A 72,089-nucleotide genomic window follows, 5' to 3' on the forward strand; every position below is an offset into this window, starting at 1 on the left:
AATAAAAAAATAAAAAATATACGTAAATCCAAAAATAATTACATGAAGTTAACATCTACATTAACATACATAATAAAACGAAATTAGGACCTAAAAGTATAGTATTGTGTTTTATTTGTTATACTCGATAGTGAAATTAGCCACTTTTGTATAGTTAACTATTATGTAGAGTTTCATTTGTTTTTTTTCTTTCTTTGTTTTTTTTCCAGGTCATAAACCAAGCCATTGGTGACGAGGAGGTAGATCCCGAGGAGGGAATGTGCTTCGGCACATTAGAAGATGCGCGTGCATATTATTACCGATATGCGGCTAGGACTGGATTTGTCGTCAAAATAAGAACCACCGGCTGGGAGACCATAAACGATCAGAGGGTGGTTGTTAATCAAGCTTTGTATTGTAACAGAGATGGATACCGCACATCCCGTGTAAAGGCACCCCAGAGAAGGAAAACAGTGGCCTCAACAAACTGCAAAGCCCGTTGCTATTTGGCATTAGATAAAATGACAGGGCAGTGGAGAATTTCTCGAGTAGAGGTATCCCACTCACACCCGCTTAATCCGAAGCTATCTGGAATGTTCTCAGCAAACCGTCAGCTAAGTATGCATGTGAAGGACCTGATACAGCAAAATGACCAAGTTGGCATTAGACCGAGTAAGACGTACCAGGCACTAGCCAATGTAGTCGGTGGCCCTACCAACCTCACCTTTACAGAGAAGGATGTTAGAAATTACATTAGTCGTCACTTACGCATTTCCGGGGATGAGACGGATCCAAAAGAGTTACTTAAGCACTTCTCACGGATGAAGGAGCTCAATCCAAACTTTTTCTTTGAAATAGATGTGGACGAAAACCATAGCATTAGAAATGTGTTTTGGGCCGATGCTCGGTGTAGAGCTGCATGGGAATATTTTGGTGATGTCGTGACGTTTGACACTACTTACAAGACTAATAGGTATGGAATTATTATTTTTTCTGTTGTACTTAATTAGACTTTTTTCCATCCACGGCATTTGGAGTTTCCACCTACATATCATGTTTTTATATTTTCATTGTTTAGGTACGACATGCCGTTTGGGTCTTTCGTAGGTGTCAACCACCATGGGATGTCTACGCTTCTTGGGTGCGCATTATTGCGGAATGAGGACACTCGTACATTCGAATGGCTTTTTCGTACTTGGTTGAAGTGTATGGGTAAGGCCCCCATATGTGTTATAACAGACCAATCGCTACAAATGCGTTCTGCATTAGAGACCACATTACCACACACACGCCATAGATGGTGCATATGGCATATCCTAAACAAGATACCAAACAAGCTGGTAGGTTAGCGTCATTTCGATCAGCTCATCACATGCATGAAGAGGATTGTGTTTGAATCCAAATCTAAGGACTCATTTGAGAGAGATTGGCACGATTTTATTGAAGAGTATGACCTCCACAATTCTAGGTGGCTTACTGGTAGTATAATCTTCTGGTTCCTTGCTGCCTCTCTGAGGCTACTTTATAGATGTTATTTTATAGTCATTATGGATGTTGCACTTAGAGGTTAACCGACGCTATTTTTGTTTTTTTGCATTTTTTGGTTTTTCCTGTTCATTTTCAGATATGTTTGCTGACCGACACATGTGGGTGCCTGATGAGCGGATAATTTATATGCTTTTTGGCATTATTTTTAGGTAGTTTTTAGTAAGTTCAAGCTACTTTTAGGGATGTTTTCATTAGTTTTTATGTTAAATTCACATTTCTGGACTTTACTATGAGTTTGTGTGTTTTTCTGTGATTTCAGGTAAATTCTGGCTGAAATTGAGGGACTTGAGCAAAACTCTGAAAAAGGCTGACAAAAGGACTGCTGATGTTGTTGGAATCTGACCTCCCTGCACTCAAAATGGATTTTTTGGAGCTACAGAACTCTAAATGGAGCTCTCTCAATGGCGTTGGAAAGTAGACATCTAGAGCTTTCCAGCAATATATAATAGTCCATACTTTATTCGGAAATTGACGATGCAACTTGGTGTTGAACGCCAAGTACATGCTGCTGTCTAGAGTTAAACACCAAAAAAACGTCATGATCCGGAGTTGAACGCCCAAAACACGTTATAACTTGGAGTTCAACTCCAAGAAAAGTCTCAGCTCGTGGATAGATCAAGCTCAGCCCAAGCATACACCAAGTGGGCCCCGGAAGTGGATTTATGCATCAATTACTTACTCATGTAAACCCTAGTAGCTAGTCTAGTATAAATAGGATAGTTTACTATTGTATTAGACATCTTTGGTCTTAGTTTTGTTTTATTCCTCATCTTAAGAGGCTATTGATCACACTCAGGGGGCTGGCCATTCGGCCATGCCTGAACCTTTTACTTATGTATTTTCAATGGTGGAGTTTCTGCACACCATAGGTTAAGGGTGTGGAGCTCTGCTGTACCTCGAGTTTCAATACAATTACTCTTACTTTCTATTCAATTCTCTTTTATTCTTATTCCAAGATATACGTTACACTTAACTTTGATGAATGTGATGATCCGTGACACTCATCATCATTCTCACCTATGAACGCGCGTGATTGACAACCACTTCCGTTCTACTCTAGGCCGGGCGCATATCTCTTAGATTCCCCAACAGAATCTTCGTGGTATAAGCTAGATAGATGGCGGCATTCATGAGGATCCAGAAAGTCTAAACCTTGTCTATGGTATTCCGAGTAGGATTCTGGGATTGAATGACTGTGACGAGCTTCAAACTCCTGAAGGCTGGGCGTGATGACAAGCGCAAAAGAATCAATGGATTCTATTCCAATCTGATTGAGAACCGACAGATGATTAGCCGTGCTGTGACAGAGCATAGGAACGTTTTCACTGAGAGGATGGGATGTAGCCACTGACAACGGTGATGCCCTACATACAGCTTGCCATGGAAAGGAATAAGAAGGATTGGATGAATGTAATAGGAAAGTAGAGATTCAAGAGGAGCACAGCATCTCCATACACTTATCTGAAATTCCCACTATTAATTTACATAAGTATTTCTATCCCTTTTATTTTCTTTTTATTATTAATTTTCGAAACCCAAAACTATTTAATCTGCCTAACTGAGATTTACAAGGTGACCATAGCTTGCTTCATACCAACAATCTCTGTGGGATCGACCCTTACTCACGTAAGGTATTACTTGGATGACCCAGTACACTTGCTGGTTAAGTTGAACGGAGTTGTGAACCATGGTATTGGCATCATGTTTTTGGCGCCATTCCCAGGGAAAGAAAAAGCAATGAATTTTACAAAATACAATAACAAAGGAATCACAATTTCGTCCACCAGTGCTAGTATTTTTCAAGGACAAATTCTGGGCTGGCATGAGGAGCACACAGCGTAGTGAGAGCATGCATTCAGTTTTTGATAAGTACTTAAACAGTAAGAGCTCTTTGTTGCAATTTGTTCGCCAATACCAAAATTGTGTTATAGACAAGGAGCAAAAGGAGCTTGAGTGTGACGTTGCTGATTTAAGGGGTATTATCCCTTGTGTTTCCAGCTCACCAATAGAGAAGCAGTTCCAGAGAGAATATACAAACTCCATGTTTCGAGATGTTCAGGATCAATTTATAAAAAAGGCCGATTGTGACATCTCCTTAATCAACCATCATGGCACAAGTATAGTTTGTGAAGTTGACCAACAAAAGATGGTGTTTGACATGTCAGTGTACAGCAGATACCAAGTCGTGTATTGCTCGCAATCATCAGACGTTCAATGTGATTGCTTTATGTTCCAATCGAATGGTATTCTATGCTGCCACAGTCTTGCTGTTCTTCTACATTTTCGTGTGACAGCAGTGTCCTCACAATACATTCTATCCCGATGGAGTAAGAATGTTAGTCGGAGACACACATACATCAGGAGTAGCATTGACATGGACCGTTCTGATGAAAGCATGACAATTTTTAGGCAATTGTGTTCTGATTTTTACAACATCGCTCAGGATTTTGTGGCTACTCCGGAGGTTGCTGCTATATTGCGTGATGCCATGGACAGTGCTCGGGAGAAGCTCAGAGAACACAAGGAATTCGAGCATCAAGCTACACATGTACCAAGTGCGATTTACTCACATACGCATGATGAGTGTCCCGTTAGCATGGATGAGCTACATGGCCCACGTCGTGTTCCTACGCGAGGTCGTCCAACTTCCACCAGACTTGGGGCAGATCTGGAAAAATCTATTAAAAAGAGGGCACGCAAAAACAAGAACACTCACAATCACAATAAGGTAAATATGAGATCTACCCCCCTTTTCACGTTATTTGTTTATTTTAAGTTGGTTGAATGGATAATAAGTAATGATGTTATCTTTCAATATGATTTGTGTGTTAAGGGACCTAATGATAATGCACAACCATCTCCTACAAATGTGGCAACTTCCTACAAAGATACGCAACCGGCTTGTTCAGAAATGACAAACAATTTGGCTATGCACTCTGGCTCCTTCATATCACTATTGAATTCATTCCATAACGCTGAACAATTGTGTATGTGTACCTAGTGTATTTTTCATAGCATTAATGTCATGTCCATTTACTAATTGTTTCCTCTTTTGTTTTGTTTTTAAATTTTTTTTTCACAGAAAGCATTCTTGGAGGATTCGAAGTTTAACATCACTACATATCATAAGCATTAGAGTTTAACAACTACTTTATACTTTGCCCATGCTTCAACTTTATTTCATGTTATCATGATTTTGGTGGTTTATTGGATTTATTTTATGTAAATCACTATACTCAACTTTATTTTAACTTGCTACTGCTTTATCTACCATTATTAAACAAAATACAATAACAGACTTGGGCAACTAATATACAACTTTTTTATTCTTTTACTCTTTCTTACCGTTATTATTTGTTACTAATATTAAAAATAATAAATGTTTAGTTGATAATTTAATCATTACGATAATCGACCTTAATACATGAAGTTTAAATTTGAATATCCAAAAGTATCCGTACATAATAAGGTCTTTCTTTTATTATTTAAAAAATTAGACATCAAAAAGTCATATCCAGACATATATTTTATTTACAGCCAATAACATCCTTTAATTTATTAGAATAACATCCACGATCGAGCATTTATTGCTTGGGCATAAATATTTTTAGCTGCCTGTTAAGCATGGATAATTGTATATTGGAAAGATAATTCAAAATTCAGTCAATGTGTTCTCGATTTGAGCAAAAACAAGCCAAACATGTATAAAAAAATAAACTAACAATTTAAAAACAATTTTTTTATACATAAATATTAACTGGGATATTGAATTATTGTATTTTTTTATCCAGTCCAAATCCAAAACCTTTCGCAAATATTTCATGATAAAATCACGTAAATTCTGCAAGCATATCAACCGTAAATACACATAGCAACTCTAGTCCTAATCAATTGTTTGTGAATATATATAACCTGCTACCCAATATAGGTTTCTCTTTAAAAAAGATGCACCCGGTTTTGGTTTATATCCGATAACATCCATCTGTATATAAAAATAACATCCTCTAAATCCTGAAATCAAATTAACAAAAAACACACACCGACCAACTCTAATCTCAATTTATGGCTTATAGTTCCGTTTAGCTTTCTTAGCCAGTTCTGCCCTTCGAACCAGTGATCTTGTCCGTGGGTTCGTCCAAGAATCTTCAAGAGTTTTTTTCTTTCCCCTATCCTCCACATGATGACATGGTACACTGAGTACACCATCTACCTCACTCCTAGAGATGTTGTCTTTGCAAATTAGAATGTCAGTTACAATTTCTTTCCAAATTTGTTGCAGCTGGGCCTGTGGTCACATACAGATGTATTTATGTTTGGTATAGAATACACTAAAGAAGCAAATATAAATCCAGCCAGCATAAGTAGAATTCATCCAAGAAGAGTTATTTATCAATTATTAAATACGCAAATAAGCATCAACATATGTTTTGGATTTCACTAACCGTCGTCCAAATAGGCATATTCAATTCATCCTCTGCCAAGCTCTTTGGATCCCACATTTCCATCCATTTAATGACGTATACGCCACAGTCCCACCTATGCAACACAAATGACAAAAAGTCGTGCCAACATATTAAAATTTGTGTGGGTTGATTTTTTAATCCCTTCTTTGTTTTCACCTCTAGACTTACCCATTAGGCTGTTTTTGGAGCCTTGTTTCATAGCAACATTCATAGCCCTCAGCTGTGAATACTACATTCGGGTCTACAGTTGCTGCCAACTCTTGGAGAAGAAAGCCCTTCGACAAGCCAGAGAGAAAAAATTAGGGAGGAAAATAGAAGAAAAAAACATGGAAGGCAACACCTAACACCCGAAAAAATATGCATCATCAAATCTATTCTCACTTACTACATATTTATCTATTTTCTCTCGGCGCTCCGAGTGTGGGCCATTGTGCATAGAGTCTAACACCCATAGATTATCAGTCTTCCGGTGGAGTACATAGCTACCAGTGATCATCTCGGCACACTAGAACAAACCACTTCATCGTTGAATAAAGCATGTTAGTATATAGTTATTTTTTCCATATTCTTGTAATGAAAAAATAGATTTTGTGTGTGGATTAGTAAGTATATAAATTACTGACATAATCAACTTTTTTCGCTTTCTCCGCATCGAACCAGTGCTGCCCGCGGCCCATGAATTTGCTAAGAACAGGGACAAAACCAGTGTTCGTCCCGGCAAATCGTTCAATGTTATCATCAGTCAATATTATGGCCTGTAAACCCATTTTGCATTAGTTAAACACCTAATGTAATAATTTAGAGTATCCTTCACCGAGGCAATTATGGTATTAATTAATATTAAGTGGGTAAGGAAAGATTGCACTAACCATTAGTCTCGGTGGAATACAGTAAAAATGCGTGCAAAACCTTGCGTTGCTCGAAGTATTGAACATGGCACAGCAGTAATCAACCACCTGAATAGAGTAAACGTATTACATTTTCATGGCACTTTAATGCATAACACATACATAGCAATTTATTACAGTTTTTTTGTTTGCTCTTACCGTATCGCTTACTCTTCTACGCCATCCCAGTGATTGAAGATCCGCTCGCTGCAGCTGAACATCATCGCCATTGCGAATCCACGCAAGTGTGGTATTCTTTGCACCCCTCCGATCTGTCACACACTTGTATATCCTGTTCATGTCATCACCTGTCGGCCTTGCAACACCCCCAGATGGCATTAGTGTGTCCACCACAGCTTTTGTTTTTATGTTTTCTGGTGATTCAGGTTTCGGAGTCGCATTTTGATCATTTGTTACCGGAGATCTGGGCGGTGAGTCTGGTATGTGCATCTGAGTGATGCCAAGCGAGAATGATGGGATTGAAAAGTCTACTTGAGCTGGGTCCTCTGGTGCAACATACACTACCATTGCAAGCTCTCCGGATTCCCTGCACAGTCATTAACAATTAAGTGCTCTTAACTGAGTGCTCTTAACAATTAAGTGCTCTTATCTGAGCCAAAACTAAAATAAAGAAAGTTGTGTAACCAGCATAAGATTATATGGATAACATCTATTATTGATTAAACATTTCACCTCAAAAGAAGGAAAGAGCCAGAAGTAAAAGAGTCATGCAACTACTATAATCTTCAATAATTCGTATTATTGTTAAAATCATCTATCTAACTTGCCTTTGATTCGAAGGTCCTTCATCAACATTATCATCTATTCCGTTTTCAACAGGTGTGTCAGACATTGTCTCATCCCCTTTGGGCATTTCAGGACATGTCCACCTCATACTCATAGTATTCCCCCTAATGGACCTGTTTTGGGACTCTTAAATAAATTAGAAGTTGAGCACCTATAAGTGATAATAACAAAAGACACCTGATACAAATATAAGTTAATCAAGTAAATGTAGTACGCTTAAATTCGTAAATGATGTTAAATCTAAAGTTTATCCAAAGCTTCTTCGTGCAGAATAAAGTAAAGAATGGATAGTAACATCCACATTGCCAACCAGTTAGCAACCATAATGCTAGAAAGATAACATCGGGTATGAGGCACGCATAACATCCAAATTTAAATGATAAAATATTAGATAATCAAACTCCTATTCAAGATAAATATACCAGTTACAACCCCTAATTTTGCCATTCTTCTCAAATAAGCACAATATTATACGTAGGTAACGTATATTAAAATTACTTTATATATGGTAAAATGTTATATGCAAACAAATATAATGATAAATTATGTCAACGCAGTTGCCCAAAAAAAATTATGCTAGTATATTATTACAATGAGGCAAGTTAAAGCATTAAAACTTCATACGATAACTAAAAATTCAATAAGTTGCCTTTCCTTTGAATGCCCGTCCTTAACATTATCATCTGTTGCATTTACCACTGGCATGTCGGCCAATGTCTCCTCCCCCGTAGGCATTTTGATACATGTCTTGCTCATAAACACTTTATCCCCCTCAATGCATCCGTTTTGTGAAGCTTGGCTACATTTTCTGTTTAAATAAATTGGAAAATGAACAACTATAAGTGATAATTAAAAAGGTCACCTAGCACAAATATAATCCGACCAAGTAAATCTAGTATACCCAAGTATAGTACAGAATGGTCAATAACTTCCATAATTTAAATCAGTTAACATCCAGAAAGCCACACGAATAACATCAGGAGTATTATATACATAACATCCAAACTAATGAGACAAGATTTAGCTATTCGTAATACTATTTAAAGTCACTAGTATTGGCATTACTTAACGGGAGAGGACACATAGTCATCAAATTTATTATGTTATGGAACTAATGCTAAAACAGGAAAAGATGTATTTACATGTGGGGGAGTGCTACGTAGCCAAAAAAAGAGTATATTATAGATATAGTACAAACTAAATTTCACTCTCATGATAAGAGAGTGTACTCCACTTACTTATCAATAACATACTTATCACCGTTTCTTCTTCTTCATTCCTATAGTAATTAATTTCATTCCTAAAATTAATTTCTGCCTCATCTCAATCAAATCCCTAAAAATCTCTCATCAACATTTAATTCTAATAAAATGCAATTTCAGTCCAATAAATTAACATCCAAATATACGAAGAAATTACATAGAGTTAAAGATCAAAACTTTTCTCCCCTTTTTCATTCCTTCCATAACCCCAGGAACCAGGAAAACGAAAAGATTCAGGGAGGAGAAACCCAGCAGCAAGATCATCGGAGCATTCTATAGCACTGTATCCGATTCATATAGGTATGTTATTTAGTATAATTTTTCTGTTAATTGGCATGTTGAGAGTACAGTATCTGTTGTTACATGTGGTTGGAGTTGATGTTAAGGATGAAAGTTTTGATTTTTATCTCATGGTGATGGGTTTGGGAATAAAGAAAAGGGAATAGCCGAAAAAAGATCACATTTTGGGAGTAAAGATGAAGGGAAGGTACCAGAAAAGGGGTGTTTTCGTTGTTTCCCGGCGCCTCTGTTCTGCAATAACACGCCGTTTCGTGTTTCGTCCTCTAATCCTTTTTTCTTCTGCGCCATTCTCGTACCCAAGGTTTCAACGCAATTTTCAGTTCTCACTTTCACAATCTCATCTTCACCATATTCGCATTCACTGGCATTTTTCCTCGGTAAGTAAAACCCTTTTCTTGCTCGCTCGGTTTCTCTTTTTGGGCTTTGGACTTTGATTATCTGAAAGGTTTTTCTGTGAAACTCATTGAATCGTTTTGCAATGTGAATGACATGCTCTGATTATATGTTACAGTATATGTTACTCTTGAATCTTGATACTGTGTGTTAGGTGGAGTTGTATATTTTTTGTTTTTATTTTGGAAGAGAATATTTTCTCTTAATTGATTATGGATATGGCAAGACACCATTCAAAAATTCTTGTCGTAACTCCTCAATGGGATTTGGTGTATCTTTCATGGATGTTATACAATATGACAATCTATTTATGAAAAGATCTTATATCAATATTTTAATTCCCCATTTTCTATGAATATTTTTTTTAACAATTGAAAAAAAATGCTATGAACTTGTTTGGGTGCATTGTGATTAAGCATCAAAATCAGGCTAAGTCAAACCGTGATAAGTAGACATTAATTTTCTGGTGTGTCATGGTTCCCTGATTTTTTATATGTTATGTGGTTTGAATAAGTATCTTTCATACTTGGTGTTGTGCTTTCTTTCAAGAAATTAATACAATGACAAATACGAAGCAGCCATTTCGTTCAAGTTGCTTCCATATTTCAAAAGTTTTCACTGGAAAAGCTGAGCATCTCATAGCCTTATCTCCGACTTCTCTAGGTATGTTATCTAGTTTTATCTTTCTATTAATTATGTTTCATGTGTGTTAACGATGTTAACGATGAAATTTTTGTTCTTTATCTCACTTTGAGGGGTTTTCAAAATGGGAAAAACTTGCAAAGATGGTATTTTGGGCTGGAGATGAAGAGAAGGCACCAAAAAAGGGGTTTTTTTTTATCATGTGTGTCACTTAGATTATGTATTTGTTAGTATTTGACTAATTATGGTAGTTAACTATGGTGGGAGTACATTAGGAGCACTTAAAGTTTTTGGTAATTTATTAATTTTTTTTATTCATGTGAAAGAAAAAAAATCCTTCTAGATACGGTTCAATAGAGATGTTATGCCTTGATTTTTTTTAGTTTGAATTGCTGTAACTTTATAAAATGTTGAGTTGGAATTTTGCATGAAATTTTTTAGTGTGAACATACATACATATATGACTATTTAAGTAATGGTATGTAGTTAAACAAATTAAACTGATTTTTGATTAGTTACTTCCATTTTGATTTGGTTGATCTTGTGACGGTTTAGGAGCTTGATAGCAACTTTATGACCGGTTGGTAAATTTTGAGCAATTCTAACCTTATCAAAACTCTCCAAGTCCAATCACTTTTCCTAACTTATAATTCCAAACAAATATTTTTACACCTCCATCCATTCCTTAATTATCTCCACTACTAATAAAATCAAATAATCATAGAACCCTCGATCACCAAAGAGAGAGACAGAGAGCAGTAATGAATTGGAGAAGGGAAGAATATAATAGACAGCGATGGGGACTAATAAAAATTGTTGTCTATATTTCTTCTTATTCTTCCACCATCAATGCTTGTATCCATCAGCATGGAATAAAACACAAAAATTTTTATCATTTTCTATTCTTTATTAATTATTTTTAATGTTAAATATAAAAAGAAATATACAGGAAAAATACAATACTTGTAAATGGTACGTATAACGTTGTTCATTTTCCTATATGAAAATATGGGTTATGCAATTTGGGACCATTCAAATTAAATAACATAAATTACTATTAGTTATATATATATACATTTTCCTATATGAAAGTATGGGTTATGCAATTTGGGACCATTCAAATTAAATAACATAAATTACTATTAGTTATATATATATATATATATATATATATATATATATATATATATATAATTACACCTTCTGAAATAAAATAAAGTTTATTTACTCTCTATAATAATTTACATGATGTTAGTTACTCTACTTTCATTCCTACTTTTTATTATTTTTTATTCATTTTTTATTTTTGATTAACTTTAACCCTTGTATTGTTATACATTGCTTAGCGTTAATGTTAAAACATTTAAACTTGAATCTGATATTTATTTTAAGTACTAACTAGGACAGATGACTTAGATTTTGTCAATGAAATTTAAAACTCCCTATAATAAGTTCAATAATTAATAATTTGTGACTTATATATTCATCATACACCTAAATTGTGTTCTTCGCAATTCTATACATTAGAATTTGAAAAAGAATACAGCTATTTAAATTTTTTTTTGTATGCAAAAGAGCAGGTTTAAAGTGTGCCAAAGGGATCTGACAAATGGGTTTGGGCATCGTGATGTCTAATAAATTATAAACAATAATAATATTGGCGTATCTATGCTATTGATAAACATGTTGGTATGTTAATGATTAATTTAAGTGAGTTATTTGAGTATATATAGCAGTTGTTTGTGAACAGGTGTTCGAAAAACAAGAAGTAGCTATGGCTTGTACCAGGAGCAAAAAAGAGGCACAGAAGAATAACAATCCCGAAAGAAGATCGCAAAAAAAATTGTTGGACCAAAAAAGGTACCTTGGATGGTTAGCGGTGAATTAACTGTAAACTTGAGATATTGTGTTTTGATAGTAAATGCTAAATCCCACATTCTCCTTTGTTGTTACTTTGTGCTGATTATGAATTTTTGTGTAGAAAACACTAGTATCTAAGTGCTCGCCATGTTGCGTGGCTTCAGTTATGAAGCAATTAGACTCAGGCGCGGGCAGAGAGAAACTAATGGAGGTGCAGAACATGGGACTTGGCTGGCTGCAATATGTGCCTGAATGGGCTGTCAACCAAGATATGATGGTTGCATTAGCATCATCATATAGTCGGGATGAGAATTCCTTGATCGTCGGAACAAGAAAAATTCCCATATCAGTTGAATTAATTACACGGTGTTTTGGACTACCGAACCATGGTACGCAATTCTCAAATAAAATAGGGAGAAAAGGGAAAAAAATTATCCACAGTACTTTCGTTGACTATATGTTTTCGGTTAAATTAGCCATTAAATATTTGGACTGCATCGACTCAATTTTGTGCTTGACAGGGGATAGTTTCAAAAGTCCAAAAACAGCAGCAGAGTACCGACTTGTTAACAGCTTCACAGGGAAGACACAAGCAGATTTGAAAAGGGATGTTATCACATGCTCGATGCAGTTCGATGTCGATAGAATCAACTTCCGGAGACAGTTCATCATGTTGATAGCCAAGTGTTTCTTCTTTCCCTCGCCGAAAGCCACTGTTTCAGACATACATATACGCGCTTCCATTGATGTATTGAACCCAAGGAAGATGTATTGGGTGAGGTACATTTATGATTTTTTAATTGAGGGAGTTCTGAGGTTTCAGGATGTAGGGAAGAAAACAGTTGATGGATGTATGTTCGCATTATTGGTGAGCCATATATCCCTAACCTTTGATTTGTTGTTTGTTATTTTATAGTATACCTTGTTTATAGCAATTACTATAACTTTCAGATTATATATCTCCATGTTAACAAGCATGGAGATTTAGGAAGATATAATGGGAGAGAACCGTGGATCAGAGACTGGTCGCTTGTTGATCTGAAGAAGATGGATGAAGAGGAAAGCACATCTCACTCGGTGAGACATAAGTGTGAAAGATATGTTAATCGGATCACTGCTTTTAAGCTCTAACGTGAATAAAACTTATACCTAGAGGAGTCGGAGATAAGGCTATGAGATGCTCAGCTTTTCCAGTGGAGACTTTTGAAATATGGAGGCAACTTGAACGAAATGGCTGCTTCGTATTTGTCACTGTATTAATTTCTTGAAAGAAAGCACAACACCAAGTATGAAAAATACTTATTCAAACCACATAACATATAAAAAATCAAGGAACCATGACACACCAGAAAATTAATGTCTACTTATCACGGTTTAACTTAGCCTGATTTTGATGCTTAATCACAATGCACCCAAACAAGTTCATAGCATTTTTTTTTCAATTGTTAAAAAAAATATTCATAGAAAATGGGGAATTAAAATATTGATATAAGGTCTTTTCATAAATAGATTGTCATATTGTATAACATCCATGAAAGATACACCAAATCCCATTGAGGAGTTACGACAAGAATTTTTGAATGGTGTCTTGCCATATCCATAATCAATTAAGAGGAAATATTCTCTTCCAAAATAAAAACAAAAAAAATATACAACTCCACCTAACACACAGTATCAAGATTCAAGAGTAACATATACTGTAACATATAATCAGAGCATGTCATTCACATTGCAAAATGATTCAATGAGTTTCACAGAAAAAGCTTTCAGATAATCAAAGTCCAAAGCCCAAAAAGAGAAACCGAGCGAGCAAGAAAAGGGTTTTACTTACCGAGGAAAAATGCCAGTGAATGCGAATATGGTGAAGATGAGATTGTGAAAGTGGGAATTGGAAATTGCGTTGAAACCTTGGGTGCGAGAATGGCGCAGAAGAAAAAGGGTTTAGAGGACAAAACACGAAACGGCATGTTATTGCAGAACAGAGGCGCAGGGAAACAACGAAAACACCCCTTTTCTGCTACCTTCCCTTCATCTTTACTTCCAAAACGTGATCTTTTTTCGGCTATTCCCTTTTTCCTATTCCCAAACCCATCACCATGAGATAAAAATCAAAACTTTCATCCTTAACATCAACTCCAACCACATGCAACAACAGATACTGTACTCTCAACATGCCAATTAATAGAAAAATTATACTAAATAACATACCTATATGAATTGGATACAGTGCTATAGAATGGTCCGATGATCTTGCTGCTGGGTTTCTCCTCCCTGCATCTTTTCGTTTTCCTGGTTCCTGGGGTTATAGAAGGAATGAGAAGGGGGAGAAAAGTTTTGATCTTTAACTCTATGTAATTTCTTCGTATATTTGGATGTTAATTTACTGGACTGAAATTGCATTTTATTAGAATTAAATGTTGATGAGAGATTTTTAGGGATTTGATTGAGATGAGGCAGAAATTAATTTTAGGAATGAAATTAATTACTATAGGAATGAAGAAGAAGAAACAGTGATAAGTATGTTATTGATAAGCAAGTGGAGTACACTCTCTTATCATGAGAGTGAAATTTAGTTTGTACTATATCTATAATATACTCATTTTTTGGCTACGTAGCACTCCCCCACATGTAAATACATCTTTTCCTGTTTTAGCATTAATTCCATAACATAATAAATTTGATGACTATGTGTCCTCTCCCGTTAAGTAATGCCAATACTAGTGACTTTAAATAGTATTACGAATAACTAAATCTTGTCTCATTAGTTTGGATGTTATGTATATAATACTCCTGATGTTATTCGTGTGGCTTTCTGGATGTTAACTGATTTAAATTACGGAAGTTATTGACCATTCTGTACTATACTTGGGTATACTAGATTTACTTGGTCGGATTATATTTGTGCTAGGTGACCTTTTTAATTATCACTTATAGTTGTTCATCTTCCAATTTATTTAAACAGAAAATGTAGCCAAGCTTCACAAAACGGATGCATTGAGGGGGATAAAGTGTTTATGAACAAGACTTGTATCAAAATGCCTACGGGGGAGGAGACATTGGCCGACATGCCAGTGGTAAATGCAACAGATGATAATGTTAAGGACGGGCATTCAAAGGAAAGGCAAGTTATTGAATTTTTAGTTATCGTATGAAGTTTTAATGCTTTAACTTGCCTCATTGTAATAATATACTAGCATAATTTTTTTTGGGCAACTGCGTTGACATAATTTATCATTATATTTGTTTGCATATAACATTTTACCATATATAAAGTAATTTTAATATACGTTACCTACGTATAATATTGTGCTTATTTGAGAAGAATGGCAAAATTAGGGGTTGTAACTGGTATATTTATCTTGAATAGGAGTTTGATTATCTAATATTTTATCATTTAAATTCGGATGTTATGCGTGCCTCATACCCGATGTTATCTTTCTAGCATTATGGTTGCTAACTGGTTGGCAATGTGGATGTTACTATCCATTCTTTACTTTATTCTGCACGAAGAAGCTTTGGGTAAACTTTAGATTTAACGTCATTTACGAATTTAAGCGTACTACATTTACTTGATTAACTTATATTTGTATCAGGTGTCTTTTGTTATTATCACTTATAGGTGCTCAACTTCTAATTTATTTAAGAGTCCCAAAACAGGTCCATTAGGGGGAATACTATGAGTATGAGGTGGACATGTCCTGAAATGCCCAAAGGGGATGAGACAATGTCTGACACACCTGTTGAAAACGGAATAGATGATAATGTTGATGAAGGACCTTCGAATCAAAGGCAAGTTAGATAGATGATTTTAACAATAATACGAATTATTGAAGATTATAGTAGTTGCATGACTCTTTTACTTCTGACTCTTTCCTTCTTTTGAGGTGAAATGTTTAATCAATAATAGATGTTATCCATATAATCTTATGCTGGTTACACAACTTTCTTTATTTTAGTTTTGGCTCAGATAAGAGCACTTAATTGTTAAGAGCACTCAGTTAAGAGCACTTAATTGTTAATGACTGTGCAGGGAATCCGGAGAGCTTGCAATGGTAGTGTATGTTGCACCAGAGGACCCAGTTCAAGTAGACTTTTCAATCCCGTCATTCTCGCTTGGCATCACTCAGATGCACATACCAGACTCACCGCCCAGATCTCCGGTAACAAATGATCAAAATGCGACTCCGAAACCTGAATCACCAGAAAACATAAAAACAAAAGCTGTGGTGGACACACTAATGCCATCTGGGGGTGTTGCAAAGCCGACAGGTGATGACATGAACAGGATATACAAGTGGGTGACAGATTGGAGGGGTGCAAAGAATACCACACTTGCGTGGATTCGCAATGGCGATGATGTTCAGCTGCAGCGAGCGGATCTTCAATCATTGGGATGGCGTAGAAGAGTAAGCGATACGGTAAGAGCAAACAAAAAAAACTGTAATAAATTGCTATGTATGTGTTATGTATTAAAGTGCCATGAAAATGTAATACGTTTACTCTATTCAGGTGGTTGATTACTGCTGTGCCATGTTCAATACTTCGAGCAACGCAAGGTTTTGCACGCATTTTTACTGTATTCCACCGAGACTAATGGTTAGTGCAATCTTTCCTTACCTACTTAATATTAATTAATACCATAATTGCCTCGGTGAAGGATACTCTAAATTATTACTTTAGGTGTTTAACTAATGCAAAATGGGTTTACAGGCCATAATATTGACTGATGATAACATTGAACGATTTGCCGGGACGAACACTAATTTTGTCCCTGTTCTTAGCAAATTCATGGGCCGCGGGCAGCACTGGTTCGATGCGGAGAAAGCGAAAAAAGTTGATTATGTCAGTAATTTATATACTTACTAATCCACACACAAAATCTATTTTTTCATTACAAGAATATGGAAAAAATAACTATATACTAACATGCTTTATTCAACGATGAAGTGGTTTGTTCCAGTGTGCCGAGATGATCACTGGTGGCTATATGTACTCCACCGGAAGACTGATAACCTATGGGTGTTAGACTCTATGCACAATGGCCCACATTCGGAGCGCCGAGAGAAAATAGATAAATATGTAGTAAGTGAGAATAGATTTGATGATGCATATTTTTTCGGGTGTTAGGTGTTGCCTTCCATGTTTTTTTCTTCTATTTTCCTCCCTAATTTTTTCTCTCTGGCTTGTCGAAGGGCTTTCTTCTCCAAGAGTTGGCAGCAACTGTAGACCTTAATGTAGTATTCACAGCTGAGGGCTATGAATGTTGCTATGAAACAAGGCTCCAAAAACAGCCTAATGGGTAAGTCTAGAGGTGAAACAAAGAAGGGATTAAAAAATCAACCCACACAAATTTTAATATGTTGGCACGACTTTTTGTCATTTGTGTTGCATAGGTGGGACTGTGGCGTATACGTCATTAAATGGATGGAAATGTGGGATCCAAAGAGCTTGGCAGAGGATGAATTGAATATGCCTATTTGGACGACGGTTAGTGAAATCCAAAACATATGTTGATGCTTATTTGCGTATTTAATAATTGATAAATAACTCTTCTTGGATGAATTCTACTTATGCTGGCTGGATTTATATTTGCTTCTTTAGTGTATTCTATACCAAACACAAATACATCTGTATGTGACCACAGGCCCAATTGCAACAAATTCGGAAAGAAATTGTAACTGACATTCTAATTTGCAAAGACAACATCTCTAGGAGTGAGGTAGATGGTGTACTCAATGTACCATGTCGTCATGTGGAGGATAGGGAAAAGAAAAAAACTCTTGAAGATCCTTGGACGAACCCACGGACAAGATCACTGGTTCGAAGGGCAGAACTGGCTAAGAAAGCTAAACGGAACTATAAGCCATAAATTGAGATTAGAGTTGGTCGGTGTGTGTTTTTTGTTAATTTGATTTCAGGATTTAGAGGATGTTATTTTTATATACAGATGGATGTTATCGGATATAAACCAAAACCGGGTGCATCTTTTTTAAAGGGAAACCTATATTGGGTAGCAGGTTATATATTCACAAACAATTGATTAGGACTAGAGTTGCTATGTGTATTTACGGTTGATATGCTTGCAGAATTTACGTGATTTTATCATGAAATATTTGCGAAAAGTTTTGGATTTGGACTGGATAAAAAAAATACAATAATTCAATATCCCAGTTAATATTTATGTATAAAAAATTTGTTTTTAAATTGTTAGTTTATTTTTTTATACATGTTTGGCTTGTTTTTGCTCAAATCGAGAACACGTTGACTGAATTTTGAATTATCTTTCCAATATACAATTATCCATGTTTAACAGGCAGCTAAAAATATTTATGCCCAAGCAATAAATGCTCGATCGTGGATGTTATTCTAATAAATTAAAGGATGTTATTGGATGTAAATAAAATACATGTCTAGATATAACTTTTTGATGTCTAATTTTTTAAATAATAAAAGAAAGACCTTATTATGTACGAATACTTTTGGATATTCAAATTTAAACTTCATGTATTAAGGTCGATTATCGTAATGATTAAATTATCAACTAAACATTTATTATTTTTAATATTAGTAACAAATAATAACGGTAACAAAGAGTAAAAGAATAAAAAAGTTGTATATTAGTTGCCCAAGTCTGTTATTGTATTTTGTTTAATAATGGTAGATAAAGCAGTAGCAAGTTAAAATAAAGTTGAGTATAGTGATTTACATAAAATAAATCCAATAAACCACCAAAATCATGATAACGTGAAATAAAGTTGAAGCATGGGCAAAGTACAAAGTAGTTGTTAAACTCTAATGCTTATGATATGTAGTGATGTTAAACTTCGAATCCTCCAAGAATGCTTCCTGTGAAAAAAAAAATTTAAAAACAAAACAAAAGAGGAAACAATTAGTAAATGGACATGACATTAATGCTATGAAAAATACACTAGGTACACATACACAATTGTTCAGCGTTATGGAATGAATTCAATAGTGATATGAAGGAGCCAGAGTGCATAGCCAAATTGTCTGTCATTTCTGAACAAGCCGGTTGCGTATCTTTGTAGGAAGTTGCCACATTTGTAGGAGATGGTTGTGCATTACCATTAGGTCCCTTAACACACAAATCATATTGAAAAATAACATCATCACTTATTATCCATTCAACCAACTTAAAATAAACAAATAACGTGAAAAGGGGGGTAGATCTCATATTTACCTTGTTGTGATTGTGAGTGTTTTTGTTTTTGCGTGCCCTCTTTTTAATAGATTTTTCCAGATCTGCCTCAAGTCTGGTGGAAGTTGGACGACCTCGCGTAGGAACACGACGTGGGCCATGTAGCTCATCCATGCTAACGGGACACTCATCATGCGTATGTGAGTAAATCGCATTTGGTACATGTGCAGCTTGATGCTCGAATTCCTTGTGTTCTCTGAGCTTCTCCCGAGCACTGTCCATGGCATCACGCAATATAGCAGCAACCTCCGGAGTAGCCACAAAATCCTGAGCGATGTTGTAAAAATCAGAACACAATTGCCTAAAAATTGGCATGCTTTCATCAGAACGGTCCATGTCAATGCTACTCCTGATGTATGTGTGTCTCCGACTAACATTCTTACTCCATCGGGATAGAATGTATTGTGAGGACACTACTGTCACACGAAAATGTAGAAGAACAGCAAGACTGTGGCAGCATAGAATACCATTCGATTGGAACATAAAGCAATCACATTGAACGTCTGATGATTGCGAGCAATACACGACTTGGTATCTGCTGTACACTGACATGTCAAACACCATCTTTTGTTGGTCAACTTCACAAACTATACTTGTGCCATGATGGTTGATTAAGGAGATGTCACAATCGGCCTTTTTTATAAATTGATCCTGAACGTCTCGAAACATGGAGTTTTTATATTCTCTCTGGAACTACTTCTCTATTGGTGAGCTGGAAACACAAGGGATAATACCCCTTAAATCAGCAGCGTCACACTCAAGCTCCTTTTGCTCCTTGTCTATAACACAGTTTTGGTATTGGCGAACAAATTGCAACAAAGAGCTCTTACTATTTAAGTACTTATCAAAAACTGAATGCATGCTCTCACTACGCTGTGTGCTCCTCATGCCAGCCCAGAATTCGTCCTTGAAAAATACTGGCACCCACATGTGTCGGTCAGCAAACATATCTGCAAATGAACAGGAAAAACCAAAAAATGCAAAAAAACAAAAATAGCGTCGGTTAATCTCTAAGTGCAACATCCATAATGACTATAAAATAACATCTATAAAGTAGCCACAGAGAGGCAGCAAGGAACCAGAAGATTATACTACCAGTTAGCCACCTAGAATTGTGGAGGTCATACTCTTCAATAAAATCGTGCCAATCTCTCTCAAATGAGTCCTTAGATTTGGATTCAAACACAATCCTCTTCATGCATGTGATGAGCTGATCGAAATGACGGTAACCTACCATCTTGTTTGGTATCTTATTTAGGATATGCCATATGCACCATCTATGGCGTGTGTGTGGTAATGTGGTCTCTAATGCAGAATGCATCTACAGCGATTGGTCTGTTATAACACATATGGGGGCCTTACCCATACACTTCAACCAAGTACGAAAAAGCCATTCGAATGTACGAGTGTCCTCATTCCGCAATAATGCGCACCCAAGAAGCGTAGATATCCCATGGTGGTTGACACCTACGAAAGACCCAAACGGCATGTCATACCTAAACAATGAAAATATAAAAACATGATATGTAGGTGGAAACTCCAAATGCCGTGGATGGTAAAAAGTCTAATTAAGTACAACAGAAAAAATAATAATTCCATACCTATTAGTCTTGTAAGTAGTGTCAAACGTCACGACATCACCAAAATATTCCCATGCAGCTCTACACCGAGCATCGGCCCAAAACACATTTCTAATGCTATGGTTTTCGTCCACATCTATTTCAAAGAAAAAGTTTGGATTGAGCTCCTTCATCCGTGAGAAGTGTTTAAGTAACTCTTTTGGATCCGTCTCATCCCCGGAAAATGCGTAAGTGACGACTAATGTAATTTCTAACATCCTTCTCTGTAAAGGTGAGGTTGGCAGGGCCACCGACTGCATTGGCTAGTGCCTGGTACGTCTTACTCGGTCTAATGCCAGCTTGGTCATTTTGCTGTATCAGGTCCTTCACATGCATACTTAGCTGACGGTTTGCTGAGAACATTCCAGATAGCTTCGGATTAAGCGGGTGTGAGTGGGATACCTCTACTCGAGAAATTCTCCACTGCCCTGTCATTTTATCTAATGCCAAATAGCAACGGGCTTTGCAGTTTGTTGAGGCCACTGTTTTCCTTCTCTGGGGTGCCTTTATATGGGATGTGCGGTATCCATCTCTGTTACAATGCAAAGCTTGATTAACAACCACCCTCTGATCGTTTATGGTCTCCCAGCCGGTGGTTCTTATTTTGACGACAAATCCAGTCCTAGCCGCATATCGATAATAATATGCACGTGCATCTTCTAATGTGCCGAAGCACATTCCCTCCTCGGGATCTACCTCCTTGTCACCAATGGCTTGGTTTATGAACTCGAATTTTGATTTAAAAAATTATTTTGTAATTCTTTGGCAAAATTTACAATTTGAGAATTGAATGAAATTCTAAATTAATTAGAATATCAACGAATGCTATGTGTACGAAAGCGTGATGATATATGATAGTCTTGGTTATATTGTTTGTGATAATGCTAAAACTTATTTGCCGGTGCAAATAATTTTTTTTTAGATAAATAGCAAACAAATAATGATCAAGAATGTTACGCATATAACTAAAGTGCTAAAAAATACATAAAAAAAATAATCCGAGTTATTACCATACCTCATCAGAGCTAGTGTAGTTTTCTATATTCTCAGAAATTGATTGACTGGCAACAATTTCATTGGGTGAGTCCGTCTGTTGTACAAATTCTTCAGCACCTTCTGCCATAGGTACTGTATTAAGGTCGAAATCAATTGCCATACAAATTACAATGATAAAAATAATTTCTTGTAAAATTTCTTGGCTTATACACTATTGTGCTTGCAATGGTGTTATTCTTGTGATTTTTGAATGAATATGATTGAATTAACATAAAGTATATATTAGGATAGGTTTCATGTTTCATATCTCCAATAATTGTTGATAAATACCATAACGGACAAAGAATCAATTGCAATTATTTAATGTAATTGATATTATAATTACCGTTCTTAAATATAATTATTATTAATCTTTATTGTATTTTTATATATAAAAATCAAATTATAAAAAGGAATATTAAGTATTGATTACAATAGTGCCTAATAAAAAGGATATGATTTTCTAATTAATATCATTAATTAGCAGATTTGATAAGAACGGTGATAAGTAGAATGAACGGTGATAAGTAGAATGATAAGAGAGTAAAGTAAAAAATAAAACTGTTATTAAGTGATATAAATGAAGTAAAATATGAAAAGTTTTGGCTGATTATGGCTGAAAAATTTTGGTTACCAAACTTTTTCCCTTTCCTTATTAGTCCTTAAAATAAAAAACTGAAACAACAGTATATGGGACCCATACCTTCTAGCTGCTGCTGGGTCTATTTATAAGGCAATAACATTTTGTACTATTTTTAATTTCCGAACATGTATTGTTGGTTGGGGATCTTTTTAATAAATAAAAAATTACTTATTTTATAATAATAATAATAATAATAATAATAATAATAATAATAATAATAATAATAATAATAATAATAATAATAATAATAATAATGTTTTCGTTAGTTATACCATAATTTCACGGCTAATAATGAGAGTGAAATAGCACAATAGCTTTCCATCTTAATTTATATACTTATATGCTCTTCCATGAGTAAAGATTTAAAATTGGCTTTATATGTTTTTAGTTGTTACTTAAAAGAATGATTTTTTAATTTCAAACAATTTAAAAATAGGAATAGATGCTCTTTATGTATTCTTTTCATTTTTAATTGATCTTATAACTTATAAGATATGATCTCATAGCATATAAGACTTTCTCTTACATATTTTTTTTGGTCCAACTTAAATCTTGTATAATATGAAATTACACTTCACAAAATTAATTCAAAAAAATTAAAAAATTCCATCAGCGTTTGAACCAATTCTTGCATTGTCATTTCGTGTTAAAGGGACATATATAATGTAGACAGTTAGTGTCATGTGCCATTATAAGTTTAGAAGAATTTCACCTGTGCTAATGTATTTTATTGGTATATTGGTGTATAATAAATTTGCACAGTTAAAATATTAATTTAAAATATAAATGGATTAAATTTTTTATGTAATTTCTACTTTATAATGGAGAGCATTGTGAGGTGTGTATCAAATTTTGCATTAAGTGACATATGATTATGTGAAGATTACACCTGCTGCCTCTTGGCGCAGGATTCCCATGTTAGTGGCTTAGTGACTGCTTTTTTGGATGGCTTACTTTATTTTGGTTTGGCTGGTTCCCTTTTTGCAAGGCTAATGGAATTTTTTGGCGCATAATTTTTGTTTGTATTAATTTGAGGGTAATAAATCAGTGTTGGGTGCATCATTTTTGTATGGATTTTGGCCAGCATTATATTATTGGGCTAAAAACTGTAGAACCATAATTGTTAAATTTGGCATTCTTTTAAATAATTTTTTTATTATTAAAAACAAATCCTCAATATGGACAAATTAAAAGATTTAAAAAAATGATTCCATGTAAGTTTACTAATGTTTTTCTAATAACATTTAAAGATGGGAAAATGTATAATTTGAACTTATTTAAATCTGATAAAAGTTTAAAAATGTATAAGTTTTATTTTCTACAACTCAATTTTATATATTTCTTACAAATTGCTAGAGTATCTTGATAATTATGAAACATGTATCTCATGCTACCTGTGAAAGACGCGGATAGCTAGAATGATACATTTATCTGACTTGGAAGCACAGATTTCATCCCTAACAATTACATCTTGAATCCTAACCTCCTGTATATATCACTCTCGATCTTATCATTAAATTAATTAATTAATTAATTAATTAATTAATATTTTTATTTTACGCTCCTTTCAAAATAATGGCATGAGAAAAATTAAAATTTAATATTATTTTAAAATATAAAACTCGTTTAATCTATCAGAAAATAAAAATTAAAAATAATTATTTTAGTTTTATCATAAATTATATCTATCCTATTATTTGTCAATAAAAACAAAAAATTAATTATAATTTAAAAATTAATAACTTTATAAATTATATAAATATCTAAAAATAACAATTTAAGAAAGCGTATTTAAAAATTTAAAACTAACAACCTAAGTAAATAACTTAAATTTTAAAAAATAACAATTTAAGTAAAACAACTTAAGCAAATAACTTAAAATTTAAAAGATAACCACCTAAAAAAATAACTTATAATTTATAAATAAAGTTTTAAAAATTTCTAATAACAACACCTAAATAAATAATTTTCAAACTCAATGTATTAGTGTCACACCAGCAAAAAAATTCTCCCTTTTTTTTGAACTACTAAATTAGTTCAATTTTTTAGGTACGATAGAAAAAAAATTAGGTATAGAAAAATATATATTAGTTTTTTTAAAATAGTATAAATAATCTCACATTTAAAAAAATAAGTAATTTCATTCAATTTAATCTAATATTTTATAGTTAGCAAATTTGCTTATTATAAATTATGTAAATAAAAAAGATATTTTTAAACAAATTTACTTATTTAAGAATTAAAAAATATTTTTTAAATTGAAAAGTCTAAACAAAGTGTTTAAATTAGCCATTAGAAATTAGAATTAGGTTATTTTAAATAATTACACATTAAAAATTACTAACTAACTTAATTATATCAACAATATTTCATATTAGAAATATAAAACTAACTTAATATTTCATGATTTAATTAAATTTTTGAATCCTATTATTTTTTTAGTGTCTTCATAAATAATATCAATCCTATTATTTGTCAATAAAAATAAATAAAATTAAATACAATCTAAAAATTAATAACCTTATAAATTACGTAAATTTAGAAAAAATATTTAAAGAAAAAAAGATGAAATTACTTCTATTGTGTAGAGACAATCTAAAATATAACAATGTAAATTGAGTAAAGAGGAAATTTATAAATGTGACAAATAAAAAATTTAAATTTAAAAATCGAAACGGTTAAGAAGTCACTTAATTAGGAATTAGTATTAGAATTTCAAATTTCAATTTTTTAAATAGAGTTTCCTGATTAGCTAGTGCAAATTTTAAATTTTTAAATAAAATTTCCTAATTAAACGATCGTTGTTCATTAAATAGTATCAATCCTATTATTTATCAATAAAAATAAAAAAAATTAAATACAATCTAAAAATTAATAACCTTATAAATTACATAAATTTAGAAAAAAAATTTAAATTTTTTAGAATATTAAAGTAATTTAATTTTGTCGAAACAACATTAGAAATAGAATTAATTATAAAGGAATGTTAACTTAAATTTTTTTTAATAGTATAAATAACCTTACATTTTAATAAGATTGGTAATTCTATTTACTTTAATATAATCTTTTGTAATTAGCATATTTGATTATAAATTATATAAATTTTTAAAAAATATTCTTAAACCCATTTGCTTACTTAAAAATAAAAAAAGTATATTTTGAATTTAAATTTAAAATTTTAAACATAATACTTTAATTAAAAATTAGAATTAGATTTTTTTTTAAAATAAGTACACATTAGAAATTAATAACTAACTTAATTGTATCAACAATAATTTATATGAGAAATTTATAACTTTATGAGTTATGACATTAAAGACTAAATCAGAAATTAACAAAATATCAAAGGTGTGAATTGAATTGAAAAATAAAACCATAAGTAATAACCAAATAACTTCAATTTATATTTAAAAAAAAATTTAATTTCAAACATAAAAAAAAGGAACAAAAAAAATAACAACTCAAGAAAAAATAATGTTTCTATCAAAACAAACATATGTTTGGCATTATTTTATTAGATAGATTCTAAAAAAGAATTCCAAAACATGTGCATCCAAATTCTCAATTTTTATTCTCAATCTTGATCTTCTTGTAAGTTAAGGTTTCTCCTTCCACCATTGAATCTTTCGACTCCGAAGATAGTCGCTTGGGTGGTGTAATAGAATTTTCCAACACTTCAAATTCACCATTGTCCACAATTTTATTGGAGAATTCAAGCAACAAATTCTGTACAAAATACTATATTAAATTAAAGACATCCTTCTCACTTTTTTATTTTATCTCAATAATTTTTTTGAATAAAATTAAACTCTAACTTTGAGAAAACAAACAAACAAAAAATTCATTTTTTGAACAAATATCTTATCACTTTCTACTTCCTCCCCTTTAATGATTGAGAATGCTTTTGAAGTTGGAAGTAAACTACCAGTGTAGTTAACATCCTAAAATTACAATTAGTTATTAATTATTATTTATAAATTAGATACTACTAATGACCAAGGAAGCAAAAAATAAATTATTTTTTAATAAAAAGTACACTTATAACTGTACTCACAATTTGAATAGGGTGAGCCTTTTTGAATTTATTTATGAGATCTACATTATCAGTCATCTTAACTTTATAAAAAAGTAAAAAATGTGGATCATCATATATTTGAACTTCAACGATGAAGAGAAAGGTCTTATCAATTAGGTTGAGAAAAAGTGTAGGTGTATCCGATAGATCTCCTTTCAATGCAGGGTATCATATAATATATTAATAATAAAAATATAAAAAATACCATTAAAAATATCATCACCAATGTTTTTAGAAATAAATATTGGTTGGAACTTACCAATAGAAGTGGATTAAGTATCTCTACACAACTCTTTCCCAACACCAAAATATCTTATTTAGTAAGATATTCCTTCTCGTAGCAAATTCACGAATCGAGACACAAAAGCTCTCTTAATTGAGGAGCATGTATTATTCTTCCCTATAATTGATAAAAAAATTAAAGAACAATTAAATGGGGATAAACAAACAAATTTAAAATATAAATAATATAAAAAAATTAGTAAGAAACTCACGTCTTCATCGAGCCAAACCATCTCAATTGAGTATGGCAATTGAGAATTTTCGTAACTTGGTAGTGTCCATAACCATATCACTTGTATACGTACACACAAATTGTCAATTGTAGGATTAGTCTCTGTAATTTTGTGAATACCAACCATTAGAATAAGTAGAGTAATTTTAGATTTTGGAAATATGTAAAGAAAGCGATCAATGTACTTTGAATTGTGGTGTTATATATGTCTCATAACTTATACTTTTATAGTTGACTCATGACTAAAATTTTTTAAATTTAATTGACTTTAATTTAAATTTGAATTAAATTTACAGATAAAGTAAAATAATTTAAAATTTTAAAAATAACAACCTTAGTAAAATAATTTAAAATTTAAAAAATAACAACCTAAGTGAAACAACCAAAACAAATAATTTTGAATTTGAAAATAACAACCTAAGTAAATAATTATTTATAATTTATAAATATAATTCTAAAAATTTCTAGTGACGACACCTAAGCAAATAAACTCTCAGACTCAACGTATGAGTGCCACGTCAGCATATGAGCTTCCCATTTGTATACTACTAGTATCAAACCCGTGCGATGCACGGGCTTATATTTAAATTTGACATGTTAAATTAAAAATAATATTTTATAATTATAAGTTTTTTGAGTTTAGTATAACATGATCATCGTCATTATATAATAAACATACTGAATATGCTGTTTTATCTTTATTCAAAGTAAAAAGCAAATAGAAGAGTTTAAAGTCTATAATATTCTTGAACCATAAAGAGGGAGACATGAAAAAAATAAGAACATATATAACTATAATAATAGCAGGTCAATTTTACACTAAATTTTATATCAAAAGGCTAATAAAAATTTATCGACAACCTAGTATCTTACTAACTTCATTAGAAAAGCAATTGGCATATGATGTTATGCTCCTTGTTACACATTTTATTTCAAATCTGAAAACAGAGTTATAGATAAATTTGTTATATCTATAGTAAATATTTATACAAAAGTGTAAATCATAACATGCTATTAAAATGAAAATAATATTATTCTTACCTAAATATTATTAAAAACTTCTTTGAACATGACATTTGTTGTTGATGACTTTAGATTGCCGTCTTCGTCTAGAATAAAAACCTTGAGGCCACTGCAACTCTTAACTCTTGACAAAGCAACATAAAGTTGTCCATGGGTGAACAATGATTTTGGCAAGTAAAGTCCTACATGTGATAATGATTGACCATGACTCTTGTTAATGGTCATTACAAAGCATACTGTTAATGGAAATTGTCTCCGTTGAAACTTAAATGGCAACCCTGAATTTGAAAGAATCAAGTTCATTCTTGGAATGTACACTTTATCTCTAATATTTCTACCGGTCACTACCGTCACTCCAATTACGTTGTTGCCAAGTTCGTTAACTATTAATCATGTCCCGTTGCATAAAACTGAAGTCTGGTCTATGTTTCGTAGTAGCATTATAGCGACTCCTGGCTTCAAAGTCAACTTGTCATTGGGTAGTCCCGAATATTTAATGTCATTTAGGAACTCTGGTGTGAACCACTCTTGTTGTACATCTTCATTCTCATCAGCTTGACATGTGTCAAAACTCAAATACTCCTTTTCCATCCCATCGTTTACCTTCTCGACATTCTCAAGCGTGGGTGTAGGAATTGTCCTACTCTGAAAATACCTGTAATCTGACATGTTTTGCAACAAATTTGGATATGCAAAGTCTACCAAATGAAAGAGAGGGTCATCAGTAGTTGTAATCAATAGATCATCTGAAATTTCAATTTTTGATTCATCACCAACAACAGAACCAATATTTTCATTTCCAACATCAAGTATCCAATTAGCAAATCTCTTCATTTCACCTTCATCTTGATCTGAAGAAGACATTAGAAGCCTCATATTCGTATGCAGTTTCAGAACCTTACAAAACGACCACAGATGGGATGAGTTAATAACTGATGTCAATATATCGTGTCTACTCCCTTTCGGAATCACCGGAAGTATCTGTCTGAAATCACCTCCTAGAACAACAACCTTACCACCAAATGGTTTATGTGTCTTATGTTGATCGATAACTGACATAAGATCACTGAGCGTCCGATCAAGTGCTTCAGAGCACATTTTATTGAGCATTGGAGTTTCATCCCAAATTATTAAGCTACTTTGGATGAGCAGCTCAGCCTTCAAACTGTCATGCTTGATATTGCAAGTAGATTCATTTGGTATTGAAAATCTAGAATGAGCCGTTCTGCCACCAGGTAGGAGTAAAGATGCAATTCCACTGGATGCGACATTTAAAACAATCTTTCCTCTAGACCGAATAGCAGAAGAAAGTCCATTCCAAATAAATGTCTTACCACACCCACCATGCCCATAAAGGAAGTAAAACTACCAGAGTCTGTAATAACAGCATTGAGTATCTCATCGAATACTAACCTTTGCTCATGAGTCATCTTTTGTTCCGTATATAAGTTTGTATGAGTCAACTCATTTGTGTCATATGCTAACTCCTCCTCTATTAGCTTATTCTGAAAAAGGCGAACATCAGACATCTCAAGATATGGCATTGATTGATAGTCTCTTAAAGATCTCGCATTGCTGTTGAGTATCTTCTCAATCTCAATAAGACAGAGGTTTTTCAATTCGTCATCAGTCATGTTTAGTCCTAGCAAAAGCACATGGTGGTTTTATGAAATATTTAATAAGTAATTCCAAAATAAAACTATTAATATTATTAATAAAAATAAAAATAATAAGAGAATACAATTTTGATATAAAAAAAGACATAGTAAAATATCTTGATTTTTCAAAGCTTTTCTCCTCTCATATAGTATTCCATCAGCTAATAATGTCCAAGTTGCATTCCAAACACGTTCTGGGTTGTTAATGCTATTAGATATCAGTAACATCGTAAATAATTTTCTCAATTGATGGCCAGATGCAAGTTCAACTACCTCATTAATAGCTGTAATGAATTCCCTATCATCGCACAGTAGTCCCATGGAATAGTAAGTATCTTTGAAGCTAGAATATGTAATTCCATTAACTATCCTAATAGACTCATATATTGTGCAACCTCTCTGAACAATTAACAAAATTCTCATATAATAAATATCACATGTACCCGATGAAACATAGTTTAACCTCCCGATAGAATACCCTCTTTTGCGTGGATGTCATTTTCTTGCTTCTCTATCATAAATAAATTGATTTGAAAACTCAGCATGTCAAAATTTGACCTGATTCAAATTTTTTATTGGCCTCCATCTATGCTAAGAACATCGTACATTTTTCTTCCTCTTCTTCCACGATTTTCTCAAGATCATCAACGTCTTTAAAGATGATATTTTGCTCTCCAGACAAATGAAAGGTTAATCTCATCACTGAAGGCCAATCTAATTTGATTTGTGTGCTCCAATGAATCTATAATAATTATATAGCATATACCAAAGATTGTTTTTAATTGACCAATTGAAAAATTAAATGTTTGGTCTTTAAGTAATAAAAGAATATTAACATATGTTGGCTTTGTAACTGGTCGATATTGTTTGATGTTTGTTGAAACTGTTGTTGACTTGTCTGATGACATGGGCTATCATATGCTCTACGACCACGTGTGATACCCAAATTACTAATACTATTAATATTGGCATATTGTTCTTTTTCACCTACAGAGTGTGGATTAGTAGTTGGAGACCTTGGTCGATATGGTGTTGGGTTATTACCTAATAAGATAATTCGAGACATTAGTTTTGAACAAATTTTCTGTTAAATTTTATAATTGAATAAATGGTAGAAAAATCAAAATACATAAAGTGAGTGCATATTCACATAAGCAGGTTTTAAAAAAATTCATCCAAAAATCAACCTGTATTGATGTTGCTATTTGTGATGTCCAACAATACCGATTCAAAATGCACACCATTGGAACTATCACTCGGATTTCCGGTAATTTTTTTATAAACAAATTTAGTAAAATATTACGAAGACAATATAAACTAATAATTTATTACTTGTCAATAGCTAAATAATGTATAAAAAATATTGTATTTTATGAAATTTTATTTGGCCAAAATACCCATGACCCACCATGCACATTTGCTCCTTCTTCTCTGTTCCTATTTCATCAAAAATTCTAAATCAATCATTATGTTTTGTTATATATTTATATCCATGTAGTTCTCATTTTCTCTCTATTTTTTTTCCAACCATTTTACCAACTATCTTGTTTGACCTCCTCACTCCTCTGTATCTCTACTCAATAAATAAATAACTAAATGGTCAGTTTAACTTCAATGGCAGCTTTAATTTTTTTTTCTTTCTCATTTATTTAGTTACGTAAATATATTTTATGAAAAATAATATATATTTTTTCACAAAAGTTTTTTTTCAAATAAATATAAATTTAATCTGACAGATAATAAATTCAACTAATAGTTAAAATCTTTTTTTATTTCTTTAAATAAAGAAATTAAAAATGAATAGCTTATAATTAGAAAGAGAGAAAAAGATAAAAGTACCTCTATTATTGTACAGAGACAATCTAAAAAATAACAATGTAAATGGAGTAAAGAGAAAATTTATAAATGTGACAAATAAAAAAAATTAAATTTAAAAATCGAAACGATTAAGAAGTCACTTAATTAGGAATTAGTATTAGAATTTCAAACTTCAAATTTTTAAATAGAGTTTACTAATTAGTTAGTGTAAATTTTAAATTTTTAAATAAAATTTTTCTAATTAAACATTCGTTGTTCATTAGGAATATAGGAAGTTGTTAATTTAAAAATTATTTTATTAGTTTCGTCATAAATAGTGTCAATCCTATTATTTGTCGATAAAAATAAATAAAATTAAAAACAATCTAAAAATTAATAACTTTATAAATTACGTAAATTTAGAAAAAATATTTAAAAACGGAAAAAAATGAAAGTACTTCTATTGTGCAGAAACAATTTAAAAGATAACAATGTAAATTGAGTAAAGAGAAAATTTATAAATGTGGCAAGAAAAAAAATTTAAATTTAAAAATTGAAACGGTTAATAAATCACTTAATTAGGAATTAGTATTAGAATTTCAAATTTTACATTTTTAAATAGAATTTTCTAATTAGTTAGTACAAATTTTAAATTTTTAAATAAAATTTTCTAAATTAATTCAATTTTGTTGGAAGAACATTAGAAACAGAATTAAATATAGAAAAATGTCAAATTAAATTTTTTTTAAATAGTATAAATAACCTCACACTTTAATAAGACTGGTAATTCTATTTACTTTAATATAATCTTTTGTAATTAGCATAGTAGCTTATAAATTATATAAAATTTTAAAAAATATTCTCAAACCCAATTGCTTACTTAAAAATTCAAAAAAAAAAGGTTTATTTGAATTTAAATTTTCAATTTTTAACATAATACTTTAATTAAAAATTATAATTAGATTTTCTTTTTAAAATAAGTACACATTAAAAATCAATAACTAACTTAATTGTATCAACAATAATTCATATGAGAAATTTATAACTTTATGACATTAAATACTAAATTAGAAATGAACAGAATATTAATGGTGTGAATCGAATTAAAAATAAAACCATAAATAATAACCAAATAACTTCAATTTATATTTAAAAAAATTCTAAATTCCAAACATAAAAATCCAAAAGAACCAAAAGAAAAATAACAACTCAAGAAAAGATAATATTTCCACCAAAACAAACATATGCTTAACATTATTCTATTAGATATACTCTAAAAGGGATTCTAAAATATGTGCATCCAAATTCTCAAGTTTCATTCTCAATCTTGAGGTATCTCCTTGCACCTTCGACTCTTCCGACTCCGAGGGTAGTCACTTGGTTGGTGTAATAGTATTTTCCAACACTTCGGATTCATCATTGTCTGCAACTTCATTGGAGAATTCAAGCAACAAATTCTGTACAAAATACTACGTTAAATTAAAGACTTCCTTCTCACCTTTGATTTTATCTCAATAATATTTTTTTAATAAAATAAAGATCTAACTTTGAGAAAACAAACAAACAAAAAATTTATTTTTTGAACAAATACCTTAACACTTTCTACTTTTTCTCCTTCAATGATTGAGGAAGCCTTTGAAGTTGAAAGTAAACCACCGGTGTAGTCAACATCCTAAAATTATAATTAGTTATTAATTATTATTTATAAATTAGATACTACTAATGACCAAGGAAGAGAAAAATAAATTGTTTTTTAATAGAAAGTACACTTATAACTGTACTCACAATTTGAATAGGGTGAGCCTTTTTGAATTTATTTATGAGGTCCACATTATCAGTCATATTCTTAACTTTATAAAAAGGTGAAAAATGTGAATTATCAGATATTTAAACTTCAACGATGAAGAGGAAGGACTTATCAATTAGGTTGAGTAAAAGTGTAAGTATATCCAATAGATCTCCTTTCTACTGGGTATTACATAATATATTAATAATAAATAATATAAAAATTAACATTAAAAATATCTTCACTAATATTTTTAGAAATAAATATTGGTTAGAACTTACCAATAGGAGTGGATCAAGTATCTCTACACAGCTCTTTTCCAAAATTTGTTTTGCCTCCTTGTCACGAATCGAGACACAAGAACCCTTTTAACCGAGGCATGTATTTTTCCTCCCTAGAATTGATAAACAAAAATCAAAGAACAATTAGATGGGGATAAACAAACAAATTTAAAATATAAATAATATAAATTTAAAATAAAAAAATATTACTAGAAAATTCACGTCTTCATCGAGCCAAACCATCTCAATTGAGTATGACAATGAAAAATTACCATAACTTAGTAGTGTCTATAACCGTATCACTCGTATATGTACACACAAATTGTCAATTGTAGGTTTGATTTCTGTGATTTTGTGAATACCATCCATTGGAATAAGTAGAGAAATTTTAGATTTTAGATGTATGTAAAGAAAGGGATTTGGTGTACTTTGAATTCTGGTACTACACATATCTCATAACTTATACTTTTATAGTTGATTCATAGCTAAAATTTTTTAAATTTGATTGACTTTAATTTAAATTTGAATTAAATTTGCAGATAAAGTAAATAAATATATTAACAATTTTTAAAATTCTAAATTAACGTAAATATATTTAAATTTACGTATGTAACTGCAATTTTTGAAAAAAATCTACAATAATTTAAAAATAGTGTTAAAAAGAATCAACAAATTTTTTAAAAATAGTGTTAAAATTTAAAAAATAACAAGCTAAGTAAAACAATTTAAAATTTAAAAAATAACACCTAAGTACAACAATCTAAAATTTAAAAAATAACAACCTAAGTATAACAACCCAAATAAATAATTTAAAATTTGAAAATAACAACCTAAGCAAATAATATAATTTATAAATATGAATCTAAAAATTTCTAGTGATGACACTTAAGCAAATAAACTTCCAGACTCAACGTATGAGCGCCACGTTAGCATATGAGCTTCCGATTTGTATTACTATAAAGATAAAGATAAAAATATAAAGATAAAGATAATGATAAAGATGAGCGCCACGTCAGTGGTTTTTTAAATTATTTAGCAATATATATTAAAAATTAAATACCTAACAATCTAAGAAAGCGTATTTAAAATTTAAAAATTTAAAAAGTAACAATCTAGATAAATAATAAATTATAATTTATAAATAAAATTTTAAAATTAACCAACAAATTTGATTTATATTCATTATCGTATAACAATTTATAATTGACAAATATAAAACTAACGCAAGAAACTTGTTAGATTACTATTGATTTATTTATTAAACTAAATTTAAATTAATTTTTTCGAAAATTTTAATGTATGAGCAAATAACTTAAAATTAAAAAGTGACAACTTAAGTAAATAATAATTTATGATTTAAAAAAATAATCTGTAAATAACATAAAATTTAAAAAATAACAACCTAAGCAAATAACTTAAAATTTAAAAAATAATTACTTAAATAAAATAACTTAAAATTAAAAAAATAACAACTTAATTAAAACAATCTAAGCAAATAACTTAAAATTAAAAAGTAACAACCTAAGCAAATAAATTTCTAAACTCAACGTATGAGCGCCACGTCAGCAGATGAGCTCTCCATTTGTATTACTACTAGTGTTAAACCCGTGCGATGCACGGGCTTATATTTAAATTTGATAAGTTAAATTAAAAATAATATTTTATAATCATATATTTTTTAAATTTAGTATAACACTATCATCGTTATATAATAAACGTGTTAAATATATTATTTTATCTTTATTCAAAGTAAAATATGAATAGAAGAATTCGAAGTTTATAATATTCTTGAACCATAAGGAGGAAGATAAAAAAAATAAGAACATATATAACTGTAATAATAGCATGTTAATTTTACCCTAAATTTTATATCAAAAAGCTAATAAAAATTTATCGACAACCTAGTATCTTACTAACTTCATTAGAAAATCATTGGATGTTGTGCTCCTTGTTACACATTTCATTTCAAATTTGTAAAAAGAGTTATAGATAAATTAGTTATATATATAGTAAAGATTTGTACAAAAGTGTAAATCATAACATGCTATTAAAATGAAAATAATATTATTCTTACCTAAATATTATTAAAAACCTCTTTGAACACGACATTTGTTGTTGATGACTTTGGATTGCCGTCTTCATTTAGAATTAAAACCCTGAGGCCACTGCGACTCTTAACTCTTGACAAAGCAACATGAAGTTGTTCATGGGTGAACACTGATTTTGGCAAATAAAGTCGTACATGTGATAATGATTGACCATGACTCATGTTAATGGTCATTGCAAAGCATACTGTTAATGAAAATTGTCTCCGTTGGAACTTAAATGGCAATCCTGAATCTGAAGGGATCAAGTTCATTATTGGAATGTACACTTTATTTCCAATATTTCTACCGGTCACTACCGTCGCTCCAATTACGTTGCTGCCAAGTTTGTTAACTATTAATCTTGTCCCGTTGCATAAACCTGAAGTCTGGTCTATATTTCGCAGTAGCATTACAGCGACTCCTGGCTTTAAAGTCAACTTGTGATTGAGTAGTCCCGAACATTTGATGTCATTTAGAAACTCTAGTATGAACCACTCTTGTTTTACATCTTCATTCTCATCAGCTTGACATGTTGTGTCAGAGCTCAAATACTCCTTTTCCATCCCTGGAAAGATTGTCAAGACAAAACCGTTTACCTTCTCGACACTCTTAAGTGTGGGTGCAAGAATTGCTCTACTCTGAAAATACCTGTAATCTGACATGTTTTGCAACAAATTTGGATATGCAAAGTCTACCAAATGAGAGAGAGGATCATCAGTAGTTGTAATCAATAGATCATCTGGAATTTCTACTTCTAATTCATCACCAACAACAGAGCCAATATTTCCATTTCCAACATCAAGTATCCAATTAGCAAATATCTTCATTTCACCTTCATCTTGATCCGAAGAAGACATTAGAAGCCTCATATTCGTATGCAGTTTCAGAACCTTACAAAATGACCACAGATGGGATGAGTTAATAGCGGATGCTAATATATCGTGTCTACTTCCTTTCGGAATCACCGGAATTATTTGTCTGAAATCACCTCCTAGAACAATAATCTTACCACCAAATGGTTGATGTGTCTTATGTTGATCGGTAATTGACATAAGATTCCTGAGCGTCCGATCAAGTGCTTCAAAATGGCAGTTGTACCTTCCCTCGCATATAACATATTGAGAACTCAAAATTGGATCCTGTTTTGGACTTCTCTGATCTCTCCCCATACCACATCATGGCGTCGCAATGCCGACAAAAAATTCTGGGTCACCAATATCTATCACATCTAATAATCACCAAGATAATAAATTGTTTTAGTTATATCTGCAACAAATACTTTATATAAAAATATACCTTTCTTTCACCATGTTAAGTATAAAAATAATATTTATAAAAGATTATCGAAGAATGCAATTTATGGATTAAAAAGATGAGATCATATAATACAATTTCATTGTGCCAATCTCAAGATTTAAGTTTTACAATAAATCAATGTTCAAATACAAAAATTATAATATATAACCATATCTTAGTTTGAATTTTAAAACTTGAACACTAAACGATAATTTTTTGTTTATAAAAAGCATAAAAGTAATAGTAAATAATAAAGTGCTGATATTGCTACTTCTTAAATTACCTGTATTCTCAGCAACATCGAATATGGCTGGGTATTAAATTTGCACAGAATCATCTAAAATAGTCGTATTTTCAGTAATATCTTCAACTTCTTGAAATTTTTTTGAAAGATTTGTAGTCAATTCCTTCAAAAATGTTTCTCTTTGTATCATGTGTCTTTTTTTTTCAGCTATGCACACTTCTTCTAATTCTTTAGTATCTAAAGTTGAATTAAATGTACTTACTCTTGTAATCATTAGAGATAATACATCAAGTACTTTATATTATAAAAAAAGAAAAATGAATATATGTTAAATGTTTGAATCAGCTTAATTATGAAAGTAGTATTAAAGATAAAAGAAGTAAAATTTTAGCTTTGTGATAATTCTATCATACTTATCTTACCATGTCTCTTTTGAAGTAGCATAGTCTTCCTATTCAGTCTTACATCCCTTTGCAATCTAATTCGATTTGTGTACTCCAATGAATCTATAATAATTATTTAGCATATACCAATGATTGTTTTTAATAGACCGATTAAAAAGTTAAATGTTTGGTCTTTAAGTAATAAAAATATATTAACAAAGTAACTGGTAGATATTAATTTTATGTTTGTTGAAGATGTTGTTGACTTGTCTGATGACATGGACTATCATATGCTTCATGTGTGATACTCGAATTACTAATATCACTAATATTGGAACATCGTTTTTTCATCTACAGAGTGTAGATTAGTAGTTGGAGACCTTGATCAATATGGTGTTGGGTTATTACCTAATAAGATAATTCGAGATATTAGTTTTGAACATATTTTCTATTAAAGTTTATAATTGAATAAATAATAGGAAAATCAAAATACATAAAGTGCATGTACATTCCCATAAGCAAGTTTCAAAAAAAATCATCCAAAAATAAATCTATATTAATGCTATTTGTAATGTTTGACAACACCGATTGAAAATGCACACCATTGGAACTATCACTTGAATTTCCTGTAATTTTTTCATAAACAATTTTAGTAACATATTACGAAGACAATGTAAATTAATAATTTATTACTTGTCAATAGCTAAATAATATATAGAAAATATTGTATTTTATGGGCTTTCATTCGGCCAAAATACTCATGACATGTTAGTTATTTTGTATACCCAATAAAAACTAAATATATAGAACTGACATACTTAAAAATACCAAATAAAAAAATATATTATTCTAACCTAAAAATAAAAATGATAAAATAATTAATTTATTTTTTTATATGAAATCTACCTTGAATTGTACTTTGCTTTGTGTTTTCTTTGTCTTTTAATATCAATTTTCTCTTCAATATAATCTTACTTCTCTTTGGACTTCTTACATCTTTCAATATATACCTAAAAATATCAAATAAATAAATTTTTTAACCAATTAAAAATATATATACATTATACATAATACATTTTTATTATCAAATTTTTTATATTATTAAAAAAAATAAAGTAGTACACATATGACAGCGTCTGTTTTTGGTATACATGTCCATCAAAATATAGACACAGGAGTACACAGAAGTATATGTATGGTGTTTGTTTACTGAGACAAAAATGATGAAAGACATAGTCGTACACAAACACCCATTAAAAATATGTATTTTGTGTCTCTCTAAAATGCTTAAACACTAATTTTTAACTTGAGACACTAATTGTTTTACAATTTTTTCTCATGTCTAACTTACCAAAAAGAATATGAAATTAGTGTCTTCTTATGTCTATGTAAAATCGCACAGATTTTATTTTCAATGGCTGCTTTAATTTCTTTTTTATTCTCATTTATTTAGTTATGTAAACATATTTTACAGAAAATAATATATTTTTTTTACAAAAGTATCTTTTTTTAAATAAATATAAGTTTAATTTCACGATCAATAAATTCAACTTATAGTTAAAGAGATTGAAAATGAACAACTTATAAGTAAAAAGAGAGAAAAAGATAAAAGTACCTCTATTGTTATAATCTAAAAAATAACAATGAAGTAAATAGAAAAAAATTATAAATGTGACAAATAAAAAAATTTAAATTTAAAAATCAAAACGGTTAAGAAGCCACTTAATTAGGAATTAGTATTAGAGTTTTAAATTTCAAATTTTTAAATAGAATTTTCTAATTAGCTAGTGCAAATTTAAAATTTTTAAATAAATTTTTTTAATTAAACGTTTGTTATTCATTAAGAATGTAGGAATTTGTTAATTTAAAAATAATTTTTATTAGTTTCGTCATAAATAGTATCAATCCTATTATTTATCGATAAAAATAAATAAAATTAAATACAATCTAAAAATTAATAACCTTATAAATTACATAAATTTAGAAAAAATACTTAAAAAAAGAGAAAAAGATGAAAGTACTTCTACTGTGGAGAAACAATCTAAAAGATAATAATAAAAATTTATAAATGTGGCAAGTAAAAAAATTTAAATTTAAAAATTGAAATGGTTAAAAACTTACTTAATTAGAAATTAGTATTAGAAATTCAAATTTAAAATTTTTAAAATAGAATTTTCAAATTAGCTAGTATAAATTTTAAATTTTTAAATAAAATTTTCTAATCAAACGTCCGTTGTCCATTAGCAATATAGAAATTTGTTAATTTAAAAATAATTTTTTTTAGTTTCATCATAAACAGTATTAACTTTATTATACTTTTTCTAAAATTTAAACAGTATTACATTTTTTTAAATAGTATAAATAATTTCACATCTTAATAAGACTGATAATTCTATTTATTTTTATTATAATCCTTTGTAATTAGCATAGTAACTTATAAATTATATAAATTTTTAAGAAATATTCTCAAACCCAATTGCTTACGTAAAAATTCAAAAAAAAAAGTATATTTGAATTTAAATTTAAAATTATAAACATAATACTTTAATTAAAAATTATAATTAGATTTTTTTTAAATAAGTACACATTAAAAATTAATAACTAACTTAATTGTAACAACAATAATTCAAAGAAGAAATTTATAACTTTATGACATTAAATATTAAATTAAAAATTATCAGAATATCAACGGTGAGAATTAAATTAAAAATAAAACCACAAGTAATAACCAAATAACTTCAATTTATATTTAAAAAAAATTCTAAATTCCAAATATAAAAATCGAAAAGACAATGTTTTCACCAAAACAAACATATGCTTGGCATTATTCTATTAGATAGACTATAAAAGAGATTCCAAAACATGTGCATCCAAATTCTCAAGTTTCTTTCTCAATCTTGATCTTCTTGCAAGTTGAGGTATCTCCTTCCACCTTCGAATCTTCCGACTCCGAGGATAGTCACTTAGTTGGTGTAATAGCACTTTCCAACAATTCAGATTCATCATTGGCTGCAACTTCATTGAATCAGTAAAATTTTGATTCAAATTTCAATACCTCAGAATCAGTAAAATTAACAAAACAAACAAACATAAATTTTGATTGTTCTTACACATAATTATAAACATTATTCGATTATTCCAGGTCCCAGAATCATTAACAAACTGAAAATCAAAATCATAAAAATTAATAAAAGAAAAAAAATCTGACCAAGTGGAGATTACTGGTAATGATGGAGGAACCAAACTGGCGGTGATAGAGGAACAAAACAGGCAGCAAGGAAGGAACGAGACTCAACTGTCGGTGAGGGAGAAACGACGAGACATAGACGAGGATCGAGCAAACTGACCGCGCTTGATGATTTGCATCATCTTCTTATATTTTATGTAATTCTTGTCAAGAATAAGCAAGTTCTCTACTAAATGATGTAGTATTAATGAATATTCCATGAAATTTAAGGAGCACTACTTTGAGTACTTATTTTGCATGAATTTCAGAAAAAAAGGGAAAGCAAAGAGTGAAAAGAAGAAAGGAAGCAGGGCATGTCAGTGGCGTTCCAACTGGCGTGGCATGTTGGGTCAAAAAGATAGAGAACCTCATGGAGGAGCAAAGCTGGCGTGCCTCTGGGTGTGTCCTAGGTGTGGCACGCTCACTCTCTCTTCTAAAAAGGGCGTGTCCCTGGGCGTGTCCTTGGCATGGTTTGCCAGGCCAAGATTACAGAGGAGGCTCCTGAAGTTCACTAATGTGGGCGTGCCACTCGGCGTGTGGTATTGGGTGGCACGCCAGGCTTTTACTTGAAGGCATGTCAAGCGCGTGTGCGAAGGAGTGGCACGCCAACCTTTTAAACTGGGCGTACCATGGGCGTGGCTATGACGTGGCACGCCAGGCCAAGTTTTCAGAGAAGGTTCTTAAGTCCATTAACATGGGCTTTTAGGGGTAGTTGAATTGCTTGTTTAATTGAGTTGTTTAGGATTTAAGCCTGGATCTGTGTTTAATGTGTGTGAATTTTTCTTGAACATGCTCTGTTTCAGTATTTGATTATTTATGTTCTGGCCATGCCTTGATCTGGGTTTGTATAAGGGAACACCCGTATTTCGTGTTGTTTGTTTGATTCAGAATTACTATAATATGAATTTGTATTATTCACAAGCTTAATATTTAGTTTGCTACATTAAAATAAATTTGGTGGAAGCTGAAGCTGAAGCTTAATATTTTAAATTCTGCACTACTATAACATGTTTTTAGCCTCACCTAACTGTTTTTAGCCTAACATGTTTTAAATTCTCTTTAACTTTTTGCTTGGATTTTAGGTTAGTGCAATTCTTGTATTGTAAACTTCATTGATTTCTAGGATATTGTATGATAAAAGAAATATTGCTTATGTTGTGTTGTTGCTTTTATTGCATTGAAAACATTGATATGGTTAAATATTGATAGGGTGTTGTATGAGAGATGAAATGTTACTTGTGTTGGATGATTTATAGGTACTAAAAATATCGAATTCGTAAGATATGTCTTGGCACCATCGAGTATGGATGTATGATAGGTTGAATCCAACAAGAGGGGGTATTAAACCTGAGTTTTATGACAAGGTTGAAGAGTTTATAGAAATAATTAGTAAGTTAGATGTTGTGAAGTCGGAAGGAAAGTGTAGATGCCCATGCGTTAAGTGTAGATGCACAAATTATAAGGAGCTGAACATTATTAAGATGCATTTGTGGGAAAAGGGGTTTATGCCAAATTATTGGATTTGGACAGAACATGGAGAGATTGACGACATAGGGATTAATCAGACGGGATTCAATAATGTGGGGAAGGTGGTTCAGGAAGTGGTGCAAATGTGGAAGAATGTGATATGTATGACATTAGTTGGGAAAACAACTCCATAAGGTATCATGGACTGGTTTTCGATTCTGCTAGTCCAGAAGATCCTCATGTAGAGGCTAAAAACTTTTTTGATCTTCTTGAGGCAGCTCAAAAGCCTTTGTGGGAAGGTTGTGTGCACTCTCAACTATCGATAGCTGTTAGAATGCTATGCATTAAGGCCGAGGGAAACCAATCACAGGAGTCATTTAAGCAATGGGCCACCTTAATTAGGGAAATTGCTCCTGAGGGTAGTGCCATACCTAGGGATTACTATGAGGCTAAGAAGTTAGTGCAAAAGCTTGGATTGAAGGCAATCAAAATAGATTGTTGCTCAAACAATTGCATGTTGTATCGAAAAGATGATGCTGCTCTAACTAGTTGCAAGTTTTGTGAAGCACCTAGATTCAAGCCTATTTCCGATGGTGGTTGTAAGTCCAAAAGAGTTCCTGTCAGACGGATGCACTACTTACCCTTAATCCCTAGACTTCGAAGGCTTTATCCATCAATGTGCCAGATTTTCAGTCAGGACCACTTACCCAGTAACCGTATTTGATGGTGCCTAATCCAGGCTACACTGGTCTTCCTCCACCAACTTGGCCTACTCCAGGATGTATGGGCCCTCCACCACCCCCTCTTCCAATTTCGATTCCTCCTCCGTCTCGCAATTCCAGCCTATTAGTTGATTCAAAGACACCTAAAAGCTCTAGTACATCTCCTCCATCAGAAACTGCACCAGTTCCTAATGTTGTCACAAAACAAAGATTGGTTCCAGATGGAAAAACAAGGTAAAATTTGATTGCTTGAATTAGAGAAATAATTACTTTTTTTTAGTTTCCTAACTTGTCAATTCTTTATGAAATTATCAGTTGGTTACCTTTCCCTCCTGGTTCGCAAAAGATTACAGAGATCATCAAGAAACGGTATGATAAACCATATAAAAAGTTTGGGGATGTCCCTCTTCTGACAAAGAAACTTTGGTTTAAGGAGTGGAAGGTAAAAATAACATATATATCAATGATCATATATGATTTATGTATATCTTTGTCATCTATACTATAATTCTACCCTTTCTTTTTTGCTAATATGGTGATTAATAACTTTATTCCCTTGTATCCTCAATAACAAGCTTTTATACATGAGAATATGCAAGAGAAATTATATGCATAACATTATTCCTTTTATTTTTTGTTAATGTGCTGATTATATTCAAGAGAAATTATAAATGGCTTGTATATAATGTCCTGCAAGAAAAATATTATGAGAATATGTGTTTCACTTAGCTTTATAAATGTCCTGTATATAAATTGCTAAGTTTTGTTTACCTGTTTCAATCAATTTTGAATAATCATGTTGATATAGCATAATTCATGATATATAGTTATATACTCTTTGTTTATTTTTCGAATAAATTCCTTACATAATTAAAATAGGAACATACAGGATCCAAAAAGAGGTAACAATGAATCATGAACTGGAGTTATTTTCTTGTATCCAAAAAGAGCTTAATACTGTGTTATTTTCTTGTCTTATCTTATATTATAGTATCTTTTTTATGTGTAGAGCCATTTTCTTATTGATGACAATGGTGAGGAGTTTTTTTGGAAGGCTTTCAAATATAGGACAAGTAAGCGATTTAGCCAAATGATGTCGGATATCCGTGAGGGTGTGGATACAACCCACGAATGGCTAATTCCTGCTTACAAAAAGGTGTTGGAAAAGTACTGGGAAACGGATGAGAAATGGAAAAATATAAGGAAAAAAGCGAGGGAGAATTGAGCGTCACTCTTAGGTGGTTCTGTCCATTGCGGTGGTTCTATTCCACTGAGCTCAACTATAGAGAGGATGGTAACATAATTTAAGTGGCTTTAGATCTTATTTAATAGATATTTATTTATATAAAATTTTTTTATTCTGTGTTTATATGAAATAGAAGAAGCAGTTAGACCGTACACCAACTCATGAGGAAGTCTTCAAGGAAACCCACACACTTAAAAGTGACAAGTCTAAATGGGTGGACAAACGCTCTCAAGACACTCATGTGAGATATAGTATAAATATTAAGATAGATTTTTCACTACTACTATTTAGTTTCTTCTCTGTTACTTATTATTATTAGTAGTAGTTGTGTTTTTTAACTTTGTTTTTATAACAGAATTACATCCAAAAATCAGAGTTATAGTACCTTTGTTTTTTAACATTTCAAGCAAAATGAAACTCTAATTTCTTCCAGATCTGAGCAAAGAAACATGTGTTTTAATTTACATATCTGAAAAACATGTCATTTATTTTTCTACTTTAGTTAATTGTTCCTTTCGCCAATTGTTCCTGTTGCTATCTTGTGAGAATATTATTTTGTATTTTGTAATGAGAATCATGAATATTTTAGAACTTATTCTATCTGAATTATTGGGAAAGGATGAAAATTTGTTGGTATTTTTTCTTTTGATAATAATCATTGTGCAACAGGAGAAGTTTATAAAAAAGTTAGCAGAAGTTTAGGCCCAACATGTCGAGGCTCAAGCACAAGGAATGGAGCTACCACCAATTGATGAAGACTTGATTTGGGAGGAAGTGTGTGGTGGGCAAAAGAAGAATCGAGTTTACGGAAAAGGAGCATTCTTTTCTAGCTCTATTAAGTCTAGAACCACTTCTACCAACTCTGTATCTGGAAGAGCATCTACAAATCAAAATTTTGTTCCTGATTTGTGAGAACAGATTCATAATCTCAATGAAGAGCTTTTTCAACGTGTTACTCAACAGACAGATGAGCGTATTAGTAAGTTGTTAGATACACGCTTGACTCCTTTGGAAAAGACTCAAAAGAAGTTAGAAAAGTTAGAATGGGCAATTGAAAAGGCCAAGAAGGAAAAGCTGAAACAGAAGAGATGGAATGAGGCTTATGTTAGCTATTACAAGAAGGTTAGAGCGTCAAGTAGTTCCACTACTGCTCCACCGCCACCGCCGCCACCTTCAATCTCTTCGGATAAAGACTATGATGATGATGGGGATGAAGATGACACTGAGGACTATAGTTGATAAATTTAGTATAATTGAACAATATATTGAGGATTATAGTTGATAATACACTTTGTTTATGTCTTGAATTATATTGACTTGCTTGTTTATAATACTTTTCTTTTAGCTTTATAATATGATAAATTTGTTTATTTTTTGTAATATTATAAATATTTGAATACTAATTAGATAAAAAATTGTAATTATTAAATTTATATTATTTTGTATAAAACAGGTTTATTTTACAATGAAAAAATAAAAAAATTCTATTTTATCTTACTGACAGATTTACAGACGGAAAATCTGTCGAAAAATTCATCTGTGATTACCGAGGGAAAATCCGTCGAAAAATTCGTCTGTAATTACCGACGGAAAATCTGTCGAAAAATCTGTCTGTAATTACAGACGGAAAATCCGTCGGAAAGTTCGTCGTCTTCAGGAAATAGATGGAGAATTTACAGAGGGAAAATCTGTCGGTAATTGGAAAAAATCTGTCGGTAATTTTCCGACGGAAAAAAATCTGTCGGTAAATAATTTCCGACGAGGCTTTTACAGAGGGACAAAATCCGTCGGTAACCAAAAATCTGTCTGTAATATAGACCAAATCTGTCTGTAAATCTGTCTTTATTAAGCCATTTTCTAGTAGTGATTAGATAGTCAATAAGTAATTACTGAAGAATAAAAAAGAGCAAAAAATAATTGTAAATTCTAAGAGTTGAAATAGTAAAAAATGAGGAAGAAAAAGTTAGATATTTATCAATTAAATAATATTATAAATTAAAATTTTAATTTATTATTTTATAATATCATTTTTTACTTTTTTTATTCTTCGGTAATTACTTATTGACTATCCTGATGTCTATACTTATCTTCACATCATATTTTATGTACATGTTGATTCACATAAGATTTTTAAATTTTTTTAGATATTTTTAAAGTGTTATTAACTTTTAAGTTTAACTAAAATTAATAGTTTAATATAAATAAATAAATTATTTTATTTTATTAATTAAAATTACAATGTCATTGTTATTATTTCTCCATTCAACTAATTATAATAATACAAAATTTTTTTTTTAAATTTTAAAAAATATGAATGCAATGATCTTTGAATTACATGATTTAGGATTCAAAGATGATTTTTTAAATGCTTATTCATTGGAACTAAAAAAATATTGTAAAAATATTGCATAAATTTTCACCATGTTCATAAACCGTGGCAAGTAACAAAGGTTTATGCATACAAATATCTCTTCATAAACTGTGTCTAGTTACAATGGTTTATGTTCAAAAACCTTTCTTTATAAACCGCTGTAAGTTACAATGGTTTATGATCAAACAACTCTCTTCACATTTATGTGTAATCCTCTAAAATGTGGTAGGTTGGCACTGGATTCGATGGTCTTAGAACGTTTGGACCATTAAATGGTTCCATAACAAAACATATTTTTTAAGTTTTTTTTAACAGCGACTAAATAGTTCTTTTCTAATTTTAACTACAAATTAATCCCATATATTTTATTTAATTATAAAAATTATTATTTATTTTATAAATTATTATTTTATCATTCATTTATTATGTTTATTAACAATCAAAATAAAAAACAATAATGAATTAGATCTTCCATTGATCGTAATAAACTTTTTGGTCATTCCAATCGATTAAAAGTTTATATGTGACGTGAAATCGTGTTTATTTGAAAATCAATCGATTGGATTATCAAAACAATCGATTGAATTTCAAGTTTTCCATAACTCAATCGATTGGACTACAAGTTATCACAAAACAATCGATTGAAAATTGCAAGACAGTATGATTTTCGCAAAAATCAATCGATTGATCATATTATCCAATCGATTGAACGATGACTAAAATGTGGGTTTTTTAAAATTCAATCGATTGGTTATACTACTCAATCAATTGAATGCTCCAAAGCAACTTGAGGTCTCACAATTCAATCGATTGGTTGTGTTATCCAATCGATTGAATTGTGTACTACGCCATTTTCAATTTTCTTATCGTTTTTATAAATTATTATCTTATTATTCATCTATCTTAACTTTAAAATTCTATCTTCAATTTTTAAGACTTTATTTTAATTTAGATACTCTAATATTATCTTTTCTTTAATATTAACGTTATAAATTGGTGAATAATCTATCACCAATTATTCAATCACACCATTAAAATTGTGTATCAATCTCTTTATGTATCATGAGAGAGTGGAGAGAGTGGTGCAGACTTATGACTCGATGCCTGGGTAGTTATAATGTCTCTTGACTTACCCTTTTTTGAAATCATGTATTGGCTGGTAATGAATGTTCTTATTTTTGACAGGAAATTCGTTGCTTGAAATGTTCCTCTTTTTTTAGAAATTCATATCAAACACCCCCAATGGGGAAATTACCGATGGTGCAGGGGATATCGGCGGTGCAGGAGATATTCAATATTCCCTTGTTTTAACTGCTTTTTATGTCTGCTCAAATATTTTGTATTAAAATCCAATTATCCTTCTGTGCTCTTCATCGTGCAAAATGGCGAATTGCGCGAATTGCCGAGTGATGCTGGTGTCATCTCTGGAGCTGTGAAACAGAGGTTCGATATATTGGAGGCTCAGAACGCAGAGCACAACATGAAAGTAACATTATTAGAGCTTTACAACGAGGGAATAACGGATCGTGTGCTTCGTGAAGAAACTGTAAAATCTGAAGATGATAAGTATAAAAGTCTTATCGCTCTAATGGAGGATTGGAAAGAGGGCTTCCATTGTTAATCTAGGAAGAATTGATTAAAAATTTGTAATATATATACTTCATATATGTCTTAGTAATATATGAACAGATTATTAAAATGATTTGATATATATTGTATGGTGTTTTTTTTCTAGTAAAGATTCAATAGAGAGGTCAAATCTTGAACAAATGAAAAGAACAAAATAGAATGCAAACAAATAAAAAGATATGAAATTTTTTTACATAAATTAATTATATAAAATAAAATATAATTCACAAGACATAAAATTTGTATGGCATTGTTGTTGAAATAATAAATGAAAATGACATTACTTCATCATAAAAATATGAGTTTTTTAAACTAAAATATCTCTATAGTGCATAAAAATAGAGAAAAATTGTAAAAGCTTTCAATCGATTGGATAACACAACCAATCGCTTGAATTGGGCAAATCCATATTGTTTTGAAGCTTTCAATCGATTGGGTAACACATCGATTGATTTTTGCGAAAACTATGCTGCCTTGCAATTTTCAATCGATTGTTTTGTGATAACCTATAATTCAATCGATTGAGTTATGTGAAACTTGAAATTCAATTGATTGTTTTGATAATCTAATCAATTGATTTAAAAAAAATACAATTTCACAGTCCTAGACAAACGTCACGGATCAAATATAAACTTTTAATCGATTAGAATGGCTAAAAAGTTGATTACGATCAATGAAATATCTAATTCGTTATTGTTTTTTATTTTGATTGTTAATAAACATAATAGATGAATGATAAAATAATAATTTATAAAATAAAAAATAATTTTTATAATCAAATAAAATATATGGGATTCATTTATAATTAAAATTAGAAAAAAATATTTAACAGTTATTAAAAAAACTTAAAAAACATGTTTTTCTATGAAACCATTTAATGATCCAAACGTTTTGGAATCATTGAATCTTTAGATTGGTATGTTACCACAAATTACATAAAACAATAACAGTATATGCAAGTAAAAAAATCTCAATTATTGTATTTGAATAAAAATTTTTCCTATCTATTTTATTTAAATAAATTGTCCTAAAAATAAGCATGTGATGTTGTCCTTGTGCGTCATCATGAGAGGACAAGTAAATTCTACTATCTGAATCATAGAAGTGGCAAAACGAGTCGAGCCCGTCGGACCGATCCGCTAAACCCACTAAAAATTTTATTGAAGTTAAAAATTCTAAAAAAATAGTAAAAAAAATTATATTATAATTTGATTATTTTTAATTTGTATTTAATTTTTTAATTATTATTTTTTAATTAATTTTAATAAATTTTATTTAAAAAAAAAGAGTTAAACGTGCTAATTTGTCAACCTACTAATCTACTATAAAACAAAATGAACTAATATTTTAAACTCATTTTAGCGCTTTGTCACCCCTACTAAATCAGGCTTTATGCACCGACTATTAAGGAATCTTATTTTCGGTTCCTTCTCATAAGGTTAATTAAATGTAATTATATGGTTAGTTAAATGAGATTTTTGAGCCATATTGGGGATTTGCCGATTTGGTGCTGGACTGCAGCAATTGGGCCAATATTTTTTTGCAGTCAGTATCTAGAATTATCTAGATTTCTCTAAATGTAGATAATATTCAAAGTGAAAATAATATTTTTAGTACCTAAATACATTATTATTCGAAACAAAAAATAAAACACATTATTATTATTATTATTATATAGCAGTTGAATAACAGAATGTTAATTAAAGAGGATACATATTTAATCATAACAAGAAAATTAAAATAAAATTTATATATTATACCAAAAAATATTAGAAAAGCTTATCTTAGCAGGTAAATGATCAAATTTATTTTTGAAAGATTATTTATTTTTTAAATTAATTTTAAAAATTTTTTTAATTAAATTCGTCTTTTAAAAATTTTAAATTAATTGTATTAATCTTTTAGTTATTTTTTGTTGATGGCACCAAAATTTATTAATTTGGCACGATAAGTATTACAACACATACATAAGAATCTTAATTAACTATTAACATGATAAGTTTATAAAAGTAGATGAAATTAAAACTTAATTGAGAAAAAAACTTAAAGTATTAAAATTCCTCAATTTAGGATTGATTTGATCTGATTTTATAAATTTATCATGTTAACCGCTAATTATGACTATTAAATGTGTTATAATATTATTTAACGTGTCATATCAACAAATTTTAAAATTTTTAATAATAAAAGTGACAAAAAAACTAAAATAACTGATTTAAAATATTTAAAAAACGCATTTAATTATTTTTTTAAATTAATTTAAAAAAATAAATTAAAAATTAATTTAACAATTTACTCTTACCTTATTATTTGTTGAACGACGGCTATCATATAGGGGAATATAATTGCGAAAAATTGAGTCCTACTATTAGATATATATTATACGTAAGAAAAATTGGTTGGTAATATTTATTTAATTAATTAAAAAAATTGATTGATGATATTTATTTAATTAACTCAATAATAATAATAATAATAATAATAATAATAATAATAAAAAGAAGAAGAAAAAGGAATTCTTTTTTATTTAACAATAACCAAAGCACATGGTATATATATAAAAATAAAATACATGCATAAATTTAATTAAAAATATTATTTATATATTAAAATTAGTTATTAAAATCAGTTATTATATATTTATATATAAATATATATGTTATTTAATTTATATTTAATATATATTTTATATTTTAAAATATATTTTATACTAATAATTAATTTTAATAATTAATTTTAATATACACATATTAAAGTCGAATTCGAATATACCAATAAGTAGTACAAAATTTGTAGAGCTAGAAAAATGTCATTCATATATTACAATATTATAATAAAAAATTGTAGTAAAAAAGTTAAATTTATTTTAAGAAAAAAAAGCCTCTATTGCATGGATAATGAACTAGAATATTATATTTAATTTAATAAGATTTGACTTTAAATATATGTATTTTCATCCGTATAGATTATTTAATGTTAGGTATCTTTAAATTTGTTTGTTATTCTGTTTGTTATTTAATTTTTAACCCTCATTTTATAGAGAATTTAGAGTTAAAATTCAATGTTTAAAATTTAAAATTTTTAAAAATAACTGTTCACTACAAGAAAAATACCCATTCAGTCACACTTTTTTTAAGTTACATTTGAAAAGCGTAGCCTATTCATAGAATAAACTACGCTTTTCTCCGTGTTGTCTTTTTATATGAGAAAAGGATACACAATTGTGGCATCATTTAAAAAGTGTAGCCTTAGGTATTTTAGAAATCACTTATAAAGCGTAGCCTTATCTAAATATCTATAAATACACTTTTCTCATTAAAGGGAACGCTTTTAGAGAGTAGCTTATTTATTCTATTTCGGGTGCGCTTTTAAAATGTCTCCTGATGATATGAGAATCCTCAATAAACACTTAGTAAAAAAATTTGTTGGCCCTCCCCCTCACTCACGCAGCAGTGCAGCACACACTCTCATCCTCACTCAACATACACAAACACGAAAGAGAGAAGAAATCAGAGAGGAGAAGGGAAGGAAGGAAAGAGAGGACGACGCCGTCTAGGGCTCCGCCACCGTCGCCGTCGTCGTCGAGCGCCAGTGAGAGAGAGAGCTCGATGATGAGAGGAAACGCAATGGAGGAGAGAAAAAGGAGGTGCTCCGTCGCCGCTGAAGCTCCACCACCACTGTTAGGGCTTGTTTAAGTCGCTGTTCTACCATCGTTGGGCTTCTGTGCCCCCGCCGAGGAGCTTGAAGGGAGGAAGGAGGGATGTATCGCCGCCTTCGTGCTCTGTCGCGGCGCTGCCGTCGATTGGAGCTCGCCGCTGAGCTGCTGCACCGTCTCCAAGCCGTTACGTCGCCGCTCATCTCTTCACTATCACTGCTCAACACCATCGTCGTATCCTCTGTCACCAGGTAAGTATTCTCTATTATGTATCCTCTCTTTCTTGCTCATTCTCTAACTCGCTCTCACTTTGTAGTTCGAAGGTGTGTATGATTTTGATAGTGATGATGAACTGCAATGGCTAATGGAGATACAGAAGGTATGTATCAATGTTCAATTGGTTCTGTGAATTTTTGGGGGTTTTGGGTTCTAATTTTAGGTTTTCTAATTTTGGGGGTTTCGCCTTCTGATTCTCAATTTGTTATGATTCCTTTCTGTGTTTGGCATAAACGGAAGCAATAGGTGCTGGAAATTTCATATGTGCGTGCTAAACTAGGAAAATCATTCTGTAGGAAAGTGTCGATCTGCAGGAGTTTTCATTGGGTTCATGCCCTCCTAGTATGGGTTGATGAGCGGATAATTTATACGCTTTTTGACATTGTTTTTAGGTAGTTTTTAGTAAGTTCAAGCTACTTTTAGGGATGTTTTCATTAGTTTTTATGATAAATTCACATTTCTAGACTTTACTATGAGTTTGTGTGTTTTTCTGTGATTTCAGGTAATTTCTGGCTGAAATTGAGAGACTTGAGCAAATCTCTGAAAAAGGCTGACAAAAGGACTGCTGATGCTGTTGGAATCTGACCTCCCTGCACTAGAAATGGATTTTCTGGAGCTACAGAACTCCAATTGGCACGCTATCAACGGTGTTGGAAAGTAGACATCCAGGACTTTCCAGCAATATATAATAGTCCATACTTTATTCGGAAATTGATGACGTAACTTGGCGTTGAACGCCAAGTACATGCTGCTGTCTGGAGTTAAACGCCAGAAAAACGTCATGATCCGGAGTTGAACGCCCAAAACACGTCATAACTTGGAGTTCAACTCCAAGAGAAGCCTCAGCTCGTGGATAGATCAAGCTCAGCCCAAACATACACCCAGTGGGCCCCGGAAGTAGATTTATGCATCAATTACTTACTCATGTAAACCCTAGGAGCTAGTTTATTATAAATAGAACATTTAACTAGTGTATTAGTCGTCTTTTGACCACGTTTCATCTTTGGTCTCAGTTTTGTTTTATTCTTCATCTTAGAAGACTATTGATCACGTTTTGGGGGGCTGGCCTCTCGGCCATGCCTGAACCTTTTACTTATGTATTTTCAACAGTGGAGTTTCTGCACACCATAGATTAAGGGTGTGGAGCTCTGCTGTACCTCAAGTTTCAATACAATTACTATTACTTTCTATTCAATTCTCTTTTATTCTTATTCCAAGATATACGTTGCACTTCAACTTGATGAATGTGATGATCCGTGACACTCATCATCATTCTCTCCTATGAACGCGCGTGATTGACAACCACTTCCGTTCTACCTTAGGCCGGGCGCATATCTCTTAGATTTCCCAACAGAATCTTCGTGGTATAAGCTAGAAAGATGGCGGCATTCATGGGGATCCGGAAAGTCTAACCTTGTCTGTGGTATTCCGAGTAGGATCCTGGAAATCCGGAAAGTCTAACCTTGTCTGTGGTATTCCGAGTAGGATTCCGGTATTGAATGACTGTGACGAGCTTCAAACTCCTGAAGGCTGGGCGTTAGTGACAGACGCAAAAGAATCAATGGATTCTATTCCAACCTGATTGAGAACCGACAGATGATTAGCCGTGCTGTGACAGAGCATTTGGACCATTTTCACTGAGAGGATGGGATGTAGCTATCAACCAAGGGTGATGCCTCCAGACGATTAGCCGTGCAGTGACAGTGCATAGGACCATTTTCCCGAGAGGATTGAAAGTAGCCATTGATGATGGTGATGCCCTACATACAGCTTGCCATGGAAAGGAATAAGAAGGATTGGAAGAGAGAGTAGTGAAGTAGAGTTTCAAGAGGAGCACAGCATCTCCATACGCTTGTCTGAAATTCCCACTCTTGATTTACATAAGTATTTCTATCCCTTTTATTTTCTTTTTATATTTGATTTTCTAAATTCCATAATTTTATCCTCCTGACTGGGATTTACAAGATGACCATAGCTTGCTTCATACCAACAATCTCTGTGGGATCGACCCTTACTCGCGTAAGGTTTATTACTTGGACGACCCAGTACACTTGCTGGTTAGTTGAACGGAGTTGTGAATTCAAATAAAGCCAATTATTAAAATTTATACAAGTACAAAGAGCATATGATCACAATTTCGTCCACCATGGGTCTTCAAGGGATGCGTTGGTCAACTATCGTTGATCAGGTTTTACTTCCTTCACATTTCAATATTATAACCTGAAAAATAGTAGTTTTAGATATTTTATTAAGAATATTTGACATGATTAGATTTTAATTCATGATATCCCTATATCATGAATTATTTTTCCACATGGTTTGAGCTAAAGTTGTTCCTGTGAAATCACATGAATGAATTTTTATCCTAAGTCTTGATGGTTCTAAGTAAATGAATTGCTCAAGTTTCCAACTGCACTTTGCCAGCTTCAATGAGTAATCAACATTATGTTCCATTTTAGTTTTCTTTTGCACCATCTTTTAAGTGATCCATCTCTACTAGTCCTAGAAGCTGTGCATTCTTTTATACATTGAGAGGGGTTTGTTCTTGTTTGAGATTCAATGTGTTGAATCTGAGGCATATGCACACGATTGACATATTTTTTTATGTACTTGGAATTAATTGAAATCCTCTTGAACTTGTTGCAGTATTCAGGTGATTGTACGAAATGGCTAAACCCTACATCGCCATCATCTTATTGGGGATCTGCCTAGTATGCAATTCGGCAGGTTTTAATTCAGACACAAATGAAATGAGCATTTTCTTGGTATTTCACAGTGAGTCCTAAAACTGGGTTTAGATTGGGACACAAATGAAATGAGTATTTTGATGTTTGCTAAGCTTGCAAAGTCATTGATCGGAATTGTTGGGATTGTGATTAATAGTCTTCATATCAAGGTTGATGTGTGTAAAAGCAATGTCCACATTTTGAATTTTGAAGAAGCAAATTTAGAGAAAAAGAAAATATGTGGCTATCTTATCTTTACTTCTGGGGCTATGAACTATTGAACTGATTTTCATGCATTAATTAAAAACATGGTTTGGTACTTCATTTTTTGTTATTAAAATTCATATTCATTTTGCAGCTTCTATTTACACCAATCCTGGATGGAAAAGCACTTTTGTATTCATTTGTATCCTGAATGGCCTGGTGTTTTTTCTTGGCTGGTATGTTTCTACTACGTTTGATTTAATATAATTGTTGTAAGAAAAATAATAAAATTTGAGTTGTGCTATTTTCCATAAAAGACTTCTATTTGCGGTGCTTTTGTAGAAAGAATATGAACTTCGGTTTTGATGCAACTCTTAGAAATTGTAATGCATTGTGGATTATGAAGCTGATTCAATGTAAATGAATATTAGCTTGATGCCTTTCTTGTAATCATGCTTATTTTGAATTTAAATTTTTGTAGGGAAAGCTTTTTGTGAGAGCCATTCAAGAGCTATGGCAGTGGTGGTCGCGGTTATTGCGCGTGGTGGTGGATACAGAGGAGGAAGAGGCGGTGGTGATGGTGCTTGCTACAGCTGCGGTGGTAGGTACAATGGCGGAGGCGGTGGTGGAAGCTGTAACAACTGTGGGTATTCTGGGCTTTTGCAAGGGACTGTCCAACAAGCTCTCGCTGAAAAATGTAAGTATACAGCTTTAATTTCTCTGATCATTATGTTGTGTTTGAAAAATAGTGGTTTTGCAGAATCTTGTGTCTTTCAAGTAGGATTGATTGAAAATTTTTGGTACCTTTTTGGTTAAAAAATGATGTTAAAACTGAATTTTTGGTTAATTGTAATGATTTTAAAACTGAATTTTAAGATTGAGAAAGTGACTCGTAAAACACAGGAGCAATTTCAGATGGTTTTAGAGGAGAAAAGCAGGTTATCTCTCTTTGTTTTTATCTTTATTTTCTTATTATTTATGTTTTATTTTCTGTCTTTAATCTTTTTGTTACTTTGAATATATTGGGTACTGATGAGCGGATAATTTATACGCTTTTTGGCATTGTTTTTAGGTAGTTTTTAGTATGATCTAGTTACTTTTAGGGATGTTTTCATTAGTTTTTATGTTAAATTCACATTTCTGGACGTTACTATGAGTTTGTGTGTTTTTCTGTGATTTCAGGTAATTTCTGGCTGAAATTGAGGGACTTGAGCAAAACTCTGAAAAAGGTTGACAAAAGGACTGCTGATGCTGTTGGAATCTGACCTCCCTGCACTCAAAATAGATTTTCTGCAGCTACAGAACTCCAAATGGCGCGCTCTCAACGGCGTTGAAAAGTAGACATCCAGAGCTTTCCAGAAATATATAATAGTCCATACTTTATTCGGAAATTGATGACGTAACTTGGCGTTGAACGCCAAGTACATGCTGCTGTCTGGAGTTAAACGCCAGAAACACGTCATGATCCGGAGTTGAACGCCCAAAACACGTCATAACTTGGAGTTCAACTCTAATAAAAGTTTCAGCTCGTGGATAGATCAAGCTCAGCCCAAACATACACCAAGTGGGCCCCGAAAGTGGATTTATGCATCAATTACTTACTCATGTAAACCCTAGGAGCTAGTTTATTATAAATAGAACTTTTTACTATCATAATCTCATCCTGGATTGTATTTTGAATCCTGTGATCACGTTTTGGGGGCTGGCCTCTCGGCCATGCCTGAACCTTTCACTTATGTATTTTCAACAGTGGAGTTTCTGCACACCATAGATTAAGGGTGTGGAGCTCTGCTGTACCTCAAGTTTCAATACAAATTACTATTACTTTCTATTCAATTCTCTTTTATTCTTATTCCAAGATATACGTTGCACTTAACTTTGATGAATGTGATGATCCGTGACACTCATCATCATTCTCACCTATGAACGCGCGTGACTGACAACCACTTCCGTTCTACTTTAGGCCGGGCGCATATCTCTTAGATTCCCCAACAGAATCTTCGTGGTATAAGCTAGATAGATGGCGGCATTCATGGGGATCCGAAAAGTCTAACCTTGTCTGTGGTATTCCGAGTAGGATCCTGGGAATCCGGAAAGTCTAACCTTGTATGTGGTATTCCGAGTAGGATTCCGGTATTGAATGACTGTGACGAGCTTCAAACTCCTGAAGGCTGGGCGTTAGTGACAGACGCAAAAGAATCAATGGATTCTATTCCAACATGATTGAGAACCGACAGATGATTAGCCGTGCTGTGACAGAGCATTTGGACCATTTTCACTGAGAAGAGGGGATGTAGCTATCAGCAAGGGTGATGCCTCCAGACGATTAGCCGTGCAGTGACAGCGCATAGGACCATTTTCCCAAGAGGATTGAAAGTAGCCATTGATGGTGGTGATGCCCTACATACAGCTTGCCATGGAAAGGAGTAAGAAGGATTGGAAGAGAGAGTAGTGAAGTAGAGTTTCAAGAGGAGCACAGCACATCTCCATACGCTTATCTGAAATTCCCACTCTTGATTTACATAAGTATTTCTATCCCTTTTTATTTTCCATTTATTATTAATTTTCGAAATCCATAAGTCAATTTAATTTGCCTAACTGAGATTTACAAGGTGACCATAGCTTGCTTCATACCAACAATCTCTGTGGGATCGACCCTTACTCACGTAAGGTATTACTTGGACGACCCAGTACACTTGCTGGTTAGTTGAACGGAGTTGTGAATTCAACTGGTGCCATAATAATGATTTCATACAAATACAAAAGAATATGGATCACAATTTCGTCCATCAAGTTTTTGGCGCCGTTGCCGGGGATTGTTCGAGTATGGACAACTGACGGTTCATCTTGTTGCTCAGATTAGGTAATTTTCTTTTCAAAAATCTTTTTCAAAATTTTTCTTTTATTTTTCGTTTTTCTAAAACTTTATTTTCGAAAAAAAATTAATAAAAATAAAAAAAATCATAAAATCATAAAAATAAAAAATATTTTGTGTTCTTGTTTGAGTCTTGAGTCAATTTTTAAGTTTGGTGTCAATTGCATGCTTTAAAAATTTTTCTTGCATTTTTTCGAAAATTTCATGCATTCATAGTGTTCTTCATGATCTTCAAGTTGTTCTTGATAAGTCTTCTTGTTTGATCTTGATATTTTCTTGTCTTATGTCTTTTCTTGTTTTTCATGTGCATCTTTGCATTCATATTTTCCATGCATTAAAGATTTCTAAGTTTGGTGTCTTGCATGTTTTCTTTGCATTAAAAATTTTTCAAAAAAATATGTTCTTGATGTTCATCATGATCTTCAAAGTGTTCTTGGTGTTCATCTTGACATTCATAGCATTCTTGCATGCATTCATTGTTTTGATCTAAAAATTTCATGCATTGAGTATTTTTGTTATTTTTCTCTCTCATAATTAAAAATTCAAAAATAAAAAAATATCTTTTCCTTATTTCCCTCCAAATTTTCGAAATTTTGGGTTGACTTGATCAAAATTTTTAAAATTAGTTATTTCTTACAAGTCAAAGTCAAAATTTCAATTTTAAAAATCTTATCTTTTCAAAATCTTTTTCAAAAATCATATCTTTTCATTTTTTTTTCTATTTTTCGAAAATTTCAAAAACATTTTTCAAATTATTTTCAAAATCTTTTCCTTATCTTTACATCATATTTTCAAAAATTAGCTAACAATTAATGTGATTGGTTCAAAAATTTGAAATTTGTTACTTTCTTGATAAGAAATGTTCAATCTTTAAATTCTAGAATCTTATCTTGTAGTTTCTTGTTAGTTAAGTCATTTTAAAAAATTAAATCTTTTTCAAAATATCTTTTTCTTAAAAATCTTATCTTTTTTTATCTTATCTTTTTCAAAACTTTATCTTTTTCAAAATTTGATTTCAAAATATCTTATCTAACTTCTTATCTTCTTATCTTTTTCAAATTTGATTTTTATATCTTTTTCAATCAACTAACTAACTTTTTGTTTGTTTCTTATCTTTTTCAAAACCACCTAACTACTCTTCCCTCTCTAATTTTCGAAAATTACTCTCTCTTTTTCAAAAATTCTTTTTAATTAATTAATTGTTTTAAAATTTCAATTATATTTTATCTCTAATTTTCAAAAATTACTAACCTCTTTTTCAAAATTATTTTCGAAATTTCCCTTCTCTTTTCTTCTTCTATTTAATTATTTAATTACTAACACTTCTCTTCACTTCTCTTCATCTAAAAATCCGAACCATTCTTCTTCACTTTTCTACCCCCTTCTTCTTCTACTAACATAAAGGAATCTCTATACTGTGACATAGAGGATTCCTCTTTCTTTTCTTGTTTTCTTCTCTTTCATATGAGCAGGAACAAGGATAAAGGCAAGGAAGGGACATAGAAGAGCTTAAGAACATCATTGGTCCATCAAGAAGAAGACGCCACTAAAGGTGGATTCATTCCTTGTTCTTTATTTCTTTCTGCTTTTCGGTTTTTATGTTGTGTTTATCTATGTTTTGTGTCTTTATTTCATGATCATTAGTATGTAGTAACTATGCCTTAAAGCTATGAATAAAATCCATTAATCCTTCACCTCTCTTAAATGAAAAAAGTTTTAATTCAAAAGAACAAGAAGTACATGAATTTCGAATTTATCCTTGAATTTAATTTAATTATATTGATGTGGTGACAATACTTTTGTTTTCTGAATGAATGCTTGAACATTGCATATGTCTTTTGATCTTGTTGTTTATGAATGTTAAAATTGTTGGCTCTTGAAATAATGATGAACAAGGAGAAATGTTATTGACAATCTGAAAAATCATGAAATTGATTCTTGAAGCAAGAAAAAGCAGTGAATAGCAAAAGCTTGCGAAAAAAAAAAGTGGCGAAAAAAATAGAAAGAAAAAGAAAAAGCAAGCAGAAAAAGCCAATAGCCCTTAAAACCAAAAGGCAAGGGTAAAAAGGATCCAAGGCTTTGAGCATCAATGGATAGGAGGGCCCAAGGAAATAAAATCTAGGCCTAAGCGGCTAAATCAAGCTGTCCCTAACCATGTGCTTGTGTCATGAAGGTCCAAGTGAAAAGCTTGAGACTGAATGGTTAAAGTCGTGATCCAAAGCAAAAAGAGTGTGCTCAAGAGCTCTGGACACCTCTAACTGGGGACTCTAGCAAAGCTGAGTCACAATCTGAAAAGGTTCACCCAGTTATGTGTCTGTGGCATTTATGTATCCGGTGGTAATACTGGAAAACAAAGTGCTTAGGGCCACGGCCAAGACTCAAAAAGTAGCTGTGTTCAAGAATCAACATACTTAACTAGGAGAATCAATAACACTATCTGAAATTCTAAGTTCCTAGAGAAGCCAATCATTCTAAACTTCAAAGGAAAAAGTGAGATGCCAAAACTGTTCAGAAGTAAAAAGCTACAAGTCCCGCTCATCTGATTAGAACTAATATTCATTGATAATTTGAAATTTATAGTATATTCTCTTCTTTTTATCCTAATTAATTTTCAGTTGCTTGGGGACAAGCAACAATTTAAGTTTGGTGTTGTGATGAGCGGATAATTTATACGCTTTTTGGCATTGTTTTTAGGTAGTTTTTAGTATGATCTAGTTACTTTTAGGGATGTTTTCATTAGTTTTTATGTTAAATTCATATTTCTGGATTTTACTATGAGTTTGTGTATTTTTCTGTGATTTCAGGTAATTTCTGGCTGAAATTGAGGGACTTGAGCAAAACTCTGAAAAAGGCTGACAAAAGGACTGCTGATGCTGTTGGAATCTGACCTTCCTGCACTCAAAATGGATTTTCTGGAGCTACAGAACTCCAAATGGCGCGCTCTTAACGGCGTTGGAAAGTAGACATCCAGAGCTTTCCAGCAATATATAATAGTCCATACTTTATTCGGAAATTGACGACGTAATTTGGCGTTGAACGCCAAGTACATGCTTCTGTCTGGAGTTAAACGCCAGAAACACGTCATGATCCGGAGTTGAACGCCCAAAACACGTCATAACTTGGAGTTCAACTCTAATAAAAGTCTCAGCTCGTGGATAGATCAAGCTCAGCCCAAACATACACCAAGTGGGCCCCGAAAGTGGATTTATGCATCAATTACTTACTCATGTAAACCCTAGGAGCTAGCTTATTATAAATAGAACTTTTTACTATCATAATCTCATCCTGGATTGTATTTTGAATCCTGTGATCACGTTTTGGGGGCTGGCCTCTCGGCCATGCCTGAACCTTTCACTTATGTATTTTCAACAGTGGAGTTTCTGCACACCATAGATTAAGGGTGTGGAGCTCTGCTGTACCTCAAGTTTCAATACAAATTACTATTACTTTCTATTCAATTCTCTTTTATTCTTATTCCAAGATATACGTTGCACTTAACTTTGATGAATGTGATGATCCGTGACACTCATCATCATTCTCACCTATGAACGCGCGTGACTGACAACCACTTCCGTTCTACTTTAGGCCGGGTGCATATCTCTTAGATTCCCCAACAGAATCTTCGTGGTATAAGCTAGATAGATGGCGGCATTCATGGGGATCCGAAAAGTCTAACCTTGTCTGTGGTATTCCGAGTAGGATCCTGGGAATCCGGAAAGTGTAACCTTGTCTGTGGTATTCCGAGTAGGATTCCGGTATTGAATGACTATGACGCGCTTCAAACTCCTGAAGGCTGGGCGTTAGTGACAGACGCAAAAGAATCAATGGATTCTATTCCAACCTGATTGAGAACCGACAGATGATTAGCCGTGCTGTGACAGAGCATTTGGACCATTTTTACTGAGAGGAGGGGATGTAGCTATCAGCAAGGGTGATGCCTCCAGACGATTAGTCGTGTAGTGACAGCGCATAGGACCATTTTTCCGAGAGGATTGAAAGTAGCCATTGATGGTGGTGATGCCCTACATACAGCTTGCCATGGAAAGGAGTAAGAAGGATTGGAAGAGAGAGTAGTGAAGTAGAGTTTCAAGAGGAGCACAGCATCTCCGTACGCTTATCTGAAATTCCCACTCTTGATTTACATAAGTATTTCTATCCCTTTTTATTTTCCATTTATTATTAATTTTCGAAATCCATAAATCAATTTAATTTGCCAAACTGAGATTTACAAGGTGACCATAGCTTGCTTCATACCAACAATCTCTGTGGGATCGACCCTTACTCACGTAAGGTATTACTTGGACGACCCAGTACACTTGCTGGTTAGTTGAACGGAGTTGTGAATTCAACTGGTGCCATAATAATGATTTCATACAAATACAAAAGAATATGGATCACAATTTCGTCCATCAGGTACTGGATTAGAGTAGCCATAAATAAGAAGAAAATAACAATGAAGCTAGGATAAAAGATAAGATGCACAATAATTTCTGTACGTGTGTTATTCCCAAACATAATATGAAAATTGCACGGAGTATTAGAGACATATTCTCCTGTGTCCCGATCCAATTCTTTATTGCCTCTAACAAGAATTTCCAGGGTAGGGATCTTCTTGAACCACATTTCATGAGATGTGTAGTTTAATGCAGTTATTGTGCCCCAAGGGGAAATTTTCCACCGGTTTTAAGCAGATGAACAAACTTCGAATATCTTATTAAATTTTTCGGTTTAACTTAGAAATGCATAGAAGGCTCATTTACAGATTCCTGTTTCTTGTTGATCTTTCAGATTTGCTTTCGATGTTGATCTTGATGCTCCAAAAGTTAGAATTCCTCTCAGATCTCGTGGTTCAACCAGATGTGATAGTCATTTTCTTTTGGACTTTGGTCATTTTACACTACACACTGCGGTATGCTGCTTGAGCTGTGGGGAATTGAGTTGCACTTTTGAGCTGTGGAGAATTGAGTTGTACTTTTGTTGTTTGGCCTTTTTATTGACAACGTTGTTTGGCCTTCTCTTGTATGATTTGGTGTTTTTACAGGAAAGCCAGTCTGATGAGCAGAAGCATAATCTTTATTCTCGATTTTACATATTAGGACGTGATTTTGCTGCCTTTTTTACGGAATGTGGCTCTGATTTTGGGAGTTGCAGTTTGGTTAAACCAACTCATGATAGTCAAATAATAAGCTCACCACGGGCCAAAGAAGCTGATAATGTGTATTCTGTCATTGATAGGTGTGGAATGGCAGTACTTGTTAATCAGGTTTGTCTGTCGTGTACTTATCAAAACTGTACTACAGTAATGATCTGCATCGCATTTTTGTTGAGCATAATTTGTTCTTATCCTGTTTGTGCCTCTGGTTTTCTGAAGATTAAAATGCCTCATCCAAGTTACCCATCGACATGTATATCCATTCAAGTGCCAAATCTTTGATGCTAGAATCCTAGTTTCGAAGGTACTTCTGCAAACCTTTTAAAAATGTTTCCGTTAGCGATTATATTTGAGGTAATAACTTTTTTCGTTAAATCAGAAACCTAAATAGTCCTCATCTTACAGGGAATTGGGATTCAGTTGCTACGTGGCAAACATGTTTTCTGGTGCTTTCGGGGTCATATCTTTATGTATTTGAAACTGCAGAGTCTCAGAGTTACCAACGATACCTAAGGTTTTAAACCCAACCCTCCTCCTCCTTTCCTGTTTTAGAACTTTGATATTATTTCCTATTTTAAATTGAAGAAAAGAGAATAAGGAAACATTTATATGGAGAGTGAAATATAGAAATATACTCCAAAGTAGGATGGCCAGTCCATTTGCATGTCCGAAATGGGAACTTCGTTAAAAGTTCAAACAATCATTATGTAGTAATGTAAAGAGGACAGTTACTGATGAGAGAGGCATCCTGGTTTATATTGGCATTTTTTTCTCTTTGAAAATGTATCAAGTGGTTTATTTTAAACTGCTTTGTCCTTAGGGAAATTAAAGGCGAAACACCCCATGAAAGTCTCAATGTTGAAAACTAATTAAGTATATTTGAACAATTAATTTATATTTTATATCTGAATTTTTGCCTTGTTAAATATAATTATTTTAATTTTTTATTTTTATAATTGCAAATGTCATTATAAATGTTTTTTTAATTATTTTTCTATATAATTATACAGGATAATATTGAGGATGATAATGAAGATTAATCTGTTTATGATTGTGGTTTATTGGCTAAGATGGAGTAGTGTTCGGAATGAATATATGTATGGTTGACTAATAATTTTTATTAGAAGATATTTATGTAGGATATAATATTTTAATTTAGTTTTCCGTAGAGTATTAGTAGTAAATTCTAAGTGATCTCATGCTTATTTTGATAAAGCTATGATTAATTTAGTGTGAGATGTATGAATATTCAAAATTAACTTCTATTTTAGTATTTTTGGATCATTGTAAATATATATTGTTTACAGATAATTTGTTATTCAGAGAAATTATTTAGTATAATTATATATTTATTTTTATTTTGTAATATTCAACTCATTTAAATAAAAATGCAGAATTATTATACATGTAATCATATTAACTATTATGTTGTATTAATAATTATTAGATAATATATATATATATGCAGAAAAAAAAAACAAGATCTAAGGCTACACTTATATACAGTAGCTATAGTGTGCAAAAAAAAAAAACAAGACCTAAGGCTACACTTATTTACAGTAGCTATAGTATATAAAAAAAAAAAGAGGGACCTAAGGCTACGCTTATAAAAAGTAGCTATGGAATACAATGTGGTTACGCTTTACGAGTAATGCAGTAGCGTTGAAAAGGGTAGCCTATTCTAGAAAAATGAAAGCTGAAAAGCGTAGCCTTTGGTCCTGAATAGCATCACTTGAAAAGCGTAGCCTATTCCCAAATGCCAAAAGCGTAGCCCTTGGTGCAGAAAAGCGTAGCCTTTGAGATAGGCAACGGCCGAATAGGAATCACTCTAAAAAACGTAGCCGTAGCCTAAGACATCATTTTTTTTTCACTTTTGGCTACACTTTTTAAGTGTACCTGAATGGGTGTTTTTCTGAATGGGTGTTTTTCTTGTAGTGGTTTTTGGCTAAAAATTTCTAATTGGACAAAATAATAACTTCGTTAATCGCAGTAGCTATAGCCTATAGGTAGTCGAAATTAAAATCCTTGATATCTAATTAAGTTTGAGGAAAAGTTGTTGCTATTTATAGTCGATAAATAACCATTGGATGACTATAATAATAATAATAATAATAATAATAATAGTGGTAGTAAGATGAAAATTATATTATTGCTTTATGTTAAATTACATGAGTAGTAATAAATTAATAATTTAATTTGTTACAAAAAAAGTTGAATAAATATTCAATTAATAAATTAAGTATAATGAACAAACTATATTACAACAATAATGTATTTATCTTATGTTATTTATCTTACCGTTATAATTATTTAACTACAATATAAAGTATACATATAACAATCCTTCTATTTATTTAGAGCAACTTATTACTTATTAGTCATGAAATGGTTCGACCACTGCAGTCCAGCACACCAAATCTCCAGCATGATCCAAATATCTTTTAATTAACAACGTACTTATATCTAATTAATCTTACTGCACAGAACGGAAAACAAGACTCCTAGTCCTAGACAGTCATAGAATAGAGCCTGACCCACGTAGCAGAGTTCACCAGCCACGCGTTGTTCTCTCAAGTTGACACACAAACAGAACATCTCATCATGTTTATTTTTGCTATCAACACCATCAAAATTTCCACATATTTTATGAGTTCATCTACTGTACAGATGTACTTTTGTACAAATTTACAGATTTTTGTCTTTTATTGATTTAAAAACGTATCATTAAAAGTGTTACTTAAAGAGAAAGTGTTATCTTTAATCGCTAACTTGGCTCTGATACCAATTTTTAGATGTAATTTCTTTTTCAAAATTTCTATTTTCAAAATTTCTATTAACTCTTCATATTTTGCTTCGAATAAATTTATAATTTGTATAGATTTGGTTGGTGGTACTTTATAGTTTACAATTTCATAAAAAGTATTGACAATTTTTACTATTACTAATTCTGATTTCATTTTTATAATTTTTCAATCTTGTTTTAGTTTATAATATTCTTTTTTGCATGGATTATTATATATAAAATCTTTTATCTGTTTGTCTTTTTCTTTAATATAATTTTTCAAATATTCAAAAACCTCTTTTATTTCTACACTTTCTGTTGTTTCTAAATATCTTTTTAATTTTTCAACTTCATTCTCCATTTTTTCTTTCAACAGCTTTAATTCTTTTAAGTCATAATATGGTTTTCCAGGCATTTATAAATTTTTTAAGTTTAGCTCCAACTTGTTTATATTTATTCTTATTTCTATCCTTTTTATTATAAGGTCATTAATTTCGAACTGAAGATTATTTAATTCCCTTTTATACTCTTTTATTTTACTTTTTAATTTTTTCGCCCTTTTTCTTTTTATTTTGTTTTCTGGTCTTTCAATCTTTGTATACTTCATTATTTATCTTAGAATTTCTGCAAATTCTATCATCGATTCATCACTATTTTCTAGAGATTCTATTAATTTTTCTAACTCTTCAACTTCTCCTTTCAATTTGTCATAGATTATTTTTAGAGCTTTAAATGCTCTTTGATTTATTTCAGAAAACTGTAAATAATTCAACCGATTTTCTCTTTCAAAGAGCTCTTGTTTCTTGTCTTGATAGGTTACATATATATTTTTTCTTTATTTATTGTCATAACTTAGTGTTTAGGGTTTCATTTAATTTTTCGACCTTTTTTGTTAATTCTTTTATTTCAGAATTTTCTTCTTTGATCTTTAACTTAGATAAACTTAACGGGCTATTAATTTTGGATTCTCTTATTTGAAAATTTGATGAAACTAATTTTCCTGATGGTTCTTTTAGTAAAAGAACTGGGTTTTCAATAGCTTTATATTTTGGTATTTCTGTCTTTACAATTTTCTGAAATAATTCATCGACATAAATTCTTTCTCTATTTTTAAATATTATACTATGATGGCTATTTGTTAAAGCATAATTCATTGCATATGTAATTGAAAATGGTTCATCGTCTTGTTCCATTAGATTCTTTCTGTGAAATTTATAAGCCAAACTTATAGATCTTCCAAGATTTTCAGTTGATAAAGGTATAGCATATCCAAGATGGGCATTGAATTTAACATTTACGTTTGCCAAGTTTCCATGAACAATTCCAATTATTTGATCTATTGGGTCATCAGTAATTCTTTTGTCACAGATTGCTAAGCTTATTGGTGAATTAATTTCTTTCATATATGTAGATTTGATTAAGACTTGTATAGTACTAATATGAATCCATCCAATTTTAGATCTTTTTTGTTGATCCTTAATTTTCTCAATCTGTTTACTCAATTCTTCATCATTTATCAAAGCTATTTCAAGTTCTCAATTGGCGGATTTTATCTTTATAGGGGCTTCAAGTTGAATTTTTCCATAGTATATTATATTTTTTCTATTAAAAACTTCTTTTAAAAGATTTTGTTTATTAAAATTTTCATTTGATTTGAGATTTAATTCTGTTTTTAGAACAGCCTATTTTTCATTATCTAGTAAGGCAGATAATCTATAATAATCAGATTCTTCCGTTAATTCTAAACTTTCTAAATAATTCATAACTATGAGATTAGGATAAAGGCGTACCTTTCTGGAGAAAAACTTCCTTTATTTAGAATATTTACATAAGATGTTTTTATCTCCAGAGGGGAGATTGTAGATACTAACTCCAGAGGGGAGTTTAGAATTGGTTTTTCTTAAGGGAATTCTTCTTCAGACTATAGAATCGCCTTGGCAACTTCCTCCTTGCTCTCCTAGCATATGAGTACTCTTAGCCTCCTGCTTTCTATTGTCTGATGCCTTCTACAATTACCTAAGCAACCTATTTATAATTGTTGGGCCTGATGGACAATTCCCATCCTTACCCTTCTTATGACGTCATTGCTTACGTCATTGTTTATTATCTTGCACCAACTACATTGTTGGTGCTCTATGACCTAAGCGCTTACGTCACTATGCAATAATGTTGAGAGATGCTACAGATGTGCTGTCCTCCTCTTTCATTATGTGACCTTCAGATGTGTTGTCTTCTTCCTTTATCATGTGGGTTGATTCCGTTTCATTATTACTTTCTTCAGATAACTCTGAGATACATAGCTGGCACTTGTGGTCTTCTCTGTCTTTTATCAAATAGCAGAGATTCCTCTTTATCCCTTCGTGGAGCTTTTCTAAGAGTCCAGATAAGTTGTAGAATGCTGATTCAAATTCCACTAAGAGTCTCATCTCTCTTTCTTCAATTTCATTCCTTTTACTGGACACAAGCAAAGTATTTCTGCTTTTATAATTGATTTTTGTGTGAGATTCCCTTGTTATCTTTTGAGTTCTTTCGAAGACCCTTGCTAGTGTGCTGGCTAGTCTTCCTTCATGACTGTAGATTGTTAAATCTTGAACTTGATCAATTGGTTGAAAATTTCTTGGGAAGACGGACATGAAGATTACTTGATGTGCTGGAACCAAGCATTCTTCTTCTTCATTAAAAATAGGTTGACTATTCGTAAATTTTAGGGATATATCCATTGGATTTACGTTGTCAATCATATTTTTAAATCTCTTTACTGCATCAATGAATCCTGCAAGAAACTCACTAATAATTTTCAAATCATTAAAAATTAAAATTGTATCAATTAATCCATACTGGAAAAACTGATAGGTGTCAGATGGGGAAGCATCTGGAAATATAACCAGCTTTGTTAGCTGTTCTTTGGCAATAGGATAATATCCCAAGATTGCCCTTTTTTCTTCAGTCCAATTCAGGACTATGTTAAGGGTTTCTCTGAGATTTGATCTACAGACCCTTTTCTTTTCCTTGATTTCAGCCCTTGTAGGAATGTTTCTTATTATTCCTGTTCTCTGAGTTTGAATTGGAGCTTTATCTGCTCTTTTTAGGGTTTGCTCTGGATGAAGAGCTTCATATTCCCTGAAAGATTCCTTTGCTTCTTCCAGTGTTAAAAATCCTCCTTTATGAATTATCCTTGATTGATGTGTAAATGGTGCTGCTTTTTCCCAGGCATCATATACTCCTTTCATGGGGCCATTATAAATTACATAATATTTTTTTTATCTTGGGTGGATTTTTTGATAATTTCAGCAATTGTTTTATTTTCTGGAATTTTTTCTTCACCTGATTTGTCCACCACGCTTAGCTGGCTGAACTCTGATGGTTTTGGTTGTTGTGTTGATTTCATTGCTTCGATGGCCTTCTTGAGGGATTGGATCTGTGTCCTTATTTGCTGACAATGCTTGCATTTTTCGAGTTCTTATTCGTATTTCTGGATTTCTTGATCTAATGCGTTGTAGACGAACTCCATTCTCTTGTTAATGTATCTGCAATAACATTTTTGTCACCCTTAATATATTCAATTTTTATTGGATATTGTAACAAAAATAATTGCCATCTTACCAATCGTCCATGATTATAATCAACTTTTAAATTATATCGTATGAAACCTGTTAGGTAACTTGAATCTGTCCTTAATGTAAAATCTCTGGGTAGTAAATCAATTTTCCATTTCATAAGAGATTTAATTGCTGCTAGAGTTTCCTTTTCATGAGTGGTATATCTCTGTTCTGCTGGAGTAAAAGTCCCTGAAATATACCTGCAAAGTAATTCCTTTGGGAAATATTTAGAATCTAGTGATTCTTTTTCTTGTTCCAAACTTTTTATAGCTTTCTTAACTTTTAAACATCCTGACCAGGTTATGTCTGAAGCATCTGTTTCTACTATTAAGTAGTCATTTTCTTCTGGAATATAAAGTTCTGGAAGTTTTTCACAAAGTTCTTTAATTCTTTGAATTTGCATACTATCTTTTTCATCCCATTTCCATTCTTTTTTAGTACTTATTTTTGGAAATAAGCTTTTAGTGTATTCTGTTATATTCTTTAAAAATCCTTGATCGGAAATATAATTTATACACCCTAAAAATCTTTGTAATTGTTTTCTATCTTCTATTTTATTAGGAAATAAATTTACCTTTTCTAGAACATTTGGTTGAAAGTTTTAGCTTACCTTGAGTAGATAGAATTAATCCAAGAAACTCTATTTCTTGTTTTGCTATTCTTGCTTTCTTTTTGCTAAGAACTAATCCTTTCTATTTACATCTTTCTAAAACTATTAATAATTTTTGAAGATGATCTTCTTTATCCTGTTTTGTAAAAATTAATATATCATCAATGTATACTAAAACAAATTCATTTAATTCTTTTAGATTTTCTTCCATAAATCTTTGATAAATACCTGGGGCTTGCTTTAATCCGAATGGTAATACATTCCATTCATAAAGCAACACACTTGTTGATTCTTTTGTTGGACAAGTAAAAGCAGTTAATTTCTTTGTTTCTTCGTCTAAACGAAGTTGCCAATATCCTGATTTTGCATCAAGAGATGAAAACCAAGTTGCTCCCTTGATTTTTTCTAAAATAGAATCTTTTCTTAGAAGTTTATGAGCATCACCAATAGTTGCTTCATTCATTTTCTTATAGTTTATTACCATTCTTCGTTTTTTCCTTTTAATTTCATTATTGTTTTCAACGTAAAAAGCTGGAGCCGCATGAGGACTTTTACTTAATCTTATAATTCCTTTTTCCAAAAGATCTTTACATTCTAATGAGAACTCTTCTCTATCTCTTGCGGAATAAGGAATTTTATTTGGAACATTTATCTCTTTTGTGGGATCTTTTAATTTAATGCTTACTAATTCGTTATTTGTATTTTTAATATCTAAAGGATTTTCAGCACAAATTTCATCCAAAAGTTCTTCTATCTTTATTTCAAGATTATTTTTTGGAATATTTATCTGAAAGTATAAATTTAAATAACATGTTTCTAATATAGAAAATATTTTAAATTTTAAGATCTTATCTATAGTAGTAGTTGGTATTTTTATACGTTTTGATTTTTGATTTATTGAAGAATCGTGAGGGGCTTTTAGAACTATATATGTTAATTCTTGAATGAATGGATGATATAGCTTTAAAAAGTTATTTCCTATGATAAAATCCATTCCAGAATCTAACATATATATAGATGGAACAATGAACCTATAATTTTGAATAAAAATTTCAACCATCTCTGCTTTTTGGTCAATTTTATGTATTGATTTGTCTGCTATTCTAACTCTTAATGGTTTCTTTAATTTTTTCCAATCAAGTTTTATATTTGAACTAGCAAAGTATTGTGTTGTCCCAAAATCTATGAAAGCATTTATAAACTTTTCTGTTATTTTTATAGTAATAAATGTAGCATTATTACTCAGTCTCTGAGTCTGTTTCCGAGACATATTCAAAAATATAGTGTAAGTTATCATCAGATTCTTCTAATGGTTCCATGAAACAAGACTTAGCAATTTCTATTTGTTTAGTAAGATCCTTTTTATCCTTCTTTTTCGGGCATTCATTTGCGTAGTGTCCTTCTTCTTGGCAATACCAATATTTACAATTTTCTTTTTTATTCGGGCAATAGTTATTTCTTTGTCTTTTGTTTTTATTGTTATTTTCTTTTCTAAAATATCTCTTTTTTCTCCAGTTTGGATAGTATTTTCTTTTTCTAAATTGATATTTTCTTTTTCTTTGAAAATTTTTATTAAGACCATATTTTTGAGGTATCTCTTCATTATCCTGACAGCAAATTCTGATTATATTTGCAAATATTTTTTGAGTTGCTTCTTGCATACAACGTTCTTTTATTTCCTCTCTTATTGCAGAGGTTGCTCCACCAAAATTATTTTCAATTGTTCCTCTATTTATTTCTTTTATAAA

The 72,089-nt window shown here is 31.6% G+C and overlaps 3 protein-coding genes and 2 pseudogenes across 3 annotated transcripts; all 5 read right to left on the minus strand.

The window, feature by feature from the left end:
• Positions 1–18,933: 18,933 nt before the first annotated feature.
• LOC130939582 (protein FAR1-RELATED SEQUENCE 1-like) lies at positions 18,934–19,924 on the minus strand. Its single transcript, XM_057867675.1, has 2 exons — positions 19,523–19,924; positions 18,934–18,987 (listed from the first exon to the last, which is right to left on the minus strand). Exons 1-2 carry the CDS (start codon positions 19,922–19,924, stop codon positions 18,934–18,936), a joined length of 456 nt encoding a protein of 151 aa, XP_057723658.1.
• Positions 19,925–21,150: 1,226 nt separating this feature from the next.
• LOC130939583 (protein FAR1-RELATED SEQUENCE 11-like) lies at positions 21,151–21,657 on the minus strand. The gene has a single exon (XM_057867676.1). It carries the CDS (start codon positions 21,655–21,657, stop codon positions 21,151–21,153), a length of 507 nt encoding a protein of 168 aa, XP_057723659.1.
• Positions 21,658–28,287: 6,630 nt separating this feature from the next.
• LOC130939584 (uncharacterized) lies at positions 28,288–33,566 on the minus strand (annotated as a pseudogene).
• A 2,299-nt stretch (positions 33,567–35,865) lies between these two features.
• LOC130939585 (uncharacterized) lies at positions 35,866–37,047 on the minus strand. Its single transcript, XM_057867677.1, has one exon. The coding sequence runs from the start codon at positions 37,045–37,047 to the stop codon at positions 35,866–35,868; it is 1,182 nt and encodes a 393-aa protein (XP_057723660.1).
• Positions 37,048–69,740: 32,693 nt separating this feature from the next.
• The window catches only part of LOC130942160 (trans-resveratrol di-O-methyltransferase-like), a 4,712-nt pseudogene continuing 2,363 nt past the window's right edge, over positions 69,741–72,089 (minus strand).

Source organism: Arachis stenosperma, chromosome 7 (genome assembly GCF_014773155.1).
Source record: "Arachis stenosperma cultivar V10309 chromosome 7, arast.V10309.gnm1.PFL2, whole genome shotgun sequence".
Classification (NCBI taxonomy): domain Eukaryota; kingdom Viridiplantae; phylum Streptophyta; class Magnoliopsida; order Fabales; family Fabaceae; genus Arachis; species Arachis stenosperma.

What these genes read in the sequence shown, in the direction of transcription:
- LOC130939583 (XM_057867676.1), bottom strand. Translation starts at nt 21,657, where the DNA reads ATGTGCTTCGGCACATTAGAAGATGCACGTGCATATTATTATCGATAT.
- LOC130939585 (XM_057867677.1), bottom strand. Translation starts at nt 37,047, where the DNA reads ATGGGGAGAGATCAGAGAAGTCCAAAACAGGATCCAATTTTGAGTTCT.
- LOC130939582 (XM_057867675.1), bottom strand. Translation starts at nt 19,924, where the DNA reads ATGGTGTTTGACATGTCAGTGTACAGCAGATACCAAGTCGTGTATTGC. An exon ending in TCGAGCATCAAGCTGCACAT is followed by an intron (nt 18,988 to 19,522) that starts GTACCAAATGCG and finishes TTTTTTTCACAG; the next exon opens with GAAGCATTCTTGGAGGATTC.